Below are 56,908 nucleotides of genomic sequence, written 5' to 3'. Positions count from 1 at the left end.
AATTAATGAGTTTTAAAATATCATAAATGTGATGTAGTTTGAAATAAACTACTAGGTGCAATTTTATGTTTGTTATATAAAATGTTGGTGGAGCTAGAGCTTCCCACCCTTTAATGTACGGCCATAATTTTATAATTTCTCAAAGATGCCATTACAAACGAAAAACTCAATATATATAGTTTCACAAAACATAATATTCTTATACATTTAAGCAACATATTTTGGTCTGAATCGTGCAGTTCCATGTATCAAAGTAGAATGGTCACCTTGACGAACCAGAAAAAAATCATCGTTTAGCTGTTATCTTCCACATACCTTCTGCTAGAACAAGGTCAGCTGGTATTTGCCTTTTATTTAGTAAACAAAGTATGATTTGAAAGGGGTTATGTTGCCGTTTATAGGTTAGGGTATTCTGTTGTGATTTAACAATGTTACTACGAGAATTATTAAATAATTCAAAATATATCATTCATAAACAGTTCTTTCATTCAAGACATTTATCAAGCAATGAAGTTCGCAAAAGGTTTTTGGATTTTTTTGTTGAGGAACATTCACATACCTTTATTCGTTCTAGTCCTGTAGTTCCTCTTCACGACTATAGCCTTGCTTTTGTTAATGCTGGTATGAACCAAGTAAGTATATTTTGAATAATTTTCGAAATATTTTAGATTATAATTATCAAAGGACCTTCACATTGTTTTTTAAGGCCTACATAAGTTTGCATCTTAAATCAGTGTATGAAGAAATTCAGGTAGAGCATAAGTTTAGTTAAGGTCTAGAGATTTCAAGTTGTAAGATTCCATAATGTCTAGTTCTTTGGATTGTTGTAATGTTTTCTTAATGGTTTGATTGTGGCAAAGCTCTGATTAACTGTAACTGATCTTCGATTTCTCCCTGAAGCTGAAGCCACTGTGTAATCAACTCTTTTCAAAATATTTTAATTTGGTATCAGTGGGTTAACGCCTGAAGTAGTCTTTCAACATTTTTATTTTATTAACGTACTCTGATCATCCTCCTGAACAAAAATATATACATGGTTTTAGGGGGTGGAAATCACATAACATTGTTTTTTAATATTTGAAATGTAAATGTGAATTTGTGGTTATATTTGTGTACTTGTGCTTCTTGTTATCAATAATTTTAAGGTTATTTGCTCCTGATAGCTTATCTGGGTTTTCTGTGATCAGAACACTTTAGTTATGCACTGTCTATTGGTCCATGCAGTCTCTTCAACAATGGCGTCCACTCGAATTACTTAATTGCGACACGTGAACTCTATTACAGTTCATTTTGAAAGTTTTTTTACATGTTTGATTGCGGGTTACATGAGCAGTTAAAATATTAGAAAATTAATTTATTCTTTTCAATTGGTCATGTTTTTTTAGAGTAGAGTGTTTTTTGTTGGGTAATCATGTGTTATTTTTAAATTAAGAAAAGCTAATTTTATGTGATCAGAAATTACCGTGTGGTATGTAAGTACATAGTACGTACATACAAACCTATGGTTACATTATTTTGCTGTGATACTAAACTTTTGTTTGTTTTTTTACAGTATTTATTGGTTTGTAGAAATTTTTATTCAATTTGCATACATTATTTTTATCCACACCGGAAATTAGATTGGCATATTAACCCATTGCTATTGTCCTTCTGAACAAAACATATAACGTTTTAGGATATTAAAATGACAAATAATGAGTTTTAGAATGTTGAAAGTGGAACTACTGTACTTTTCTTGCAAGATAGTAGGAAGTTATGGTTAGATGAATTTACAATATTTGTGTTTCCTACAAAGCAGTAATGGCTAGAGGCATTCATAATAGGACCATTTAGAATTTTATTTTTACTGACAGGTACTATCTTGAGAGATGTTTTTTGTATGGCGCCATCAGTGTGGAGCAGTGCTTCCGCAGCCCGTGTTGATGGCCAAAAGCACTTGTATCTGGCTGATATGATCTTTTATTGATAGGTTTAAATTAAGAAAAACTCCTTTTATTTGGGTACAATTCTCTCGATTTCAACATTATTGTTATTGTGTATCCAAAGGAAATTCAATGAAAATCGGATAAGGTCAGGGAATTTGTAAAAAAGGCCAGAGAGAGTCTGGTACACTTTTAAAATATTTAAAAAATCTGGAAAAAAATAGATTACAAAAATTAAATTAGCAAATTTTTTAATCTTTGGATTATTTATTCTTTTTAAAGTTGCCATAATCAAAGCCTGTTTGGTTCTATAAGTGGAGAAAATTACGAAATTGTGAAAAAAGTTAAGTTGTTTTTAAGATATTAGTCTATTCGTATGAATCTCTGGTTACATAAAGAGGATTTATTAATTGTGTGCTGTAATGCAAATTCAGGAAAATATAATATATGCTTTTTCCATAAATCTATCTCTAGGTGGTTTGGATAGCATCGGTTTTGATATATAAATGTAAGGAGTATATTTTTCCAAACAAATGCATTTAAACATTTTCATCTAATATTCTCACCTCGGGTATGAAAGAATGATGTCAGGCATATCCTGAAATCCTGTTTGATATATGAAGATAAGGCAGGACAAGCTATGAGAGACAATGGAGACCTGTACTGTGTAATGGAGAACTTTCCATCTATTAACAGAGCATTGAATGTTCGTATTTATGTGAAAAGTTCATTGAGGATCACAAATCTCTGTAACCTCACCATTGGAACATTTTACAAAGTCAAACCAAAGATGACTCGTGACCCTTTCTTAAAGACATTAATTCAGTCCCCAAAACATGGAGGTTCATTTATATACTCAGATCTAGAGATTCTGTGGCAAGTTATCAAGCTAATCCTTATTTTGTCATATGGAAATGCAGGTATAAAAAAATACCTTATTATAGAAGCTTGTTATGTTTGGTAAGATGTAACAAACAACAATTGTTATGATTATTGGTTTGTATAAATAATGAATAAATAAATCGAGGAATACTAGGCCTATTGACAGCTATGTTTTACTCAAAATATGTATTAATTACTGAAGATTGACTCAGTAAAGTTTCGTTGAATAATAAGATTACAAGTATATTTCTAATTGATAGCTATAATGACTTTATGAATTGAATTACAGTTTAAAGAAGTTTTCTTGAACAAAACAACTCCTCCGTGCTTAACAGCTGCAAACACTCAGAAGTGCATTCGTGTTGGTGGAAAACACAATGATTTGAAAGACGTTGGCTTCGATACGTACCACCACACGTTTTTTGAAATGCTTGGAAATTGGTCATTTGGAAACTACTTCAAGGTATGGTGAAACAGTATTTAAGTATAATTTTACCTCAGAATTCATTATAGTAGATTAAATTTGTTATATTTTTTTTTTCAAAATATTAGTCAAACAATCTTGAACAACTTAAGAAAACGTGATAGAATTGTTCTTGTCTTACTGGTTGACTCTTATTTCACTCAGTTGCCAGGAATCGTAATGGATTAAAAAAATCAAAGAAAACACATTATATCACATTTTTTCAACTCCGAATATACAAAATAGAAAGTATTATTCAATTAGATTTAAAAATATTTTTTTTGCTTATGTATTGGTTTGGATGTAGACTTCTCTAATACTTTAAATGTTAATGAGGATGCTACATTACAAAATTGCTTACAGCAAGAAGCTTGCGAACTTGCATGGAAGTTGTTGACCTCTCCTCCGTACTCCATTGATCCTCGAAGACTGTATGTGACTTACTTCAGCGGCTGCAGTCGATTGGGCCTTCCTCCTGACTTGGAAACTAAAGAAATTTGGATGTCTTTGGGGTGATTATTAATAATTGCCATCAGAAATGTTTTACACTTTTAAGAATACATATACTGTTTTACCATATTTTAAGTGTTGTAATAGTGAAAAAATCAAATTTTAGTTGTTTTTGGAAAATATCAATCCATAAAATATGTATGTCTATGCAAGTAAACAATATCTGATTTCACTCGGTTACTGACATTAACTTAACTTTTATTTTCTCTTCAACAGTTATGTTATTAGACAAAAAATCAATTGGAGAGCTGATGACCACATGGTTGAAGACATCGGACTTTGGATCTGGGTTAGAGATAACACAGGTTCAAATCCTGTCTGTGATCGTAGTGCTTTTTATCAGCACAATCGACCTCGTTCTGTATTGACTCTCATCCTTATTTGGTCCGTAATATCCTCACACAGGATAGTGACCCATGTGAACAGACAGAATAAGACCTAAAAGGGATAAATATAAATAAAATTAAAGATTTTGATTACATTTTTGGTAATTATATATTTTTTTAAACTCCATTTCTATAAAATTTCTTGTTCAGAATTTATAACAGAAATTGCAATTTTGGATAAAATGCAGTATTGGTAGTGTGATAAAGAAAATATGGATTGTTTAATTTTAATGAAGCTTATGCTTTAATTTTGCTCAATAACATCAATAACAAATAGGCTTCTTTCAGCTGATTACAGTTATGCCGAAGTGAATATACAAAGCGGTGATATTGACCAATGGGGACTTAACAAAAGTGTTTGGTATTGTGATATGTTATCTCAAAGCTTTGATAAGTTGTCATAATGATAGCTCAGGATAGTGAAATCTACCACTGGATAGACAATTTTTCTTTGTTGTCTGACAGTAATAAATAAGTGCACATACAAAATTAATTAAATAACAAAATATTACATAACATTTATTGTGAGTTTCTTTATGGATATTTGATCAAAAAAATAGATAGATCTGACCAAAATTAGTAAATATATTGAGGCTTACTAAACCTTTGTGTATTTGAACTAGTCTTTTTAAAAATGTCCCACTGTAGCGGCCATTGCAGATGCTGAAACAAGCCATTTTAAAGGGCTAGGGTTAAATTATTGCAAATCACATAAACGATATTTGTGTATACATCTTTCTTAAAAAAGGATTCAATAATGACTAAAATTTAGAGATACTAGTGGGGATTCAAACAATACAAACATGCAAAGATCTGTCAAGTAGTGTGAAAATGGTAAAGTAAAATTGCTAATATGTAGGGGCAGAGAAATTGTACCATATCTTGGCACTGATAACTTTTACAGAGTAAGGTTTGAAAATTCACCTACAATGTTTCTTATTTAGCAACTGAATTGAGGGCGCGGGGACAAACTGTCCTTTTCCCTCAGGAAGGAAAAAAACTGAATTGAGAGGGAAACATTTAATGTTTGATCTTTAGAGTGGAGCCTACACGCATCCTTGGGTTCGGTGCAGCCGACAACTTTTGGGAGATGGGTCCGACTGGTCCCTGTGGTGCCTGTACTGAAATACATGTGGACCATTTGGGTAGTCGAGAGGCAGCAGACAGGGTGAACCGAGGCCATGCTGACCTTACCGAGCTCTGGAACATCGTGTTTATCCAATACAATAGGTAAACTTTTCTTGGGAGGAACCTCCTGGGATGTGTAACAATACCTCATAGAAGAAAGGAGAAAATTTTGAATATATGAGGTTTTAAATAATTATTGTTTTTGCATTTCTAAGTTGCAGAAGAAAGTTTTTCACAAACACCAAAAGTGCTTTATTTTTTTGGAAAGAGAAGTACCTGAATGCCGTTTTGGTGCATTCCACCTCGAATCGAACTCTAGGTAATGATATGAAAATGTGAAAATAGTTAAAATATTTAGAAAAATCTGTGTTTCTTACTTTACTTTGTGAAAAAAACAATCTTCTGTTGTTATGTTTTTACTTTAAAAAAATCTATAACTCAATGGTAATTATCTTACAGCATTGCAATGTTGATTTGCAATTATTCTAATGAAAACTGATCATAGTACTAATAATAAAAAATATTTTCTCAAGTTTCAACCAGCTATCTTAAAATTTTTATATCAAATATCACAGAAACAAAATTGTTTGAAAAATATTTTAAAGAAATGTAAACAATTTTGCAGTAATCAATAAAGACAACTGCAACTGCATGGGGAAGATTTATAACGTACATTCTTCTCATTTCAAGACTCAAATTACCATTATTCCTATATATATATCTCAATTTGTACTAAATTACCCCATATCTCCCGTGTCTGTGTTCAGGAATGCAGATGGAAGCCTAAGCTCTCTCCCTCACCACCATGTGGACACCGGTATGGGATTTGAAAGACTGGTTGCTTTTCTGCAAAACAAGAGCTCAAACTATGATACAGATCTTTTTCTGCCTCTTTTTAATTCTATATCAAAGGTGAGGTGGTTTGATTTTATTGAAATAATTCTAGTTGTGTTCTAGTTCAAAACAGTTCAAAGGTGTATTTTTATTAGTTATATGAAACACTTTTCAAGGCTACATTTCTAATAAGTATTATCTATTTGTGGAACATAAGTGAACATTTATTCATTACTTGTTAGGTGGCAAAAGCTGCTCCATTCCGTGGTAAGTTTGGAGTGCAAGATGAAGGAGGTGTTGACACTGCCTACCGAATACTGGCAGACCACAGCCGTATGGTCACAGTGGCAGTAGCAGATAACATGTTCCCAGACACCAAGTGAGTTTCGTCAGTAAGTTGTTTTATGATGTTTGCAAAAAAAATTTATATTAGAACATGTTTTTGTAGTGTTTTAATTTATTTTTATTACTAATTAACAAATTAACAATCTGTTAATGTAGATAATAATTTTCTTTTACAGCAAAGGTTATCATCTTTTTTCATACTTCCCACTAACAAAAATGAAGTTTCAGAAATCATTAAACAATTAAAACATAAAAAATCAGCAGGTTTTGATAATATTAATACATTTTTATTTAAGCGCATTTCTCATGTAATATCTCCTGTTGTAACTAAAATAATAAATTTAAGTTTTTCAACTGGTATTTTTCCTAGCAATCTAAAGTCAAGCGTAGTTGTTCCAATATATAAGAAAAATAAATCAATTAAGTTACGTAAATGTATGTAACTATATAACTGATACGTTCATCTGGTAGTCGTAGTAAACTAATCTTGTCAATGGCAATGATTTTGTTATATATTTTAAAAATGATTCGAGGGAAATATTCACTAGATCGATAGTAGACAAGCTGAAAAGATTGTAAACAATGTTACTACAAAACTATATCACTTGTTAACATTCTTTAAAAACTGACAGTGTCCCTTTAAAGTAATTTATTAACATCATTTTTGGCAACAAAAAGTATTACAGTAACAATAGTATAGTATTATAACATTTGTTTGTGTCAGTGTACTTAATTATCGTTTTGTAGAAATCAGTCCATGTTTGACCCATATTTCAGCTATAAATATAATCATAATCCACTAACCAAAGAAAAAGAAATACAATACAAAATTTCTAAATATCAGTAGATGAAATCAATCTGGAATACGATGATGCGGTTAAATAACCAGAATATTGTAGTAACAAAAAACAAAATGGCTGACTGACTACAGTCTCTAGTGAAGTGTCTCCCAAGAAAGTAGTGTTTTAAAGTGGTAATACCCCAACAAATTATTATTACTTGCACATAAATCTTACCTTGGAACACTTGTAAGTAATCAACATTATATTATCATCAAGAAACAACTTAAAAAAAAAAAAAAAATTACACAAGCAACTGACACTGCCAATCTTGTAGTCAGTAATTCACTTTCAAGAACAAAATAACTTCTTCTTATAGCAACTTCATTGTAATAAACTACATTTAATTTTATCCTTAACAAGATCGCAGTAGTAATAATAAAACAAAAGGTTGACTGTGACGTCGCAGAAATTGCCAACACATAAGCGACTAAACACGTCACTGTTATCTTAATACCATCAAGACAACCTCACAGGCGCTACACCATATGTGACAAGGCTGCTGACCCAGATACCGTGTCAGCAGTGCCACACCATATGTAACAAGGCCGCTGACTCAGATACCGCATCACCAGTGCTTATGCTACGACAACACCTTTTAGCTGACTGCAGTACAACTAACACTGTACTGCTTCTATCTGGCTGACAAGGAGTTGATTACCCATAAATCAAACACATTTATTTTCAACCTCTGACTAATTCTGACCACTAGAAGTCTGCCAAATCTAGTATAAAAAACAGCTTCCTTTATTGATTTGACATATTTTTACCCTGACCACTAGAAGTCTGCCAAATCTAGAATAAAAAACAGTAGAACTCATGTACTGCAGTATTATAAACAACAATAATTATCAAGAGCTTGCAATCCTATAATTAAAATTCACAGTGAAATCTTGGCTATAATTTACCATTTATTAATTTATAGTAGTAATAACTTCTTTTCCCCCTAATATAAACTGGACTATCCTTTTTATATAATGGCACCAACAAACTTTCCCTGCGGTGAGTGTGGTATTGGAGTCAAATACGCTGGTATAAAGTGCACAGGCCACTGCCTACTGTGGTACCATGCTGCATGTGTCAATATACCTGAGAGAAAACTTACAAAAATGACCAAGTCAGATGTTAAATTATGGACTTGTACTAAATGCACAACAGTTAAGACTCTTGATAACCCCTCTGTAGAGGAAGATGCTCCTTCACCAAAGAAAACCAGTCAGATACCAGAGCTTGAGGAGGTGAAATCAAAATTAAAAGAACACGAAACGCAAGAACGTGACCTGGAAACGTCATTGACTTTAGCTGCAGAGGCTGGAAATGCTCTGTTGCTGGAAAATTACCAACTTAAGCAAGACTACCAGAACATACAATCCCATAACTCTATCCTAAAAGCAAACCTGGCTAGTATGGAAGCTAAATTGGAAGATCTGCTAGCTAATGAGGAAAAATATATCAATAAAATCGAGGCTCTCCAGGTAAAACTGCAGAACACTCTTCTACAACTGGAAAAAAGTAAACTGCAACAAGTAGAACTACAAAACATCTTTGAAGAACACGATCAAACTCAAGGCCACCTTATTTTACAGTACTCAGAAAAGATAAGCATTTTGGAGAAATCCCTTTTAAAACTGAACGATGAAAAACATCATCTACAAGAAATAGCTAATGAGACCCCAACACCAAAATGCTATGACACTTCGGAAACTCAAACATTCGATGGATATCTTACTACTACTTTGACCACACCACTCCTCTTGGAAGTAGCACAGCTAAGAAAGAGGCAAGAAGAAACACAGTAAGGGAACTAGCTGATAAGCTCAAAAACAATCCCAACCCGGAACAGCATAAGATTAAAATGGTCCCTTGCACTGTCTGCAGTAAAACAAATAAAGACAAGCAAAAACCAAAGAGCCAATCTTATACTAGCATTAAAAAACCTAAACATTTTGGTAAAAAAGAAAATTTGTTTAATGTTTCCCAACAGGTAGCAAAAAGTAAACCAAGACCATTGACAGAGGATCTCTACCACTTGACAACTGGATTGACTGGGGGAATCAGTGAAACCCCGAAAGAAAAACTGTCTACAACAACGCTGACAGAGGAATCCAGCCACCCGACACTGACAGAGGAATCCAGCCATCCGACACTGACAGAGGATTCCAGCCATCCGACAACTTCTCAGGCAATTGGATTAACTGGGGGAATCAGCCAAACCCCGACAGAAAAACTGATTGAAACACCGCCAGAGAAAACTAGCCCCATTACTGGTTCTTATTTAAAAGTGAAGAGGTGCCCACCAGTGACATCCCAAAAGCTAGGAGAAAATGAAACTTATGAACAGTTTTTCGTTAAAAATATCTACAGCCATCAAACCAAACATCCCTCTCTTTTTTTAGACAACACTCACACCAAGAAGAAAATAAACCAGACCAGGCACAATCCCCGAATTTTTCTGAACTCCAACCTACTAAAAAAACAGTACAAAACGACTTCATAATTTACCATCAAAATGTAAGAGGACTATCTAAGAAAGTAGATAGGCTTAACCACATTTTAAATACTGATAACCCAACCATATTAATAATAACTGAACATGGATTAAATACTAACAACCTGTTACTAACAAAATTTGATGGTTATTCATTGGTTACAAAGTTTTGTCGGGAAGATCACAAATTAGGTGGAGTGGCCATTTACATTAAAGATACAGCAAACATTGAGGCAGAAGAGATTAACATATCAGAACACTGTCTAGAACTTGTATGTGAAGCTGCATTAGCAAAATTTATTATTAAGTCACACACAATATATGTGCTTGGAATCTACCGACCACCAGGAGGGCAAGCAAGATTGGCAATGAACACCATCTCTTCTGTTCTCTCATCCATTCAAGCTGAAAATAAATCCCTAGTCTTAATGGGTGATGTTAACTTTGACAGACTTACTGAAAATACTGACAACACACTGTTTGAAGAGGATTTACTGACTTACGGAATCCGACGTCTTCTACTGCCGGCAACTCGAATAACTCACAACTCAAGATCATCCATTGACTGTATATGTACAAACCTATCAGAGGATAAAGTAAGCTTTTCAATTACTGAAACAGGAATATCTGACCATTTAGGACAATCATGTAGCTTCCATCTAGGATTAAAACGTACTCATGAAAATAGAAGCTCATTCAAAAGAATCTACAGTAGGAGAAACCTTGAAAACTTGAAAGCTACACTTGCATTAGAAAACTGGGATTCCGTTCACAATGCCCTTGATGCAGAACAAGCCTTCAAATCATTTCAAACCATAATGGCTAGAACACTGGATCATGCTTGCCCAAAGAAAAGAACTAGAACAAAACGTAAATCTAAGCTTAAGATCTACTATGATGAAGAAGTTATGATGATGAAAGATGACTTCCTTAGAGCACACTATAAGTATGAAATGACGGGGAATGAAAGCGACAGGATAACAATGATTTCAAAAAAGAAAGCGTATGACATTAAACTTAGAACCCTTAAACGCAACAGTGCCGCTGAACATATAGCTCAATCAAACAACAAGTCCAAAGCTCTTTGGGAGATTATCAATTCAGAAAAACAAAACAAACTAGCATGCAGTTCTTTATCGAGTTTAGAAATAGATGGCAAGATAGAAAACAATCCATATCTTATAGCCGAACATCTAAACCTCTACTTCTCACAGATTGCAGACAAAACACTTGAAAAATCCTGTAACGAGATTCAAAACAATAACATACTCCCCCTAAGTGGAAATGCCTTCACCTTATATCAAGGTGAACCACTAAATCTAACTCCTACTGAATCCAGTGAAGTACTAAGAGTTATTCAGTCACTGAAATTCAAACTCTCTTGTGGTGTTGATGAAATTCCATCGAAAGTAGTAAAACACTGCGCAACACATTTAGCAGCCCCACTTGTAAGCATAATAAATAAATCATTTAATCTTGGCCAATTTCCATCTGGTTTGAAACTCTCCAAAATTTACCCTAAACACAAAAAAGGCTCCACAACCAAAGCAGAAAACTATCGCCCAATTTCACTGATCTCCACCTTTTCAAAGATCATAGAGAAGATTGCACTTTCAAGAATGCTGGTCCACCTTGAACACTATGACCTAATAACAAAAAGTCAGCACGGCTTCCTCAGAGGAAAATCTACAATCAGTGCCATCACAAGCCTTACTGAATACGTCATCGACCAACTTGAAGACAATAATTATGTATCAGCAGTCCTATTAGACTACAGTAAGGCTTTTGACTGCTTGGGGCATGAGCTGATTCTTAAGAAACTGTCTGCACTAGGAATTCAAGGCAGAGCAAATGACTGGGTGGCTAGCTATCTCGAGGGACGCAAGCATATTGTTGAAGTAAAGAAAACTGCAAATGGACAAAGCTGTACTTACAGATCCAAAACAGCTCCAGTGAATAGAGGAGTCCCACAGGGCTCAGTATTGGGTCCATTTTTGTTTGTACTTTTTACTAATGATTTTTCACATTATATCAACACTGACAATGTAAAAACTATTATGTATGCAGATGATACAACCCTTCTTATAAAAAATGACTCCACACTGGGCCTGCATGCAGACATTGTCACATCAACAAACAAAACTCTGCAGTACTGCCTGAAAAATGACCTGGCAATTAACCCAACAAAGACCACCCAAATTAATTTTAGCAGAAGACAAGATCAAGTGCCTAACGTCCAAAACATCACAATAGAAAAACAATCAAAACTATTAGGCATAGTGATTGATGGTGATCTTACCTGGACTGATCATATTAACAGTTTGACCAAAAAGCTTGGATCTGGAATCTACGCAATAAGAAGAATTAAGTGGATAGGAGGACTGCAAGCGGCAAAGACAACTTACCATGCTGTTTTTGAATCCCATATAAGGTATGGTATATCAGTATGGGGAGGAACATCTGCCCATAATCTTAGCAAGATCTTACTCCTCCAAAAAAAGGCAATAAGGACACTGGCAGATCTGGGACCACTTGAAAGCTGCAGAGAAGCTTTTAAGACTTTAAAACTCATGACTGTCATAGCACTGTACATCTACTCTGTAGTTGTCCAGACAGTTGAAATGGAGTTACCAAGAGCTAAGGATACTCACTCCCACAACACCCGGAGAGCAACTGACTACCTCCTTCCTGGACACCATACTACACGGTACAGCAGGAAACCATCCTACATGGGAAGAAAAATCTTCAACACCCTACCTCTCAACCTGAAAAATCTTGGAGGGAATGAGATGAAGAAAAGCCTTCAAGACTGGCTCATGGAAAGACCCTTTTACACCATGACAGAATTTTTTGACTCTGTAAACAGTACATTGTAAAGCAAGAGACCTGGATTTTAATTCATTGTAAATTTTGACGCCATTACACTTCTTTATGCTGATGTAAATAAAGAATTTTTGACTATTGACTATTGACTATTGACTATAGTAAAATATGAAATACGAATAGTTGATATTTGCACTTTATATATTTATATATATTTTACACTGTTGACTCAGTCAATGATAGAGCAATCCAAGGATTAAGAATGAATAATATGATTAATCTATTCGGAAATAAGATTGATTTAGTTTTTTGTATTACAGCCATAAATTAAGGAGAGTGCTTAGGAAAGCATTATTGGTTGCAGAAGACTCATTTAAGATGAAGAATCCAGCAAAGTTGGTGAAAGAAGTTTGTAACTGTGTAGCAGAAATTTTGTCACCCACCTACCCGGAAATCGGAATAAACTTGAATAAGGTAATATACTCCACGTATTGACTAAAAGAATTGGTTAACATATTAAATACAGGAATTTTAAATAGTTTAATTTGCTGTAAACAGAACTGGTCATTAATTGGTGAATGCAGTATTATCAATACTGGCAGATTTTATTAGTTTGAATACCATGAATTACCCACACATACATAGGGTTAAAGCCTGATCGCATAAGTTTAAGTGGAATGTTTTATGCCCAAATTCACTGCCATATAAGACACTTATCAGACATATAAAAAAGTGGTTTGGCTCAAGACGTTTTGACTCCATTGCAGATACCATATTCTCAAGTTGCAGAATTTTATGCTAGAAAAATTTAGAACCAATTAAAAAGTTTAACTATTGTTTTGGCATGTAGAGATTTGTAGTCCAAAAATGTACAGTACATAAATTTGGTTTCTAGTTTTCAAAGTGATCAAGTCTGGTGAGATTTTATTAAACAACTATTTTTAATTGTTTTATTTATTGACTTATTTTGTCGTAACTTTATTTTTTTTTTAATATTACTTAATTAAGTAGGTTAGTGATGTGGTAATACTGCTCAATATAAATGACTTTGTCAGTGCTTTTATAAGCCTAAACGACAATAAAAATATTGTTAAATAAATATAAAACAATATTGTTGTAGAATAAAAATAATAAATAATATTATACTTAACACATTGAATGCGGCTGGCACCGCACGGTGCCGCGCTTCGGGTGTCCTCGGGTGCGTTCGGCACCGGACGGTGTCACGCCACCTTCTAGATTTCACAACGTCAGTGCTGTTTCAGCTTCTGCGTGAGGAAGGTATATTTCGCGCCGCGTGTAGAGTACCCTTGATTGTTGTTCCACGTGGTTCGGGTTGAGTTCATCGGCTAATCTGTGTGTTTGGTGTATTGTTATAGTTGTAGGGGCTGTGAACTTCGTTGTGAACAATGGATGGTCCTAGTTCTAGCCAAATAAGACACTATTTGAGTGAGAGTGATGTGGAAAGTAGTTCTGACGATTCTGTGGCGTCTGCCGGCCCGGAGAGTGACATTGACCAAGCCCAGCTTGACGCGCCGCCTATTGTCAATGTGGTGGCGCCTGTGGACATCGAGGATGAGGACACGGATGACCAGGAAGCTGATCAAGTGATTTCTGACCCAATATGGTCACTTCGTACTGCAGGTATGCGAAGAATTCCCTTCACAAAAGAAAACAAATTGCTTGTACCTGCCCCCGGAACAAACGATCCTATCGATTGGTTTTTTTTACTACTTGATGATACCTTGTTGGAAAAAATTGTGTCTGCCACTAACAAAAATGCCTGGGAAATATTATTTTCCCCTAACCTCAAAATAAAATCAAGAATAAATAATTGGCAGGAACTGACAGTGGCTGAACTGAAAAAATTTATCGGGCTAATCTTTCACATGGGAACTGTAAAAATCAATCGTCTAAACGATTACTGGAAAACTGATCGTATGTTTAATTTTGGATTCGTGAGATCCCAAATGAGCAGAGACAGATTTCTCCTGATCCTAAGATGTTTAAATTTTTATGAAAGTGACGAAGAGACTGTACCTGATGATCGCCTCTACAAAGTCAGGCTTTTGATTGACTATTTCAATCAAAAGATGAAAACCATCTACTACCCAAGTCGAGAGTTGTCGATTGATGAAGGAATGGTGCTATGGAGAGGACGTCTGCACTTTCGACAATACATTCAAGGAAAGCGCCATAAATATGGTATCAAGATTTACTCGTTATGTGAACCGGATGGACTTTGTGTAAGTTTCACTGTGTATTCTGGGAAGGGAGGTGAACTTGGAGGAAAAGGTCATGCTAGCAAAGTAGTCAAGTATTTGATGAGGGGAATGCTTGGGGTGGGCCATTCATTGTATATGGATAATTATTATATCAGTTACCCCCTTGCAACCGAGTTACTGAGTGAGAAAACCTACTGCACCGGCACAATGCGCTCAGACCGAAAGCATGTTCCGCTAGATCTCAAGACAGCTCGTCTTGCCAGAGGAGAAAAGGCAGAACGGTACGCCAATGGTGTTTTGATAGCAAAATGGTGCGACAAGCGTCAGGTGTTGTACCTATCCACAGAGTTTGAGAATGATTGGGCAATCTCAATGAATAGGTATAACCAACCTCGCCAAAAGCCTCTGCCCATAATACAGTACAACCCCATATGAAGGGTGTGGACCGAAATGATCAGCTTATGAGCTATTATGCCTTCGAACACAAATCAATTCGCTGGTACAAAAAGATCTTCGTCCATTTCCTTCAGACGTTGTTGGTGAACTCCTTCAAACTTTATTTACAAACCAACCCAAGGAAAAGATCGCTGTACCACTTTAGATTGTCCATCATCAACATGCTTTTGCCTGCAGCAAACGCAATCACACCTCCACTCCGGCCTAGACAACAAACAACTGTCAGACACGTATTGTCAAAAATGGACACACCTGACAACACAGGAGAAAGGATGAAGAGAAAACGATGCAGAGAATGCTCAAAGACAAAGAAAAGAACCATGACCCTTTTCTTTTGTGCCCAGTGCCCTGGCGAACCTGGCCTATGTGCACTGAGATGCTTCGACAAGTATCATGAGTAGGAAAGAAAATGAGGCAGGAAAAAGTGGAAATATTGTAAATATTGTATATAATTGTGTGTATGACGGTTACAAATGAATGAATACTGTAAACAATTTGAACAGTGAAAAGTGTTGTGCGTGGAAAGTGACGGACGCGACTGACACCGTCGGGTGTCCAATGGCATCTGACCTGCCGAGTGCGGCCGGCACCTTCCGGTGCCGCTACTATATTGTTGCTGTATATATGTATATATGGACATATACACATCATTGATGGTGCATATGAAGTCTCCACATAATAATGGTAAGTAAAACCTAAAAAAAATATTTTCAGCATGGGCTTGTATTTTACGTATTTTCTGGCAGCAGTGAATGTGTTAATACATGTTCTGTATATGTTTCAGTGTGTTATTGCCTTACCACCTGGGACTACCCTAATTGAACATTAATATAATTGTTATTTTCCCAAATCAATATGAGATTATTATAAATCATACCTTTATGAGAACCGAATATGTCTCGTTGACCAGTGCGTGTCAGTAGGTTCACCTGGTTGTAGACCATGAGTGGGAAGTACTGCAAGTGGTGAGGGGCGGGGCAGCGGCGACATGGCGCAGTGTGGTGCAGCAGGACTCTCGTGTGGCGCAACTATCGGACTGCATGGCGCCAGGTCTGACTGCGGCATACAGAGAACTGAGTAGTCTCCCCGCACACTCTCCCGTGGCTGGAGACTTAGCCTTCCGCCTCTACGATACCCATGGTCTCCCCCCAGACCTCATAGAAGAGTTGAGCCAAGCCCTTGGTCAGTGAGTTACATTTCATCATTTATATTCTGTCCGTTTGTAAAGCCTCTTGACTGTATATAATAATATAGTATGAAAATAACCCCACTAGTTCTCTCATTGTACATTGTCTCTGAAACTCAAAAGATTAATGAAATATTTTACTTCATCCATGTTAACCCTTTAAGAATGTTCTGTGGCTACACATAGGCCTCCTCCAAAAATGTTACAAATTTTTCTATTTAGTGAGAGTCCCAAAGCAACTATAAAAGACCTTCACAAACTACCAGATTGAACCAGACAGTTTCATTTGAAGTACTCTGTTCCCAGACAGCTTTACACACTTCCAGACCAAACATCAGTCAGTCATAATTCAAAAACCGCAATGGTAATGGCTAATTTCCTCATGATTACAAAATATCATCTTTTCTCAAATTATATTGTTAGTCTGTTACAGTTTTATGTACTCACTCAGATCATTTTATATACTAATTTATTTGTACATTTTTCTTATCACATTTTAGGTTTACTACATTTTTTGCATATCTTGGAAAATCATAATACATTTTGTTTGTTTGCAGGTCTAGAATTCGATGAAAACTCGTTCAATGCTACACTAGTTGAGGCAAAAGCAAGAACTTTACAATCTGCAAAGCCATCGGAGAACGCAGTCGTTTCCAATTCTTGCTTAGAACGGTTGAAGCAGACCATCCCGCCCACAGATGACACTGCAAAATACAATTACTGTTGGTCAGTGAAAGATGGCTATGTGTTCCCGAAAGTGGATAGTGTGGTGCAGGCAGTGGTGAGGTGTGGAGAAGTGGTGAGTGAGGCCAGGGTCGGGGAGAGAGTGGGGCTAGTGGTGGATCGGACATGTCTGTACCATGCCGCAGGAGGACAGGCTGCTGACAGAGGATTGCTGGAAGGGGAGGGGTGGACTATGGACTGTGACACACTGCTGAGTTGTGGAGAGTACCTCGTTCATTTTGGCACTCTCAGGGGGTGAGTGAATAGGAACCATATTTATAATAACCAAAATTATCTTGTACATCCGTATTTTTATGTTTCAAAGAGGGTACCAGTGGTATGTGCAAGTAAAATAATTGCCCTTTTTAAGAGCAAAATATTTTAACGGGATGATGTCACGTTAGATGGAAATATTAGTGTTTTTAACTCAGCTGTTTTACAAGCTTCTTAAGCTACTATATAACCAACTAAACATGTTCAACAAATGCAGCTCGTTTCCTTTTAAATATCACATTAGTAGTCAGAAAGCCAAACTCTATCTGCTCTGTGTTGGAAGGGTGCTGTGGTACCATCAATTTTGTACTATACTGACTCCTGATTCTGTTCGATAAAGGTACGAATACACAGAAAGCAACATGATGCAGTGTGAAGCGATGTGAAACTATCAAATACATGTTAACATATGGAATAAAGTACGCAGAATGTGACATGACCTATGTGTTTTATTTCAGATGGAAACTGATTTGATAATTTAGCGTTGAGTCACTGTTTGTGTTTTCGTACCCTAAGATCCTCGCACAGGTTAGTGACCCATAAGCACAGACAGAATAATATTAAAAAGTGGATTAACCTTTCCGTCAACAGGTTTGACGCATGGCAAATTCTGTTGTGACAAGATGATCTTATCAGCGATATTGTTCTGAAACCAAATTTGAATCATTAGACTCTAATCAGCAAATTCCGGTGTCAGTTTTTGCTGAACCACTAAAACTAGTTATTTTTCACAGAAAAAATAAATTGTTTCTATCCTCATCTGTTCTTTCTAGCAACCAATATATTTTTCTCCATACCAGTCTTTACTATATCTACAATAACACTGAAGTTGAAACAGGTTTGAAAAATAAATAATTCTAAGAAAGAAGTGTGCTATTTCTATTCCCATGTGGTGTCATATCACCAAACTTTTTATTGGAGGGAAGAGAAACACAATCTGTGTAATTAACTGTTAATTTGTAAAAACCTCTTGCTGTAAGCAAGTTTAAATCATAAAAAAATTTGGAAGACTTTACATATTATTGATATTGGACAATCCGTAGGACGGAAGAGGTGAAAGTGGCGAGTGGGTGTCCAGTAAGTGTGTGGGTGGACACGGGCAGGAGGCTGGCACACATGAGGAGCCACACGGCCACCCACTGTCTAAACGCGGAGTTACACCGCATGTTCGTAGCCACGCATCAGACTGGCAGCTCTGTCACCGAGGACCACCTTACTTTTGATTTTGCCACTTACGGGCAACACTTCAACAAGGAACGTAAGTGTGCACCAACGTTTTGGTAAGAACATTTTCTAACAAAGAATATAAAGTTTTCTAATAAAGTTTGTTCTTGTTTTCGTATATCTAAACCATAATTTTATGAACTGCTAGTCTACATAAAAATGCTTTAGACAGTTTTTGAGGTTAAGAAAGCAAACAAAGCACATACTATGTTTAGGAGGTAGAGAAACAGCGTATATTGCAAGCCTAGCATAAAAAGTGGTGTCACCAGTAAACCTGGTTAATTGGCTAATTTCACGACATGCCCAGATACCGCTGAGCAACGAAATGTTACCCAATTTGTGACCAATCACTAGTGACACAACCAGTTATTTGGTTGTGTCACTAGTTACTCTCAGCTAATTGGTTACATTTCAAATCAATCAACAAACGGTAGTGTTACTAATTGTGTCTCTATTTACTTCATAGTTACTTCTGTGTTACTAATAGTTGCTTCAGTAACACAGCAGTTAATATGAACTCACATCCAACTGGTGATTTCTTTTTTCTTTATAAAACACATAGCACATTTACCTGCTACTGATTTACCTTCTTCCCTGGATAATAACTCACATAAATAATTCTTTATTCCTACCATGCACCTCAGTAGAATAGAACTCGAATAGAATCAATCCTTAGTAAAAGTACTAAAAGGTAACTATTCTGCAGCATTATCCTCATACGTTTTTATGTATATTGAGCAGAGATGAAAAATGCCATCCAATAAACTAGTTTTGTTACCATCATCAAATTTCAAATGAGTACCCATACAAAATAAGTGTAAAGCCAGGTTTTAATCACAGTTTTATTCAAATTTTACTTGTTCACATTGCAGTGATATTAAATTTTCAATTCCTCAGTTGAAAAATAGTTTTACAAAATGAAACGTTCTCAGGAGTATAACATCACTTTGTTGCAGATGTTATGGAGCTGGAGAGAAAAGTCCAGGAGGTGATAAAGTCGAGGTTGCCAGTAAGGAGGACCACAGTCTCCAGTAATGAGCTGACCCTCCTGGACAATGTGACACTCCTGCCAGGGGAAACCTACCCTTCAGAGGGCATCCATCTCATCCAGATAGAAAGTGACCACTTTGTCTCCAAGTAAGTATCTGCCTATCCACGAGTTTATGCCTAAAAATTGTTTCTTTAAAAGGTTATTTTAAGTTATTGTTGTTTTATGTTTATTGTTGTACTTTTCACTGAAGACAATGATATGCAATACGACCTAATAAACACCAGTCTTATTTGTTTTATAAAGTAAAACTAGAAGTCTACTAAATGCTGAAAATGGATTTACCACCAGAGACTAATAAACTATTATAATACTAAAAATTAAATACTTACGGACAAAGCTCGTGGGATTTCATTCTCATGGCGGAGGCAGGCCTATTGTCTAATGGATATCACTACACTTATACCGAAAGTGAGTTTATAACTTAGTCATGTATAAAAAGAATCAGAAGCATTGAATATAACTGTTATCTATGTTATAATATTGTTACAGGGCTAGTCAATGGCTGACTTTATCTGTATATATTTTCATTAATAATGATATTTTTTATCTTTGTTGCTATTCTGTCAATTGCTGAGTTCTTATTTTGTTGACTAAATACGAGGGTTATCCGGAAAGTAAGGTCCGATTTCTTATAAAAAATAAATAACAATAGATTTTCAAAGAAGCTTGTTTTATTTGATTTCTGATATCTTTACTTACTTTTCAATATAGTTTCTATTTTTTTTAAAACATTTGTCATAATGTTCTACAAGCTTTTAAATGCCGATATCATAGAAGTCTCTTGCCTGTAAGGATAACCAATCTTTAACTACTTCTTTCAACTCATCATCAGTGTTGAAGCGCTTACTGCCGAGAAACTCCTTAAGGTAGCTAAATAAGTGAAAGTCGCTCAGCAAATGTCCGGGCAGTGCGACGGGTGGTCAATCTGTTCTCAACCAATTGATCTCATGAGATTTTGGGTTTGGATGGCGGAATGGGATCTGGTGTCGGAACTCCAGATGTCAATAGGCCATGTCGTTTATTTTGTACTGCACTTCAAAGTTTAGTCAGAATATTGCAATAAGCGGCTACATTTATTATTGTTCCTCGTACCATAAACTTGGCCAACAATATTCCATGTCTATACAAATTCAGTCACCATAATCTTGTATGTTGAGATTGTTTGTTTAGCCTTGACTTTAACTGGTGACGCCATTCTATTGGCGTTTCGTTTCTGGGGCTATGTGAGAAACCCTGTTTCAGCACCTGTGACAATGTTCTCTAGAAGTGTATCGCTTTCCTCAAGAGCAAAACCCATTCTTTTCATTTTGTGTTCCTCAATAAGGAGCCTGGTAACCCAATGTGAGCACAATTTGTGTATGCAAGGCATACTGGGAGTTGGCGTGCATGTGCATTGAGCTATTCGCTTGTCGCTTGAAAGTTACCATGAAACAGATCTTACTTTCCAAATGACCCCCATACATACCTGTTATTTTAACATCAAAATGAAGACTGATATCAACATACAATTTTAGTCTGGTTTGAAGTATGAGGCATAATACTGTAATTTTAAATATTAAAATTGTGTTATTTTTATAAAAAAAATAGCAGCTTTTCAAGTTCAGTAGTGTAATAAATAGTTAATGTATTTTTTGTGTCATATCGTACAATATGGGTCTGAAATAATGCTCGTGATTTACTGGCTCAAACACAGAAATATTCAAATTACTCAACATGCCCTTCTGTGATACAGCAGATCTTTTAAAGAAAATAATGTAGAAATTGCAGGTATTTTACATAAACTAGAAATAAAAATAGTTTGTCGGAAGTTTAACCCTTCGCACGCCACTAATAAACCATTAACTTTCCTATAACACCAAAACAAGTAAAAAATGTTGTTTCTGTAAATTCAAAGCTAATTTTTATTATAACTAAAATATAACAGGTAAAGGCATAAAGTATAAAACAGGACATTTTACTTAAAATTAGCATATTTATTGATAAAAATAAAAAAGAGCTATTTTAAAAACTGTTTATTTCAAATAAATTTCAAGTTCATTGTAAAATGTAATTAAACTCAAAAATTAAATCATTTTACTATAATAATACCACACAATGAAGAATAGTAATGAGATATGTAGTAGGCATGCCTTTTGACAATCAAGAAAGCAGTAATACACGCCACAGATGTTTGATTATGATTCTGTAGGAGAAGCAGAACTGACGAGCAGGTGGTCGGAGTTAGACAAAGTGCAAGGTGAAGGTCGTTTTAATAATTACTTCCTTGGCAACCGCGATAAGCAAGGATTGTGCACCAGGCATTTTGAAGGCCTTTTGTGAACTAAAAAACTCTCCAAGAGACATAATATATAATGTTGGATATAACTGTATTTGGTGTTTTGGTCAAAGTCTACCATTCTAATATATGGTGTGGGAAGGGTTAGTTATATTTTTATTCAGCTCTTTAATTTCTTCAGTAGAGAGAGAGAGGTTAGATTAGAAAGTGAACGTGACAAAAGTAAGTATGTATAATATTAACAGTGTTCCTTAGAGAGGCCTGCTGTGGGACTCATGTTCTCAACACTGCAGACATCCAGGACTTCTGTGTCAGTTCGGTCAAAAGCCAAGGATCGGGAGTCAAGTCGCTGATGGCTGTGACCGGTGCGACCGTGCAACAGGTTCGGCAGGATGGTCAGGCAGTCTTACGTGATGTTGCTGCAGTGCGTGAGGATATCAGTACTGCGGCGAGTGACAATAACACGAAGGTAACACTTTCTTATCAAGTACAATAAAATTGAAAACCAATTTTAGACTTTTTAGAGAGCTCTAGTTGCAGATAGAATGTTCAGGAATTCAATTTAAATAATACTACCGTAATGTAAGAACATTGTCTAGTTTCTTACCACCCTCTGATTAATTAGTTAATTCTTTGTAACTATGTATATATTAGATTTGTTCATTTTTACAACAGCAGTAACTTTTTCAATTTTCTGAGAGAAGAATTGCTGATAGGAGGAACTGTGATAGAGTAAATGAAGAAAGTTATTTTCAGATAATAATTGGACAATCTCTGTTATGGTTCCAAAATAATTAATATTACTATGTCATTTTTCAGTTGGAAGAACTGGAGAGTTCATTGCAGTCAATGAAAAGGCAAACAACAGAGCTTTTGATACCTTATGCTGACCGTGTAGAAGCACTGTCACAATTGGAATCTGCAGCCAAATCTTTGAAGGAATCTGCCAGAGTGACTCTGAGGTATGTATAATCTGCCCAGGCAGCTGGATGACCAGATGATTCCACACATAAGTGAGGAGGTTACTCATCTTTCAGCTGCCTTCCCAGCTTGTACAGAATGTAGTCATCATCATCATCATCAGACGTTTCCGTTATCACGGGTCGTCGTACACAGCCTCTTCCACTTTTGTCTATCATTCCAAGTCTCCTCTTCCTCCACCCGTATTTTCTGTAGTCCCCTTCTCTCTATGTCTTTCCACACTTGGTCTTCCCATCTTCCTCTCGGTCTTCCTCTTGGTCTTCTTCCTCTTTCCTCCTTCTCCAGTCCGTATATGCACAGAACACTTTGCAGAATTTAACTGCAACGATAATACAGCTCAGAAAATAACTGTACAGATTATGTAAAAAAAGGTATCTGAACATGCAAACATGAGAAGAAAAAATGTCTGTTGGACATTTGGGGTAAGGGAAACAAAATGATATATTTCTTTAAAGTGTTTTTGAACCCAGGATCATTGATTTAGAGTGTCTAAGTGTTATTACTTATGATTTTATTATGTTTATAAGTTGCAATGTTCCCTTGTGTTCGGTTCCAAGTGAAGAGTTTGTAGTACCACTTTGTGGTTTTTAAAATTGGTCTACATTCTTAATTTTATGTTGCCAGTTCTTCCCATGAAGAAGAGAGTAGATGTCACATCTCAAAATGCTGTGATACTGTTTATAAACTCATCTTGATATACAATAATAATGTGAAGTAATTCTTCTGTAATTCTTTCAAATTGTCTATAATGAATTAAAAAAATTGCATTTAAAGTTTTTGAAGAAAATGACAACTTTTTTATAATATTGAAAGTTTTGTTAACTATGAGAAAAATACATTCTTTGGATGTGCAATGAGTTTTTGTAACACATCATTGACGCCATTTATTTGTTGCAATAGGCAGACTGTGGAGAAGGAAATGAAAGAAGTACTAAATTCAATAGCTGCTGACACTGGATGCCAGTTCCTGGTGTACTGTCTGCAGACAACTTCTCATCTGGACAGCATTCCCCTGCAGAAGGTGACCAGGATGTGCCCTCTACACCTGCCTGTTCTTATATTCGCCTACGCTGAGGGCCAACTCAAAGCTAGATGTTGTGTACCTCAGGTCAGTATCTAGAGCAGGCTGCACGAAAACAGTCCAATGCGTCTGACACCCTCCTGTATACCCTGCGGCCAACACTGTTGCCAGTTTTATGTGTATGGAAAAACCAACTGATTCATCTCAACATGTGTTTTAGAAAACAAACCTCACCACCTGTTACCATCAAGTTTGATTTCATTCATCTATTTAGCAGACAACGTGTAAATCAATAAAGTTCTTTTTAAAATATCCTTAGAACTGTATGCACTAAGAATGATGTCAAAATAGTTTAGAAACATTAAAACAAACATTTTGCATTTGTGGAATCTCATATATTATTTAGTCTATCCCTATATGGTGCAACATTGAACATTACTTAAAACAAGTTCTAATCTTACAAAAAAAAACCATTGGATTAATATCAAAATTAGGTTGTCAGGATTCTGTTAAACAACGTTTCCAATCATTGAGATTTGCTACTGTTTACAGATTGTACATTTATCAGTTGATAATTCATATTAAGAGCAATTTAGACCAACCAACCAAAATGGGATATTGCCACAGTTATTACACAAGAATCAGCAACCAGCTTATGGTAGTCATACACTAGGACTGTATGCCAATAAACCTAGCTATGCAGGAATTCAGGTTTTTAATCATATGCCATGTGAGTTAAAAGAAAAAAAAACAGAAAACCAAAACATATTCAAAAAGAAAATAAAAACATTTCTAATTGGATAACCTATTTATTTATTAGAGGAATGTTGTATTGATGTGCTCATGGGTTAATGGTTTACTTTACTAATGTTTTAATTAAAACATTTAAGTTTCAGCCATTTTATGTACATAAATTGTATACATTAGAGTAAGTTTATATACATGTACATGTAGATGCCATTCATGTACACTTGTGCTTTGTTGAATAAATAAATTTTGAAATGAATTAAATCATAAAGGCATTAATGGGGCCCTAGCCACTCCATAGCGGGAACAGGCCTCATATGTCATCGGACTATTTTCGTGTGGGTTACAGTTGTTGCTGTGTTAAAAACACATTACTTTTTGTGTTTTGTCATAAAGTTGAGTATGTATTCAGATTCATATTGAAAAACGCCCATCTCGTAAGTAATGGCCTTGAGAATTGCAATGTGATTGGCTTTTCTGTCAGATGATGTATTTACGACCAGCTTGTTACTTTCTATCATGGTAATTCAATTCTGTTGTCTGTAAACAATGGCGAAGCACTACTATGTTTAAGAGTTGCTAATGTTAGGTAGCAGCCTGAGTGGCTGAACATTGTCTCGGTCACACATCTGATTCTTACTTCAGTTCATCTCTCCATCGGTTTCTTTACTCACCTCAGTACCAGAGCATAGTATGGCTATGGCATATGGCTAAACTTGATAAACAGTCTCTTGGTTTGATTCACTTATACTACTTCAAAGATTAAGGAGGATTTATTTTCAATTGTTATCACTAATGTATTGGCTCCTGAGCATCACATTTTATATGATGCAACTTAGAAAGACCCAATCCATCAACCAGTCGTATAAGTGAATTTATACCCAAAACTGGCCAAATTGGCTTGAAATATTCAATTTTTCTTTCTTTGTTTTCAAATATTGGGTTTAAACAATGATAAAAGAGTGCCTAAGTTAAAATCACTATAATTACTCTTTAATATTCAATTTTTGGTCACATGTGATGTCTGTGTATAGCAAGTTTTCTTTTTTATTACTTAGTTACAGGATTTTACTTTATAATGTGTCATATGGCAATAAATTAAAATTATTTACTTTTCTTCTGAATATATTAGCAGAAATACTTTAAGATATTTTTAAGACTAACCATGGGAGTTTTCTGTATAGTCAAGGAAATGTAGGAAACAAAACAATTAGTTAAAAGAAATTTCCCGTAATATTTTAGATTATCAACAACTATTATAATTATATTAAGTTTTATGTATGCTTTTTAATCCTAACTTTTGTTACTGGGTTATTAATTTATGTATATGTGCTGTGCAGGCCAGGGTATCACATAATGCCAATGCTGAGACGTGGATGAAGCCTGTGGTGGAAGTGGTGGGGGGAAGTGGCGGGCCACCACGAGGTCAAGACCCCCGCCTCGTCTTCAATCTGAAACCCATTCACATCCCTCCTTCTGATGTTGATAGAATCGTCAAGCTGGCTCTAACTGAAGCCAATCAAATGGCAATTAAACTATTTAATGATTAACTGTAGCTTAATTTCTCTACCAATAATCTTTTAAAGATGTGTCTCATCCAATAATGAAATTAAGTTTTTATTAGTTTGGATGTAGTTAATTTTTCAATAAAAATTAATTAGTAAAATATGTTAGTAATATATTTTTAAATATTGTAGTAGAATATTTGACCCCGACCTTTCACAATAACAGGCCTTCCAAATTGTGTGCCATTCTCTATTCAAATGCAGTTGTCTTGAATATACTAACCTTTATTTTATCTGAGTATTACCTTTGGACTCAACATCAAAATCTTTGTGTCAGATTATCTCTGAAGCAGAATGGCCAAGTTTTTGCAAACTCTTTGCTCAAAACTTCAGTCCTAGTAAAATTTCACATGAGCTTATGTACTAACTTACAAAATAGAGCTCTGTAAATCACTGACTGGGGGTTGAATGGCGGTGATCTTGAATGGATCCACCCTGCATTCACATATCCATATACATTATATAAAAATAACAAAGCTCGAAACATTTAATGTTACTGTTATTAGCAGCATAAACATTATCCAAAGTTGGCATGACTTAACTTAAACATTTCTTAGAAGCTAGAAATGCATAAAGCTTTTTACTAATTATATGTCTTGGTTTTAAATTTATTACCAACAAGGCTTCAATGAATGGCATAGTGTTTGACGTCTTCACATCCATTACACCAGCTATTACCAATATTGTAACAATAATTGATTTGGAGGTCTCATATTAGCTATGTTCATGTATCCCTGTCTCCGTCTTACCTCTTGTCCCAGTTGGAATGATACCATTATATACATTTACTTAAGCTAATCTACTTAGAACAGTTCGAGTTACTGTTACAGTATGGTATTCTTTGGATCTCAACACCTAAGTACTTTTTAAAATTGGTTTTATTATACCTGTAAATAAACTAATTGTGCCCTATTATAGTTGGCCTATATCAAAGAAGGTCAGCAGCTGCAGCCCACAAAGTTTTGGAGCGATGCCCAGAAAACCCTCTCTCTGAACCATTTAAATAATACTGAAGAACAATCCATTTTCAATGAGCAGTCAATGGTTTATTTGATTCAGAAATGGTTTTATTCAGTTGGGGAGTACCTTCTCTAAATGTTTTTAAGAATATTAATATTTAATTGTTTGAATCATAAAAGGTCTGTACATTTGATCATGATGGGTATTGTCTCAAATTTATTTTATACAATGTGTTGCAATTTAAGTTTCGTCATATATTTAAAGCATGCCGATGGGAATAAAAGTTTACTAGCTTTCATACAGTCATTGCCATGTTTATTACATAGAGCCAACAACCAATAGCTCACATAGCTCCATAAATGGCCACCGAGATGTAATAATTATGCCTCAATATAACATTCTTCAGTCTCACAATAAAAATAGTTCTACAAGTTCAATACTAAAATACCAACTAAGGAAATGGTACCACTATCTAATTGTGGCCTATGAAGTTTTTACAAAATCCAGTATTATTAGTCTCTGATCCAAATCCAAGAACTTCCATACATGAATATCAAATTATTTTCGTTTTAATCAACTACATACTTCCATTTCATGTTAAGTTTAGAAATTGACACATGACCAAATACTATACTCTATTTAGGTATGTTTGTTTGTCTAATTATAATATAGTGCAAACAAATCATTAGTCAATGAGTTACCTCTTTATTCTACAAATCCATAACACTGATTCATTTAAAAACCATTAATCTTCCTGTGAATGAAAAGAATTACCAGGTCCTAGAGGGTATGAATTATTCAATTATAATCAGCTTTGTTTGTGTCAAATAGAGGATTGGACTTTGTTAAAGATAAGACAACTACTATTCTTACCCTATCATTTATCTTGAGATGTAAAGTGAAATAATATCCATCATCCTCCAGTCTTCTTTATACTGCATTCTCTAGCATGGTACCATAAACTCACCTCTGATCATCTTGAAACAGGGGTGGTATATTCTTCTTGGCCCTAATGGGGTATATCTGTTCAACATTCTTTTAACAAGCTCCTGAACTAACTATTATTTCTTATGGAGAGAAATTCCAAATGGGGCGACAGATATTGTTAAAAATCTAATTAAATTCGGCCCAAACTTTGTAGCATGATAAAGCTTCAATTTTGTATTTAGAATGAATAATTTATTTATTACCACGGAAATAATGAAAAGTCTTTGTAATTGTTAGATTTTTATATTTACAAATGTTAAATACAGCTAACTTTAAATACAGTTGAATCCTGGTAATGCAGTAGAAAACTATGTGGTAAAGGGGCTGGAAAAAATACCACTGTGATTGCACTCTGGAGCACTTCCTGCCATAGGCGTATCTAGGGGAGGGGTTGTAACCCCCCATTGATATAAATATTCTAGGTAAAGTTTAACCCTTTGGATGCCAAGCAAATTTCAAGATTCGTTTTGAGTAATGCCATGCATATGAGCTGTGGGTGTTTCCTGAGTGCCAGTGGTAAATGGCCTATAACAGCCAAGTGTGCCAAGCACAAAACAGCTATTTTGTTATGTTAGACTAAAAATTGTATAACTCCTATCCTAATACTGATAAATGGACAATTTTTGTTTTGTTTTGTAGGTTATGAAATATACTGTTATGTAATAACAAAGTTTTATGATAACATCCAAAAATATAAATAAGTATACTAAAAAAAATAAAAATAAAAAAAAAGTTTTATTTATTTTTTTTTAATTAGAAAACTTATATTATTTTACTATTTATGTAAACATATGTTACATTTTACATTAGTATGTATAATTATGAACCAATATAGAAAATTTCAGAAAGAAAAATTGAGAAATAAAAGTTTTATAATATTTTTAATAAAACTTTACATTTGGACTAAAATGCTAAAATATTGACAATGTAATGTAAGAGCATATTATTGTAAGGACTTTTCTAAACAAAACTATATTTATTAAACTAGCATTGAGATGGTTGAAAAACATTGGTTAGGACCCTAATGCATGTTCACAAAAAATAAAATCATGACAAATAGCCTATTTTTTTATATTATTTGCTTTTACTCGCCCTCAGTTATTGAAAGGCAGAAAAAGTCCAATCTTCAATCACTCACTATTTTTTAGTGCCTATAGTCTATAGCATAGGCCTATTGAAAAATGTTACTAAGTCTATAAAAAACTATGCAAAGAAATGTCTCTATATAAAATATATACATTGTTACATAAACGTTCAGTCTATTTACACTCGTGGCGGGGGAGACAGTCAAGGTGGCATCCCCGGGTGCACTTGACACATACTGTCCTGGACCTTATACTATAACAAATTATATATCAATTTGTTAAGTAACTCTTCCCCTTTCGTTTGATGTATCTGTTATGAAGATTCGCTTACTATATGATTTAAAAAAATAATATAATCGCAAAGCCGAAAATATCGGCCCGCGGCACACTTCGGTTAAACGTAATGGGCCGAAAACATCGGCTCTCGGCACACTTCGGTTAAACGTAAAGGGCCGAAAATATCGGCTCTCGGCACGCTTTGGTTAAATATAGTGAGCCGATAATATCGGCCCTTGGCACCCAAAGGGTTAACTTGTGTTAACCTGAAATTATACTCATAGTGGTTCGTCAGGAACTCGGTCGTCCTACGGCCTGCAGGGTTACCAACCCTGCATGAATACATCACAGGTCAGACGAGAGCCATGTGTGCAACAGCAGCTGAGTCACCATGGGATCATATCCATGAGTGGGCAACCAGAGAAGCCGTCCCCGTGGAAAATCCCGCAACTGAATGTCATCCTAGATAACTCAAAGACAACAAGAACCAGCTGACTTCCCACTACACTACCTCACCGACCAGACTATTGAGACGAACTTCAGAAACAATGTCACTACATGACCATTAACTACCCACTGACCATGCCGCAACAATAGCCGCACCTGAAGCTGGATGCACACTAGACCAGCAGCCATTCTGCTTGATGCAGAGATGCTGCATCAGCGAGAGACAAGAGTCCCAGCCTACCCGCTGCCTCGTTATCAAATGCGAATTTAATCGCTTCACAATAAACGCTATTATTTGGAAGTTGCATTCAGTAATTCTTACCTAAATGCTGAATCGCAGTTTACTCATTGTTAAAGAAATTTTAATCAGTACATCCTTTATGATATCATAGGGGGTACAATAGACAATGTAAGCTATGATTATCGGTGACTAGTAGTGGTGTGACATCGGATCACCTAACTGATCTGGCTCAGTCGGTCTCGTTCACTGCAACGATCTGGTCAGTGCAGAGTTACCGAGCCTTCCCGCTGGAGCGTGTTATACCGGACATCGTGTTAACGAACGACTGAACGAAGTTACCGAGTGAATGAAAGGATCCTTTTGCAAACAAGTGAACAAATAGAGGAAGAAACAACAGATGGTTCATTGAATTTATAGATATTGAACGAGTCATGACCGAACGATACACTATATTCGTCAGTGATCTGAAATCCGCCAATTCGAGTCAAGAGTTGGTTGATTCGACGATTTGATTTCACAGAGGGGGTTAAGTGAGTGACCTCAAGATCCGGTTCATGAATCGGTTGTGGTTTATTTCAATAATCTGATCCGATTCCGAATGAGCTGGATCATTCCAAAGGCCCATTCTTTATGCCCAGTGCGCTAGTGGTAACCTCCTCCCTCCACAAAAGTGACTATTGCAGGTGATTCCTCAGAGAGCTTCGGGTTACTTACTTTGATTTATTTTGTCACTGTGATGAAAGGCTCTTTCAAACGCAAAATATTTAACTTATTTAAGATTTGCAAAATATATCCCTCATTTAACTGCTTTTGGAACTGACCTATCATTGGATTTAACTGGTGTTTAAAGAGTATTCTGTTTTTTATATTTAATTTAAATGGAATGCGCGGGATTTGGAACATTGTAAACACAGAAATATGTAGCCATGATAATAGAGTCCATAGAGGTAAAAATCTCAATTTTTATTTTTGGATTTAGTTGATTTTGGAATCTACTTAATCATAATCTAGGGTATCAATCCATGAGAAAATGTTGCATTCCCAAAGCCAAAATCTGTTGGCAAACGAAGGAATTATCGATTATAAAAATTTTCCTTTGAACAATTGCTATATTAAGTAAAACATTTTAAATTTCATGCATATAATTATAAAAATTATGTAATCACTATAAGATTGAAATGGATCAATTCTCTGAACTAATGATTTATTATAGTAGTGCTACATACAGTTTAAACAATAGAACTAGCTTTACTGAACGCATTGCCCCTGGAAAGTCAAATACTAAACTGTTATAATAGTTCAGAACTAACTTGTAAACAGAATAACATATAGCTGAATCTGAAAATAACTTATAACGAATGACTAATAGGAACAGTCTGAGTTGGAACAGTTTAGTTATACATACAAAGATTCGTAGCGCTACTACAAAACATATAACGCTAGAGTAACATTCAATCTGGAACGAAGTATTTATATTTATCTTTTAATTTTGATTTTATACTATATGGTAACGTAGATATATACGATATGTATACTATATTTGTCCGTGTATGTGAATAACATATACACTGTGAGTAAAGAGATATACAACTGATACAAAACCTTTATGTCAAAATAATCATGGTCTCATTTTGAAATAGAAATTAAATGTTGCACAATAATTATGATTTTGTCAATAAGGACATATTATTTCTTTTAGTTTAGAACTAAAACCTTTAATTTCTAGTCTTGTGATGACTAGACTAGTGATGAGAATGTAAAAATATGTTTGAAAATTTAAGGAAAGAACATTTTGCTACTCCACCCATTTACCGACCCTTCTTCAAAGGGATCAGTATCATCTCTAGTAACACACCTTGAAATTTATAACAGACCCAAAAATAAAGATTTTAATTACATATGTATGATATTAAAATGTAAATAGTCTGATAATAAACATTTTCTTCACAAATGATTTATGCAAAAAAGGTTACAGTAACTAAAATAAATTATTGAATTTTGATGACAAAATATAAGTAGCTTCATGGTATAAATACCAAGCCAAAAAAAAAAAAAATAATAAAACGAAGCGTCTAGGTAATACCACACAGTCTTTTGAGTCTACCAAACTAGCCAGCCAGAGTTAGAAACGAGCTCCTCGTGGACCACCTACATGGACTGATCATACACCTCGGAGAGAAAGAGTGCCAACTACAGATAGCCTGTGTATTTGAATAGTGGAATAGCAGTCACACGCGTTCTCGATACATATTATTCTGGATTTAATTTAGTTCAGTACCTGCCAAACCTATTAAAATTTACCACTGTGTTTTCAGCCTATACTCCGAGTTAAACACCTTTCAGTAGTTGGTACAGCATACATATCTTTGTATTACATTTTCAAGCTGAACGTTGCAGGATCCATCACAATTACATTTATTTAATTAAACCTCGATTTTACAACGCAATTAATATTCATAGCATTAGAGATCAGTAGGACTAAATTATTTTAATCATACGTATTATATAGATATTTCTACGCAACCATAAACAGTGGCCTTTAAAATTGTAAACCAAACTTATACTCCTATATTATGGTCTTAAACTGAGTTTATAAGTTATATTACTATAATATAAGTACACGTTAATGTAATAACAAATTTATCATATAATATAAATAAAATAAGTAAGTTATGAGTTTCATTACTTATGATAAAACATAATAAAAGAGATTAATGTATCATTATTGAAATTAAAATTATTTAGGACCAAGATGAAACAATAGTTAGATTAGAAAATAAATATACAGACAAATTGACAATTGAAATAATCCTGGAACGTAACAAAACACAGTGCGTTATGTTTTACATCTTATAATATTTTATATAGAACCAGACACGAACGAAACGCTTAACGAAAAATGTTTTTTAAAATTTGGTACTTACATCAACAATGACTAATTAAAACATATAAAATACACACACACACACACAAATTATATTACACTGTTATAAAAAACATGGTTACAAACTATTTAAAATTAATGTTTTAAAAATTTTTCATTGGCGTTTAAGAATACCATTTTATCAATAACACTTGATTTTAATCTGTTTCGTTTTTCGGTGCACACTTGTCCCGCTTTGGAAAAAGCTCTTTCTGACGGCACTGATGTAGCTGGTACGCAAAGATACTTTTTGGCCGTTTGTGTCAAACTTTTCATAGTTTCCTCGTATTTTTGCCAGTGAGTCAGTGGATTGGACGTATCTCTACAAGGGGAGCTGACAGGTAAAGACGCATATCCTCTTTAACGTTGAACGCAGATTCTGTTCCCACAGTTTCATTGCGTCCTGAGTACAAATAAATGTTATTTCAGTAAATTGTAAAGTTGATCATTGAACTATAATACAAATTTGCCTTTTAAACAAAGATGAGATTCATACAAATTTTAAAAAGGAACGTTAAAAAAGTAATTCAGTGAAATTATAAACAGAAAACGTTTTATGATACAAACATAATTTTTTACGAAATGTGTGTATTTATAATCTGTTTGAATATTGTTTAATATAGTTTTTAATGAGCTTAATTTAATTTGAAATACGTATATTACAACAATTAATGATCTGCAAGTTTTAAAATATATCTTATAATGATAGTTTTTAGAAACCCTAAAGCACTTGAAATTTACAAATTTTAGAATTTGTACCTGTAAATGTAAACCTATTAACGTACAGTTTATGTGGACTTACCTTTTTTCCAGGAAGAAGTCCCAAATCTTTTTTTTATAGGTGATGTGAGATCTGTTTGCTGAACGTTTTGTCGTTCGACGATACCTTCGTCCACAACTACGCTGTTCCTCTCCAGTCTGGTGTTTAATGTTTGAATTTCAATAATAAGTTCATTTACAGCACTGCTAGCATTACTTGAAAGTCCAAACGCACACTTCTTGAAGCGAGGGTCAAGAATTGTTGCTTTAGCACAAATTCCATTAGTGTTACTTTCGTAAGGTGTCATCCGCTTTGAAATAGCTTCAACAAGCATAGATTTTATTCTGGTGCCCATTTCACTGCTTGGATTTACCTCTTTAATTGTTTTTTGACACCCACGTACTAATGGAATGACAAAAGATGATGTGCAATATTGTTCCCCTGACATTTCCTCAGTCAACTCAAACAGAGGTTCAAGTAAGGTAATACAATCATCAAGTACCTTCCAATCTTCAGAAGTCAAAGTTTTCGACTTAACATAAGAACACGCCATTATAAGAGAATCTTTGACTGCTACTAAGCGTTGCATCATTGTGTATGTCGAGTTCCATCTCGTTGGCATTTCCTGATTCAGCTTGAGATTTGTCTATTGGAGCTGTGTCTAGCATTGGCAGAGCTTTGATGTTGCAACCGTACTGGTTTTGAAGTATCCCACAATTTTTCGGCATTTTGCTCTCAATGCGTCAAAATCCTTTAGTTCAGTATTGTTAAAGACATCATAAACTGCTAAATTTAGACTATGAGCAGAACATGCTAAATGCTGGAGACCTAGCCTTTTGGCGACATCAACCATCACGTTGGCATTATCAGTGACAATTGCAAATGATTTTTGATCTATTCCCCAATCAATCAAAACAGTTTTTATGCACTTAGCAATGGCTTCTGCAGTATGATGACCGGCCACTTCTCTTGTACACAACACTGCTGATTGGAGTTTACTATTATGAACGTAGTGAGCGGTTAATGAAAGATAACCTTGAGCAGCAAGAGATGTCCACATATCTGCAGTTAACGCAACATGTTCACTTTCATTCAATGACTTTGCAATCAAACCTCTCAGCTCTTCGTACCTATCACTAACAAGTTTATTACTTAATGTTTTCCTTGATGGCAAAGTGTATCGGGGTTCTAATACTTTTATAAGTTCAATAAAATTAGAATTTTCAACTATTTTAAAGGGCAAGTAGCCTCCAGCTATAGTTCCAACCAACAAATTGTCAATTTGCTTAATCTTGTTTGGGCTGAGCTCTTTTAACTTCGCGGAGCTATCAATTGATGTTTGGTACGTTTTTCTTGGCCGAGAATTGTATGGCTGCAGATCTGTTGCTGGAAGTATACTTGACGTGCCTGATAAATCTGTGACGGCGCCAGTGGGGACATCGGATGACATAGATGTAGTCCACCAGCACCAGACGTACTGGCGCCTCCACTCATGGTCGCTGAAGTAACACATGCAACAAGTTTGGTTGGCAAGGTGGAACTTGTGGCTCGCTCCTGAACCGATGTATCAGATTCCATCGAGTCTACCATTTGTTGTAGTGTTAAAAACTGATGGTGCTTTCTTTTAACATGTTCCATCAAATTACTAGTCGACCCGTGAAATTTTAGAATTTTTTTACATATATTACATTCTGCCGTAACATTACTTTTCTTTTCATAAAACTCCCACACAGTTGATCTTTTCGCTTTCGGAGGCACGATGCATCGAAGGATAGGTTAAATAATCGCACAAACACAATATCACTATTTAACAATACTTATCACAATATAATGTTAACCGTAAACAAATTCACTATAAATTAAGCAAGAGACATTTAAACACAACTGAAATAATAAGTTCAATAAAGTGGTGAGGGTGACAATGTACTAAAATAAAGCCACACTGATTAATTTTACACCAAGTTTCATTAATTAATTGTTAGTAACGTCACCGTCAATTGGACAATAAACAAGAAGCACGCCACAACCCACAAATTCGTTACCGTGTCCGTCTGCGAACTCAACTGATTATTTATATTCTTTGATAGGTATGGAGAGTCATAGGGATGGGGTGGTGGGGGGAATGAACCATTCCTGTTAAGACAGGTACGCGGCGCGGCGCGGCCAATTTACTCACGGCCGTACTTAGCCCTGGTAAAGATATTCGGTCGGGCCCCGTCGTGTCCCCCCACCAGACACGGTCCCTTCATATAGATGTGTGACTGGCTCCGGAAGAAATTCCGGTCTGAGTTCGGACCTGAATATACAATCAAAAAATTCCAACCAAACCCGCACCGGCAGAACCGTAATTGAAAACGAAATTCTGTAATTGTATTATTACTTTTTTTTGTGCATACGTTATAGCCATAACATTTTAAAATGTTATATTATCATATAACATCTATAACACTACAAGATAATTACCGTTCAAATTTCAAAATTAGAAATTTATTTTAATTACGAATCACCAAAGTTAACGGAAAGGTAATCGCGATAGTACGATATTTGAGTAATAAAAATAACTTATTATAATAAACGAGCAATTCAAGTATAGATTGTTTGCACAATCAGTTAACTTATAGAAACTTATTCGGTAGAAAAACCAATCTAAAGACTAATTTAAAATAACCGATCAGAATCAACGACTAATTCAAGTACAGACTAAGTCTGCACAATCAGTTAACTTATAAAAAAATTAGTCGGTAGAAAAATTAGTCTAAAGACTAATTTAACTGGATGCAGCAAAAATAACCGACTAATCGGTTAAATTAAAATAACCGAACTAACCAGTTATTTTCATTCAGTTATTCCCACCACTACTCGTGCGTGAGTTAGAGTTAGAACCAGCAGGAGCAGCCACTTGGTAGTAGGCGTTAGGTTATGTAGCGTTTTTCGTGGACCGACAGGTTACCGCTATAGTAGATAAGTTATCGACATTGTAAATAGTATGTTACTGTAACTAAAGAATAAAATTGTATTTTAAGTAACATTTGTAATACTTAACAAGAGGTTATGAGTAACCAGAGTATGCCTAATAATGTTGAAACCAACACTTCAGCATCGATAAATCACCCTAAACTAGAGTAAGTAATTTCTTATCTTTATATTTAACCCTCGTGTGGTGTCTACATGACATGAAAGGGAGAAGTGTGGGTAATTATTATTTACTTTAGCGTCTTCACACCTCTTATTAAAATTTCAACTTTAAATTAAAAAAATAAAGATATAGGGAAGTATTGCACTAGATATTAAAGGGAGGCAAGCCTAAATAATAATCACAATTATTTTGGAATAGTATAGATCCAAAATGCCCCTGACCATCAGAGTGAGCTTCAGCGGCGCCACCACCCCGCAGTTCTTACAAAGTAAGAAAAACATCCTCGAGATATTATAGATAGAGTACGATAAGCGGACACAGTTTTTATATTGATTATTAATAATTATTGATACTTATATATATATATATATATGATGGCAATTGAGAAAGTAACGGCCGGAGCGTGAAAAAATACAAGTTTCACGTTATCAATTTATTGGCATCGTCTGACAGATCAAAACAATATAAGGTTTGACGCGGTGGAAATGTGAAATAACGAAGTTGTAGAACATAAAAAATGGAACAACTGTTAATGCGCTGAGCAATATTTCCATGTTGTACATCCGAGTTGGGCGTCACGTTACTTTTTGTGACCGTGATTCAACCTCGCGATAACGTCATCGGATGCGGTGCAATCTTTAGAAACGTAAATGAAAAGTAATACTGAAATGAGCAATATTTTGACCCAAATGAACAAAGTTTTCTTAATTTCAAGCTACAATTTATTTAGTTGTTATCGGGTTGAGACGAGTGCCTCCGGTCATAAGCGCGGGCTGCGGTTTGATTCTGCCCCGTTGGCGTTAATGAAAGAAATACATCCCTCGAGATAGTACCTATCAGTAAAATATAAAATTCTATAGGGGCTGATCGATCAAAAATATAAATTGAAATTTAATGCAAAAGCAATTATGTAGTGTAAAAAACTTAATAAGTCATGAAAAACCCTAATACAAATATATAAATGGACATTAATAGAGAACACTTACCATTATTGTGTTGGCGGATAGAGCAGCAGCAACAAAAAAGTGGTGGAGCCTGGCATGTGGGTGGGGATATTTAGTCTTTAAATTGCCACGTACCCGACAAAATGGTCACCTCGGACACCATAATGAGGGATGTTTGCCCTGACTTCTCGCCAGTGTCTTTCAATGGTGTTTGTATATGCACCGGTATCAGGGTGAACAAAATTAATGGAATGATTGATGGAGAAGTGCCTGTATCACTCGTCACCGAGACAGTTGTTGGCCTTCTAACTGTCGCTAACAATTAATTGTACCTGGCAGAACCTATTCTTTAATTACGTCAAGGAGGGTGTCCCTGTCACGTTGTTTAACAGGCACAAGGAAGGAATCTCTGTTCTGCCTTTCGATTTCCCCAAAAACCCACTATCCCTGAATTATGCTGTGATTGTATTTTCTCCTGCCAAATTTAGCCTCATCAATTTCAACGAATGTCAGAGGACTGCCAATTTTCTTCAACGTCGTTGAAATGTGTTTGAAATACACTTCGCGGCAGAAAGAATACCAGTCCACCATAGAATGTGCAGAAATGTCAAACTACAACAAATATAGCATTGTCTCTGTGGCTTTAAATGCATCAACGTGTTCACCAAAAAAAAACATGTCTCTATGACTAAGCGCATTCTTTCAAAAAAGGGACCTGCCAATTTTTAAAAATTACAACATTAAACATTTTTTTACTGCTTTTACGAATTTTTCTGTCGCAACAAAACATCAAAATCTCCCAGTTTAAAAGCAATACGCTACCGCACGACGAACAAATACACTCATTATGAAAAATTCCATGTTCTATTAAAAAGGAAATAATCTTGTTTCGGTCAAAACATAAACTCTTAACATGCTCGACAAAACACTCCGACACACACAGTTCACTACGATTCGTCGAACTAGTGGATGGTTGATCCATGATTGTCACGCACTCACTCGATCCAAACTACAGTACACGATATCTTGTGAAGCACTGACTTCTGCTCCTGAGCGCTTAGATAACAGATACGCTATCAGTCCCGGCCGCAGATAATATTTAAGTAAACAGATATCCAGACACAGCACACAAACAGAACGTTAAAACATTAAAAACTTAACTATTTATGAATTAATCAGGCAGATTGTGAATTAATCAGACAGATTGTCAATTTCATTTTGTAAGACATCAAGCAGGGTATCTGGTCCAGGACATTCTGAACACATGTCAAGCATACTTTTTTCACTATCACATGCAATGAAAGCTTTGAGGTCTTTATAACTTACATTAACCTTTGTTCTTCCTATCATGTGTTTTGGTGATGTTTGCATACATGAGTTCTTGATGAACCTGGAAGATCGCACCCAGTTTGGTCGTAGAGCCCAAAACATAGAGCAACCAATTTTGTGATTCGGATATTTCTATTTGTATATGCTAAAGAGTTTGTTGAGTGAGATAACAATTAACCTTTTTTGTTTTTGCACCTTGACACTGTCAATCACAACTGAAACATATTCCTCTTTACCAGGACATAAGTGACTATTTTCGTCATCTTCGTAAAATTCTTTAACACAGTTATTAGAATTTTGTTTTGCTTCACTTTGTTGCCCTATCTTTTTGAAAGATGTGGTAAGATACCTTGATCCTTTACTAGCTGCCTAGTTAACTGTACCATGTATTCAGATGCACCAAAGTCCCAAACAATCCTTTTTCTATGACTATGAGCTTGGTAATAGACTAATTATCTTAATTTTATTATCTTTACTGGTCACGTTGAATTTTTCAGTTTAGTAATATTTGATTATGTCACTAGTTAAAGTAGACTATCTATAATATCTTAATTCTGAGCTTCTAAGTTATTATAGAAAGATTCCTCCAATTTTTGGTTGACTATGTTCGTAATTTTATCAGTTTTTCTTTGCAAAGCCGACAGTTGTTCTGTGTTAATCTTTGTTATTTTACATAAAGGAGACAATTCCAATTTTCATAAATGGATTCCACTTGATGTAATGTATTTTCCTCTACTAATTCAAAAGGTCCAGGAAGAAATTAGAACCATTCTCATTATTATTTGTCTCATCTTTGGGCAGAATTTCTACAATATTCTTGATGTGCAAGTTGGACATAGAGCCTGTCCAGGAATTAGTTTAATGTCAATATTTTTACTCTTGGAAAGGTGTTCAATTAATATTTTACGGAGATAATTTTTAATTGGCCTTTTATGATGGATGACAAAATTTGCTCCCCCAAAATTAAACTATAAATTATTCTTAAAAAATTAATATTATTAATAAAGGTAATTAAATTTAGCACAATAATGTAATGGAAAAATGCAGTTCCAAAATCACATTAATAGGACGTGTTCATTAGTCAAATAACTTTCACCAACAGAGCCTCAATCACATCAAAGCAATGAAGATTGAAGGGGGTGTTTATATCCCCAATTACACAATATACTTGCAAGTTGTAGGCTGTACAAGCAGTTGCAGATGGAAGAGTTCAAGCCTAAACGTGTTGGAACTTATATTAACTTGTTGCAACATGAGAACTGATGTACCAGATGACACTTGCAAAAGGGTTTTAAGTTGCAAAAATACTTGCATAATAAACTCACATATTTTTTAACCAATGGACGTTTTAACTCAATTATTGTATTTAAATATAGACTAAGTTATTATTTTAAAGCTCTAGATTATTTGATTCATATTTATTTGTTCTAATTATAATTATATTATTAATTTATTTTAGTTCTATTTTATTTCCAGATCTGAAATGTCAAATGTAGTGGAAGGAGTACAAAAGCGAAAGTTGTCAGAAGGTAAAGATGAGCATCCTCGAAACAAGAAGCGGAGGAGAGGTAGGTTCAAATGTACACAGTGTGAAACCAACCGTGAACTAAATCCATCAGGATAGTAAGATTACTACTCTTTTTGTGAAAGTTACTGACCAACTCTAAAAGTGAATGGTGGGTACAATGCCACAGAGTTTACAGTGGAGTCCTGCTAGTCCGAACTAATTGGGATCAGTTCGGATTACACAATTGTTTGAATTAGCCGGAATGACAAAAAAAACACGGTTTTAGTCATGATAATGGGTCTATTTTGTTATAAAATTACCAACATTGTTTATTAAAACACGTTTTCTGACTGTTGTACTATATTTCATGCAGCAAATGTGTTGGACTGCAAATACTAAGCACAGTTAGTAAGTTACAGTACACCTTAGTTCACTTTTGCAGCGCACATTGTACATGTAAATGTTTATGCGTTGTGTGTCCATAATGAAAGTAGATTTCAGTTGGCAGGATCAAATGACACTGGTAGTGGTTCATTAACATGATGCATAGCATTGTGCCAGGCTCTTAATTCAGTATGAAATAAAGTAAAACTGTAGTAAGTAACCATAACAGCAAAGTATGTAGTTGTACTATAATAAGTGAAGCAGCTGAGGGAAAATTAGCGCATAACTAAATAGGTGAAACTTTGTGTGCAAAAACAACCTAAAAGAATCACATAACTTAAAAATAATGTTTGGAAATAAATCAATTTCTTTCTACACTAATCCGGAAACCCTCAGAAATAATTTGAAATATATATAACCTAGAAACGTTTTTCAAAGATTTTGGATAGGTACCACTACTTGAACATTTCCCATTAAACATTCGGAAAGTTGGTTCAACTTCAGAAGATTTGAAAAAAATAACTCTAAACTTAACGACCTTGTATACCTATAGTTGTTCTTGAAACTGATGTGAAATTTGTACTTCTCGACCTAAAAACCCCCAGATACCAGTTTTCATTAAAATCCACCAAAAAATGACTAGGGGATGAAAGATAACTCCTTTTTCCTCTTGTTTCATAATGCCATCTTGGAAATGAGTGGGTAATTTGTAAAACTGATATCAGGTATGTGTTTCTTGACCCAGAAAATCCTCCACAAACCAAGTTTCGTACAAATCCGTTTGTAAAAAGCTGAAAACCTAATTTTCTGCCATTTAGCGGCCATCTTGGAACGGTTATAGCAACTACCAGTTAGCACTCAACTGATTCTTTTTTTATTTTTTTTCTAACAATTTGTCCCATGTAGGGGATTGCCATTTGAAAATCTGGAGTTAAACACCAAAAAGTAGATCTCAACCTACAAAGATTCTTAAATTTTTATTTAAATTCGTTGAACCGTCTAGAAATTACATGGCTGGTCGCTGACGTTTGGATGGTTCTGCATATCTTTAGGGTTTGGTGTTATGAATGTTAATATTTATATTATCAGAGAATGCAGTTTATTACAAACGAATCAGGATCTAAGTAGTTGCAACAATTACTCTCGCGACAAAGTAATTGGAGACTTCTTACCTCCAAAATAAGTGTTACCTATTCATTATGTAGCTTCTTTTCCTTTTTTCCTCTTTTTCTAGTTTCTGGGAATAAAGCAATTAATTGGTGTAAGTGAATAAGGTCACTAAATTTGACACATTAACAGAGCTTAAACCAATTATGTTTTTCAATGTCTAGACCTAAAAAAAAATTTAAATTTAAGTGTTTTTCTTATTAAACTCAAATAATTTGTCATAAATATTTACTTAAAAGAATTGATTACAATGTTGTTAATAATATCCAGACCTATGACTGATTTGAAAAAAAGAAATCTAGTACGTGATTTTTGCAGAATATGACAAATAGCCCATTACAAGTATGATACAGATCTGGGATGAACAGGATCTTTTTCAAAGATGAAATTTGAATTTTATGTGACAGTAACAAATATACACATTGGGTTGTGGAGGGTTAATCAGTTTCAGAGCAATTTTTAGAGAAAATCCTCATGGTATAGTTTTGAGACACCCTACAAAGTGGAATGAATATGAGTTTAAAATTGTAAAAATCATGAAAAAAATTATTTTCTTAAAAACATTCACTATGAGGTTTTATGTGGGCATTGTTTTCATCGTCTGAATCTTAAATGAAATTTCTTCTAAAAAGCTAAAATCTTTAATTTTATGTAATTGTTGTTTTTGTGTTTGAAAGACTGTGACATCATTATTTTGATTGGTTTCAGGTATGAATAAAAAGCGAGGACCAACGTTCCGAGTGAACCGCGAGTGTCAACTGTGTCCACAGCTGGTGGACAGACGGTCAGACAGCGATCCAGGGTGTGTTCTGGCCGCGTGCAAGTTTACGCATGATTTGACACAGTATTTGGCTGAGAAACTGCCCAGTCTGGGTGACGAGTGCTACGTCTTCAAGATCAGAGGTCACTGTCCTCGCGGTCTCACCTGCAGGTTTGTTTTAGGTTTTTTGTTTCTCTTAGGACAAGAAGCTTATAAATTGCACTTAGTCCTGTAAGAACCTTAGTGCTGCTTCCGGAGTAACAGGATATTCAGGATGGGTAGGTTAGGGGTAGGGGCCGCCTCCTATGAAGATCCATGAGGAAGAATTAGGGCACTAATCTCAAAGTCATGTCCCCCTGGAAGAAGGGGAGGCCAGCTCTGAACCAGCCTCTCCAGTCAAAGCACGCAGGGGGTGGCACACCCTTGTTGAGGCTAGCAAGAACCTCTTGAGAGTTAGGGAATGAACCCCACAAAACTCCCAACAGTCATCTCCCGCAGTAGACTAAACCTATCGAATTACTCTTGCGCCCCAGAATCTCGACATTTGCAATTAGTCTTGTGCCGCTCCTGGAAATCCATAGGGTTGTCCAGATTTAAGTGACACATTGGTTTTTGCTGTGCCCAGTGGTAGGTTCAACTCGAAGGTACAAACCAGCCAGAAGTGATCCCTGCTGGGCACTGTTTTAGGTTAGATCTTGTACTGTTATTGTAGACCATTAAGAATTATTTGTTGAGAACACTTGAGATTAGTTATGGAGTGTAACTGGTAAAGGGAAGAGCTAAGATTATTTACCACGGAAAAGCACAAGAGTAATAAAATCTAGTCTTCTATACTTTATTTAAAGCATTTTTAAATAAAGAGCATAGCTGTATCATATTATGTAGATCACTTTATTCTTAAAATTAACTTCTTTTATATCAATAGCTCCCCGTGGAATTGGTAATCAAAGAAGTAAAGAAAGTAAAAGAGGTAAGTAGAAATGCAGAGACAGGAATTTGATAGTACCTGAAGAGCACTCTGCTCGAGAATTGCTCAGAAATACTTGTACTATACAGAAATTTTAAGCAATAATTTCAAGTATCTTTTATTTATACTTAGACTATTTGTAATATATCTTAGGGTTTTACAGTTTGGGACAGGAATGGTTGTATATACGTTTTTAGATATTGTAAAGCAAAACAGAATTGTATTTTAGAATTGTCATCTAATTTTCAACAATATTTGTTCTTATATATTTTTTAAGTATTTCTTTCAGGCAATGGTCGTACTAAGTTATAAGAATTAAATATAGTATAATTATACAAACAAATCTAAGTCCAAGTTTATAGAAACTACTTTATATGCCTATAAAAATTTGAATCTTTCAAGGTTTCAAGAAGGTGGAGTTTCTAAAAATTTGAAGGTGTTGAAAGTACATTAACATGCCTTCTGTGAGAATTGTATACCATCAGTGTTGTACAAGTTAACCTTCCAAAAGACAGCCACACTTGAATCTATCTTTCTTCCAACAATTTCTGACAGCAACACATCAAAATACAATTTAGTATGATTCCATCCCCATATTTGCTCATACAGCATTTCCTGCACTTGTCAATTTCTTAATTTTGACTCAGTTTGGAGATATTAGAATTTTTGTCAGTTTTGGTTTTTGCTATCTACCTAAGACCAGGCATTCTTATATGGATATTTAAGTAGTAATGTTCATCTACATTATAAAGTTATTTTTAAACATTAACTTCATACCGTATTGTAATTTGTAACAGGTATGGCTCCAAGCACATTGCAGATGGAGGTCTGAACATAGTGGACGAGAGCCGGTTTGCGGAGTGGAAATCTAACAGAAGTCTTCACACAATCAACAGTCTCAAACATGAAGTTCAACGACATTTGTGGAAGCAAACATACGATTTCGAACGGGCGACAAAGGTGATATCTCAATGGAACCAAGACAACCAGCAAAAGAAAGAAGCTGCAATAGAAAACGGAAATGATAAAGTCAGTATTGAACTCAAAGACGAAGGTCACGCAGGAAATACTGGTGAAGGTGCCATCGCTGTTCCTGAGATTGATAATTGTGATCAGAAGAATGGCTCGAGTAGTGAGGTTGGAATGGAAACCACTGGGGACAGTACAGTCCACGCGAAGGTGGGGCCAGTTTTAGACACTGACATTATCAAACTTCGAGATAAAGAGAAAAGGAAGGTAAGAAATAAATTTAATTTACTGTACTAAATTATATTTTTTCTTGGACACAATTGTTTTAGTGTATGCAGTACACATACAATAAAACTTTTTTTGGAGAAAGTTAGTATAAAAACAGAGGCTTGGGAAAACTTAAGTATGTTAGCTAACTTTGGTCAGATCTCCGTAACATTTTTACTCAGATATTTATAATAAAACTGATAATAAATTTATCATTATTTTAATTGTATAATCATTTATGTATGTTTGAATTTATTTATTTTCATTAGGCATGGTTGTTCATCTAGCAGTCAATTTTGCTTCCCAAACTGTAATTTTTACAACTCATTGCAGGTTTGAAATAACGTATCATAACATAAACACTGTTCTAAATAAAATCAATTTAATGACGTGAATAATCTACAAATACGTCTTGGTAGGGAAGAATAAGCCGCCATCACTTCAATCATCTGACTTAACACATTGGCTGTGACAAACGCCATAGTGCGTATAGTTAAGAGTACCAAGTATCTTACAGAATAGATAAGCAATGGAGGTGTTAACTACATGGAGTATTGAAGACTCTTCAGCAATTAGAAAAATTTAAAACTAATAGTTATTAAAACAACACTTTTCCATATTGTTTATTTTTTTTCGTCTCACAGATTCTCGGGGTTAGTCTACTTAGAAATTTTATAATCTACAAGTACATGTATTTAACTTATATAAATCATACTTTCTTGCCTTAATCAAGACTGGCCTGAGCTTGTGTTGTGTCCAGTGGCAATTTTTACTGTGAAGTCCCTGAATTTGGCAACCATCTTGCCACCCGTCCCCCATCCAATATAATTCTGACTATATCACATCAAAAATATAAAATATAGATAACCAAAGTAAACATGTTATCTTAATACCACTTCACTAGAAAATAAATTAAGCTATTAATTAATAAAAACAAACTTTCTATTGGGGATTTTTTCAGTTCAACATTTTGTGCCTCTATAATTGATGTGATATTCAAAATTACAAATAAATAACTTGTATACCGTATTATAACTTCTAAAATTTTGACATGTAAAACAAATTTGAATGTTAAAGAATGAAGAGTAGAAACACTGTCCACTGTAAGTCAAAATGTAAAGGTACGTATTAAAGAACACAAAACAATGTTGCATATCCATACTTTTGTATTTGTAAATACATAAATCCATAATCCATAACGTCACGCTGGTGGCTTTCTCTGCTGCTGACTGAGCTGTGATTCAAGAACAGTGATTAGGGACCGTAGATTCGATACACTCTACAAATAAGATGATGACCTGATAGTTATGGACATGGAAGTTGTAAACGGCAATCCTGTAGTAAGTGTTTTGCATGCTACAAAGATAGTAAAAATTAGGATATCCAAATTAGTCTGACTCTGTCTTGAAAATACAATGTTAACACAAATAAAGTAATCTTTTCATCTTGCATGACTACTAGGCACAGAAACTGGTAATCTCAGAGCGTGTATAGTTCCTACGTAACTCTTAGATATGATAATTGTTATACATTATATATTCACCCACTGACGTAGTTTGTCATAAGTGTCACATGTAGCATCCAGTCATCTGACAGATAGTGACATCTAGTGGACTTATTTAAAAAATTTTCGAGCTCAAACTTTTTAGAACACATTCTCAATCAACAAAAGAGCCTAAGAAATTGGTATTGGATTTTACTCAGTGTATCATGCTACGAAAATAAATCAGAAACAGATGGCTGTGAACTGTTCGGGCAGCTTGGTGATTCACGAAGTCTACTGTTGCTTCTATTCTGCACCTCAAAAATCACGTTCCACTTTTCTGCACTGTCCTATCCTAATTACTTTCTATTCCAAGAATTATCCCCAAAAGCTGATAAAGGTTGACGATGACATTTGCTCAGATAGACTGGCGGGACAAGCTGTTCTTGTCTCCCCTCACGACGGTGGGTAACTTGCCATTTCGCCGAGTGTGCAAGGAGTTCGGGGCCGACGTCACGTGTGGTGAAATGGCCATGGCTACCAACCTACTGCAAGGCAAAGGGCAGGAGTGGGCCCTCACCAAGCGGCATGGCAGCGAGGACTTGTTCGGGGTCCAGGTTTGCACATTTTAGTCCATAGTGATGTTTTTTATATGGTACAAAGTCCGCTCTGAACATTTTTTCCTGATTAACTTAAATAAGTTTCACTAATCCACTTAGCAAAACACAAGAATTGGTGCTATCATTTTGACTTGCAATGTCCGATACAAATGTAATAATTGAATAAGGAGGCTACTTACAAGACATTTTGGGAATTATACATAGTGGTAAAGGGGAAAAAAAGTCGTATACATGTGTAATTTTTGTACATTAGGAATTTTTAATTCATAAATGCAGGTGCAATTAATCAAGAGTCATTCTGATTTAGTACATTTCTGTTAATTGAGTCCCTTGAGCGTGCCGGCGCGTTGTCTGCATTGACTCACAATATTCCTGTTGGTGAGCCATTGCATTGTGACGTAAGCATTCAGTGAAATTATCCATATCACGAAATCACTAAGTAAGCTATCTCTGCACATGAAAGAGATTAAGTCAGGATGGCTTTGTAGTGTAAGGTGCTACTATTGTACACTGAAGTTAGCCTTGGAGTCGCCGGTTTGATTCCTGCTCCTGACATTCGGAATTTTTTTCAGTCTGGTGTACACTTACGAGAGTCTGGTCTGTGGTAAAGCCGGTGAGAGGGCCCATCTTAAATTAATGGTGGTTGGGTTGGGTGGGAGTTGACGGGATCATTGATTCTCGTATATAAGTGTACCAGACTGAAACACCCAATTTGCATTTTTTGTATTCACTACTAAAAAAAATCTCTTAACATTTTTATTTTATGATCTACAAGGCATTTATTATTGAATCATGACCATAATAATAGCTTTTAAGAGTTAAAAACCCATACATACATATTGAATAAAACGCTCGAGATTTTCAGCATATCACTATGCAGGGTGTCCCAGAACTCTCTGGACAACAAAGGTATACAATGTTATTGCTCAGGTCAAGAAAAACATATGAACATGGGTCTCCGATGCTTAGTTTCCCATCTGTGTCTATGTGTTTTTTATTAAAAAAATTAATATCTTAAAAAGTAATAACTTAAGTTTTACCAAATTTGGCTCAAATGTTTATAATAACAAGGCCAATTGCTGAAAAAATATAATAAATTTATCTTTGGTATTTTCAAAATGGCGCCCATCAAAACTTTTAAACTTTGAATATCTTAAAAAACTAGCATTTTTCTCGAAAATTACAGGACAAAAATAAAAACAAAAATAACAGTTTTTAGAGGATTTTATCTTAAATCTAATGACACCAAAATTATTTAAATCGAATAACAAATGTTTCGCATCGAATAACAGATTTATAGCAGATTTGCCAAAGCCCGGGATAAATTCATTAATAAATAGCTTTAGTTATCTCTTAGAGAAAGCTGTGTGTGGGTATTGTTGTGATCTTATGGTATGTTATATACAGGTGTGTGGAGGTAACATCCATGTGATGACGAGATGTGCACAGCTGATACAAGATCAGGCCGAAGTGGACTTTATAGACATCAACGTTGGATGTCCTATTGACCTGATATATCAGCAGGTTAGTGGCTTATTTGGGAGTTATATATGTTTTTGGAGACGGAGGCGGATTCATCCCCCATAAGCTATCACAATATCACACCTCCCTCCTTCTCCAGCACATGACAAAGCCGTATCAGTTCCCATCAGCCTACAATCTCCAATAGTGTAATAGCCTATGTGAAGATATGTAATATATACGCTAATGGTACAATGATGGTGTACACAAATCATCTTACAGAACTGCTATTATCCCACAAAATCTCTACCTCACTATCCCTATATGTATGCATGTTGTATTGTCTTAAAATCTAAGCTACCACTTATTTATCTTAAGTTTCATGGGATGGGAGCTGTACCATTGAGCGTGGAATGTGCATTACTACTGCCTCCCATGTGATGTTTAAAAATACATATTATGAACAATTATGAACTATGGAAGTTAGTATCTAAAATAGTTTAACTTGATAATGAATTGCTGTTTAATAAAAATAAATATAATTTATATATTCTTTCTAATTACACCTTGCATAAAAAATGGAATACAAGAGGGTGAAAGAAAATGCCATTTTTACAAAATGGTGGCTCCTGTAAATTTATGTTAAATAATATATAATCAACCCAGTACTATTTCTGGTATAGGAATTATTAAACATTCGTCATTATAAAAATATGCATTCCAGCACAGTAAAATATTTATGCTTTTAATATTCTTTTAAAAGAAGACAATATTGATTACTGAGCATACAAAAGTTTATTGTTAAAAATATGATCAAAGCAGTTTTTCTTCACAACTGTGATCAATGAAGACTGCACAGCATCAGTGGATAGCAGCCGAAAGGATTGGCAATATTCGGAGCAAGTTCCGAAGTCTGTGCGGTGACCGCAGTGTGTATGGTATTGGAGAGTTAGTACAGATATTTTTTCGATGGGCCAACATCACAAGACATGTCAATTTCCATCAAATTTTCACTGTAATCACTACTGTCAAGTCGATTCGTCTTTGATCAGTGGTGTGGCTTAATATAATGTATTCTACAGTAAGTGGCTAGCAAAAGGATAAATGTTGAAACTGCTACTACAGTCTATTTTAATGCTAGCAATGATCTATTAGTGCTTAGCTTTTCAACTGTGTAGTTCACTACATTTTGAAAGATTTATTCTAATATATTTTAACACTTTTTTTGAACTTTATTTTTTAGTATGTATATATATATATATATTTGTGAATGTTTTCCTCCACAATTGGCCGTCCTTGGCTATAGCCCTTTGAACTCATATGTAAATCCAGCCCTATGTGGAAAACATCAACTACTGAAATATCATTTTTTAACGACTTTATCATCAACTGATGATTTCAAACTATTGAATGAATTATTTTCCTCAATTATTTATAGTGACAAAAGCACATAACAATTTTGGCTTATTTAAAGCAATATAGATTTTGAATATTTATTAAACAAATTAGAGAAGGCAAGAAACCATAAAAAAATTAAATTAGTTTTGGTGGGTAATACTCTTGTTAACCTTAAGTATGAACCAGAGTACTAATACTGTAACTAGTACGTGGTCCTTTCTGATTCTTTTTGCTGAATCGCACAGTCCATGCGAAGGTAGTCTGTCAACTTTTGTACGTTGATTCTGTAATGAAGTTGAAACTTTGGTAGCTGTCTTTATTTTAAACTAGAATGATATGTAAATATTGCGTTAATAATGGAGAGACTGTGATACCAGGGTGCAGGCAGTGGACTTCTCAACAAGAAGAAGGTGCTGTTCTCCATAGTGAAATGTATGAAGGGCGTGCTGGACATCCCCTTGACAGTGAAGACCAGGATGGGGGTGTACAGCGGCAAGAATGTGGTCCACACGTATATGGGCAGCCTGGCGGAGTCTGGGGCAGACCTTATCACTGTGAGTCACTCGCTAGCTGTACTGTAGGCTGTAGGGAGGAAAGCTGGTGTTGTGTTTCACTATATCTGACACAGTAGTCTGTGTCAACCAATTCAAAATAAAAGAACTAGTCCAAGAAATTACTGCTTTATAAAATGAATGAGGCAATAGTTTTATGAAAACATTGATTTGTTCTTATTTAAATACAAGGTTTTACCCTGGTGAACTGGTTCATATAATTATCACATAGTAAAAATATAAATCTTTAATTTAAAGAATTAATTTAGAACCTTTTTTATCATCAGAAGCTGTTACTTTAATCTAACATTCAAACTTTTGTGGGAAAATCACTTAAAACTTTATTGAGCTTTTTAAGTGTATATCATTTTAAATGCACTTTATAGAGTGTCCGTATAGAAACTATTGGATTATTTATGTAAATTCCCACAGTTAACTTATTTAGCTGGAAATTGTTTTGTCCTTGAATCTTAGTTACAATACATGAGTTGCATTTTATTATAACTTTTCTTGCTTAAAACTTATAGTGCTTTTTAAACATATATAATTTTTAATACTGTCTTTACAGCACTTTATAGAGTTTGTACAGAAACCGTTGGATTCATTATGTATATTCCCACAGTTAATTTGTTTAGCGAAGAATTATTTTTTCTTTGAATCTTAGTTACAATACATGAGTTGCATTTACAAATGGTGTTTTTCATTTTTACAATTTAGATTTCAGAAAAAAATTGATTGGTAAAGTATTGATAGTTGGGCCTGTTGATTCATTGAATTTAAACAAACTTATGCTTATTTTTAAAGCAATAACAACAATTCAAAATTTACATTTATTGAAGATTAATAATCATGTGCAGAAATTATGAATGCATGATTGTAGCTTCAGTGTATAAATTACTGCCTTAATTAATACAATAAAGTGAGTGGAGATGAAGAACTTGTGTCTGTTGTGTATTAGATACATGGAAGAACGAAGGAGCAACGTTATACAAAGCTGGCGGATTGGGACTATATAGAGCAGTGTGCCCAGCTGGCCAAACCTACTCCTGTCATCGGCAATGGGGACATTCTCTCCTACGAGGACTTTGACACAGCAAGGGTGAGTTATCTTAGATAGGGGTGGCTGTCTACTTCAATACTTGTTCACTGTCAGTTATTTACTTTCAGATGTGTGCTATGAGATTGCTTAACCCTTCACCCTCGAAAAGCCAGCAGCCGTAGTTTGTCCTCGCAACTCGTATGGCCAGTACAGATGGTCGTGCTACTTTCATTGACAGCTCGGCAGCCATATTTGTTGTTTGCCTCCCCAGATCGGAATTATTTTTTCAATATCCTCTGCATTATTTGCATAATAATTTTAAATGTTTAAAGAAGAAATGAAAACTAATTTAACATATATTTTTAATGAATCTTTCTAATACAAAAATAAACATTCATTTGAGAAATTTAACTCTTATACGTATATTGTTAAAAAGATATGTAAATAAAATATTATGAAGTAGGCATTTACAGTTATGTTATACTCAGTCATGAACTATTTCACATTTTTTCTGTCTTAATATTTTTTTACGTAATAAAACTTAAAAATACACACCCATGTGTTGTCAAGAATAGTTAGCACATGTCTTCTAGTAAAATTTTTCTATGTGGTAAAAAGTTAATGTTAGTAGTAGTACAATCACTACAAAAGTAGGATTTACTTAATGAAGATGCTTAGATGGATTTTAAAGACTTTCTTTTCAAAGTTTCTTAATGATAACAGTTTTGAAAAATCATTGATAAAGGTGAACAATAAAAAGGAAAACTGGCACAAAAAACATTTACATAGGTACTTACTTACTTGATACTTGAAGTCTTCATCGATGACTGGAATTCCAGATAGATTGCGTCAGTTTGGTTGATCCCGGAAGGTGGGACTAGAAGAGTGGCGTCGCATCCAGCTCAGTGAGTGAATAGAGAGGCCTTTCTATTAATTTGTTGTAGATTTCACTTCTGAACTTTAAACTGTTCAACGCTTTTTTCTCTTCAGGTAGGCTGTTAAAGAGTTTCAATGCTGCTACAGGTAAACACTTTTGGGACTTTGACAGTCTACATTTCGGGATATTCAACGCTTTTGCTTCTCTGGTGTTGTAGTTGTGAACGTCTTGTCTTTGAGTAAAATTCTGCTGGTTACTCTTTACGTACAACAACGAGTTTTTAAAAACGTACTGCCCATATACTGTCAAAATTCCCAGTCGTCTGAAGATCGGACGACAGTGGTCCAGGTGTTTGGCAGATGTTTAGGGTGCGCATAGCCTTCTGGAGCAGCAATACCTCACCACACATAGGGGCATGTCCCCAGAGAAGCAATCCGTAGGACAGGTGGCTGTGAAAAAGTGTATGGTACACAATTTCAAGGTATTTCTCCGTAATTACATGTTTGAGTTTCCAGAGAAGGAAAACTACCCTGGAGAGTTTTGTGCAGATTTGCGTTATATGCTGATTCCAATCCAGCTTAGGATCAAGCCAAAAACCAAGTAGCTTAACAGCCTCCACATTATCTTCCGGGTTTTTCCGCTTCAAAGTGCACAAGATCTGCTGGGTTTTATCTTCGTTTAATGAAATGAAATAATGAAATTTATTCCTTTAAAAGTACGCATACAAATACAACTTAATCATAGGAATATAAGTTGACCACAGTATCCAGTAATTGTGGCCAACGATAATTAATTTAAGAAAATTACAATATAAACAATTAATTTGTGAGTCCAGCAACAAATTAAAAACTCGCACTCCGTGGCGCCTGTGTTAAATTGAGGAACTAAATATTATAATATTACATTATATGACAAAAGAAAAATTACAAACTTCTTACTTTAATAACTAATATAGGTCTACATGCTTGTACCGTACATTATAAGACTCATTACAAAGTACATATAAAAACAACTTAAGTGATCAGATAGTAGATTTAGAATATACATAGATGTAATTAATTATACAAGAGTAGCATTTAGAAAAGACACGTCATCATATGAAAATAGCCAATTTTTTTATTTGATTTAAGAAAGATTTCAAGTTGGAACATGATTTAATATGAGGTGGCAATTGATTAAAATACTTAGGAGCAATATACTGAAAAGACTGTTTAAAATTAGATTTGTTGACTTTAGGTAATATAAATATTCGTTGTAAATTACTTCTTGTTTGGTAAGACAGGTTTTTCTGTACCAGTGTTGCCACTTCTAATATAAAAGATTTTTAAAACTTTGTAAACAAAACAAATGGTTAATGGGTAATATTTTTAGATGACAAAACAAAGGGTAGGCGCTCTCTCTAATGTGACAGTTGAGTATTATTCTTATAATATGATTTTGGGATACTCTGAGTTTTTCCAAATAGTTTTTAAAGGTTCCCCCCCAGCATTGCACACCATATTGTATCCTGGAATCAATTAGAGCAAAGTAAATAATTCGTAATAGACTGGGTTCACAGAAATTTCTTCAAATAATAAAAAGTTCTGATTGAATATTTGATTTTCTTATGTAATAATGAAATGTGATTTTGCCAATTTAAATTTTCGTCTAAGTTAATACCCAAGTACTTAAAACTAGTATTTTTTTTCTATCACTTCACATTTGCAATCTTTCGACAAACAGTTAAAATTGTGCAGAGTTAACCCTGCAGGAAATTCAAAACTATTAACTAAACTAAAATTTACATATCTTGTTTTCTTAACATTAATTACCATTTTGTTTACAAAACACCATGACCTTAATAGTTCTAAATCCTTATTTATATTTACCCAGATATCATAAATATTTTTTCTCTGAATAAAAAAAAGCAATGTCATCTGCAGAAGCACTGTTTTGACCTTGAAAGGGTAATTCGAGTAAATCGTTTATAAAAACTAAAAATAAGGTAGCCGATAGCACCGATCCTTGTGGCACACCAGCTTGGACAGTTAGTGGTGCGCTAAATTGATCTGCAATTTTGACTTTTTGGACTCTATTACTTATAAAACTATTAAACCAATTGAGTGCAGTTCCCCGTACTCCAGCTGCTTCCAATTTAGATAGTAGTATATTATGATCGACAAGATCAAAAGCTGTTTTGAAGTCAATAAAAAGACCCGTTACTTTTTTGTTCGTGTTGAAATTGTTGTAAATATTTTCTGTAACCGATAGCAATGCATCTTCTGTTCCCATTCCCTTTCCTAAACCCATATTGAGACGGGCTGAAAAACGTTATGCTGTCTAAATACTTTACAAGTCTGGTCTTCATTATTTTCTCAAATATTTTAGAGAATATGGATAATAGACTGATTGGTCTTATATTGTCAATTTTAATAGATGAATTATTTTTAAATATTGGAACAACAGTACTAATTTTAAGTTTATCAGGAAAAACGCCGTTCTGAAAGCTTAGATTTATAATATGAACCAAAACTGGAGCAATCGTCTCCGCTGTCTTTTTTACGAGGTTTACGGAAATGCCATCAAATCCAGTAGATTTTTTGTTTTTTTAAAAAACATTTAATAGTGATCAAAACTTCATTTATATTAGTTGGCGCTATGAAAAAAGAGTTGTGACGTTGTCGGTAATGCCCCCGATGGTAGGCTGATAGCGGCGGCAGTGGCGACCGCGCGGGCGGACCGGGACTGACTCGACCTTGGACTCCGATAAGGTGATCATTGATATTATCAGCCACACTTTTAGGATTGTTGACAATCTCACCATTGCACAACTCCACTTTATCTACATTTTTCCTTATTCCCGAACCTAATATGTTATTTATTACTTTCCAATATTGTGAAGAATCGCCATTACAGTTGTTAATCTTATTAGTGAAATATGCATTTTTTGCTGAATCGATTTCCCCTTTTAGTTTATTACAGAATAAATTGAAATATAATTTGAATGATTGGTCGTATGGGCGCTTTTTATAAATTGTGTATAGTCTTTTCCTTTTTTGTATTTTGAAAAGTAAATTTGCATTTAACCATGGACTAAAAGTTTTAGCTTTAGTTAGCTTGTTTTGCTTCTGAATTAATTTACAATTATTCAGAGATTCTGTCAGAGTCTTGTGGAACAACTCATAACTTATGTTTACATCGTTTGACGACAAACACGCACTCCAGTCTGCTTCTTTCAAGCTATCCGCAGCCATACTTAAATCATATACAAAGTTATCTGGCATTTGTTTACTTACTACCAGCCTGTTAAACTTAGAACTGCTGCAGAAATTTAAACCCAACAAGCAGTGGTCAGTGAGACCTATGTCAAAAATTACACTTTTAAAGGAATTTATATCTGCATGTCGAACAAAAATGTGGTCAATAATTGACTTTGTGTTTTTCAGTAATTCTTGTTGGGTTATTAATGAGTGAAATGAAGCCATTATTGTTTAGTAGACTAATATAGTTATGTACATCTTGGCGGCTACTTGCTAAGTCCAAATTTATATTTATATCTCCTACGTAGATAATGCTGCTGGTTAAATTTTGCAATTTATTAGAGAGTTCGCTAGTAAAATTATTTTCTGAATGACTATGCAGTCTATATAGACATAGTAGTTTAAAATATGAGTGTTCAATAGTTATATTTAGCAATAAGCAATCAGCAGTTTCCATATCTAATTTAACTTGCGATACATTTATATTTTGGTCCACAAAGCACAAAATGCCCCCAGCTCTATAGCTGTTATTACAATTGGCAAAAGTATTGTAACCTGGCAGTTTGTAAAAATTTAATTCGTCATCGTTTATCCAAATTTCACTTAGAACAAGAAAATTAATTTTATTTTTGATTTGACTTATTTCAGCCATTAGGTTATTAAAATTTTTTTCTTACACTCCTTATATTTGCATATAGCAGAGAAAGTGAGGCCCTGGATTCAACATCGTAAAACCAGCACAAATCATTACAATATACCTGAGATTCCATTTAGTAATAAAATA

General features: G+C 34.8%; 2 protein-coding genes across 4 annotated transcripts; both read left to right on the top strand.

Moving 5' to 3' along the window:
* Positions 1–317: 317 nt before the first annotated feature.
* LOC124373084 (alanine--tRNA ligase, mitochondrial) lies at positions 318–26,358 on the top strand. 3 transcript variants are annotated; one of them, XM_046831477.1, is made up of 15 exons: positions 321–632; positions 3,094–3,267; positions 3,631–3,779; positions 5,202–5,393; positions 6,059–6,203; positions 6,368–6,504; positions 12,941–13,094; positions 16,225–16,483; positions 17,045–17,465; positions 18,527–18,741; positions 19,664–19,844; positions 22,289–22,502; positions 22,853–22,995; positions 23,915–24,122; positions 26,123–26,358. In XM_046831477.1, the coding sequence occupies exons 1-15, from the start codon at positions 429–431 to the stop codon at positions 26,330–26,332; spliced, it is 3,006 nt and encodes a 1,001-aa protein (XP_046687433.1). In that variant the 5' UTR covers positions 321–428; the 3' UTR covers positions 26,333–26,358. The 3 variants fall into 3 exon arrangements, with proteins under 3 accessions (XP_046687435.1, XP_046687433.1, XP_046687434.1); XM_046831478.1 differs by lacking the exon at positions 321–632 and adding an exon at positions 1,302–1,472; XM_046831479.1 differs by lacking the exons at positions 22,853–22,995; positions 23,915–24,122; positions 26,123–26,358 and having other exon boundaries at positions 318–632; positions 22,279–22,418.
* A 10,547-nt stretch (positions 26,359–36,905) lies between these two features.
* LOC124373083 (tRNA-dihydrouridine(47) synthase [NAD(P)(+)]-like) lies at positions 36,906–52,068 on the top strand (the record flags this gene model as incomplete). Its single annotated transcript, XM_046831476.1, has 8 exons — positions 36,906–37,148; positions 40,912–41,003; positions 43,202–43,424; positions 45,018–45,456; positions 47,362–47,556; positions 48,967–49,083; positions 50,796–50,972; positions 51,928–52,068. Coding segments are annotated over exons 1-8 (1,455 nt in total), but the record flags the coding sequence as incomplete, so codon positions are not given.
* Between the last annotated feature and the right edge of the window lie 4,840 nt (positions 52,069–56,908).

This window comes from Homalodisca vitripennis, unplaced genomic scaffold (assembly GCF_021130785.1).
Source record: "Homalodisca vitripennis isolate AUS2020 unplaced genomic scaffold, UT_GWSS_2.1 ScUCBcl_4779;HRSCAF=11155, whole genome shotgun sequence".
NCBI classification, from domain to species: domain Eukaryota; kingdom Metazoa; phylum Arthropoda; class Insecta; order Hemiptera; family Cicadellidae; genus Homalodisca; species Homalodisca vitripennis.
The sequence above is the reverse complement of the archived record's forward strand: the minus strand, read 5'-3'. Positions and strand labels throughout refer to the sequence as shown.

Bases quoted from the DNA above. Each gene is read 5' to 3' on its own strand.
- LOC124373084 (XM_046831477.1), top strand. From the start codon at position 429: ATGTTACTACGAGAATTATTAAATAATTCAAAATATATCATTCATAAA. The intron at 3,780-5,201 runs GTGATTATTAAT...TTTGATCTTTAG, and splicing joins GAAATTTGGATGTCTTTGGG to AGTGGAGCCTACACGCATCC. The intron at 22,996-23,914 runs GTATGTATAATC...TTGTTGCAATAG, and splicing joins TCTGCCAGAGTGACTCTGAG to GCAGACTGTGGAGAAGGAAA.